General features: G+C 42.3%; 3 protein-coding genes across 4 annotated transcripts; 2 read left to right on the top strand and 1 right to left on the bottom strand.

Annotated features, from left to right (window-relative positions):
• Window positions 1-1,710: 1,710 nt before the first annotated feature.
• Window positions 1,711-7,846, top strand: LOC138949452 (uncharacterized). The gene is made up of 4 exons (XM_070321287.1): window positions 1,711-1,807; window positions 3,339-3,420; window positions 4,606-4,785; window positions 6,032-7,846. The coding sequence occupies exons 1-4, from the start codon at window positions 1,787-1,789 to the stop codon at window positions 6,466-6,468; spliced, it is 720 nt and encodes a 239-aa protein (XP_070177388.1). The 5' UTR covers window positions 1,711-1,786; the 3' UTR covers window positions 6,469-7,846.
• A 5,171-nt stretch (window positions 7,847-13,017) lies between these two features.
• Window positions 13,018-15,086, top strand: LOC138949451 (uncharacterized). Its single transcript, XM_070321285.1, has one exon. It carries the CDS (start codon window positions 13,241-13,243, stop codon window positions 14,435-14,437), a length of 1,197 nt encoding a protein of 398 aa, XP_070177386.1. The 5' UTR covers window positions 13,018-13,240; the 3' UTR covers window positions 14,438-15,086.
• Window positions 15,087-27,227: 12,141 nt separating this feature from the next.
• Window positions 27,228-36,962, bottom strand: LOC138949450 (uncharacterized). Of its 2 annotated transcripts, XM_070321284.1 has the most exons (3): window positions 33,009-36,962; window positions 28,549-30,704; window positions 27,228-28,054 (listed from the first exon to the last, which is right to left on the bottom strand). In XM_070321284.1, exon 1 carries the CDS (start codon window positions 36,935-36,937, stop codon window positions 33,719-33,721), a length of 3,219 nt encoding a protein of 1,072 aa, XP_070177385.1. In that variant the 5' UTR covers window positions 36,938-36,962; the 3' UTR covers window positions 27,228-28,054; window positions 28,549-30,704; window positions 33,009-33,718. The 2 variants fall into 2 exon arrangements, with proteins under 2 accessions (XP_070177385.1, XP_070177384.1); XM_070321283.1 differs by having other exon boundaries at window positions 28,549-36,962.
• Window positions 36,963-57,749: the final 20,787 nt, after the last annotated feature.

Raw genomic sequence — 57,749 nt, 5'->3', positions numbered from 1 at the left:
CATATACACATACACACACGCACACACACACACACACACACACGCACACACACACACACACACACACACACACACACACACACACACACACACACACACACACACGCACACACACATTAACATTAAACATTGACGGTTACGCTGTGCTCGTTAAGTGCACACAGTTTGACTCATTTGTTGAACTGTGTCAGAATTTAACGTTTTGTAGATGTCTCATTCCGTCAATAACCAGTTGTACAATGAATATACCATTCTTAAATAAAACCGACACATAGTTGGAAGAAAATGGAAATTAACAAAATACTCCGGCCGCATGAGCAGATGTACTAAAGTTGCCACAACTAAAACTCGTTGTTATCTGGGAATGTTTTCAGTTTCGCTCTGTTGGGAAAATAGAACGTTAGGATGTTTTAATATTGCTTTTAGCGGCATGTTGTTTCTTCACCTGCCAGAATGACATGCTACCGTATTTTCTCACGATGCGTATCAATATGCACCGACAGGTGCACGCTCATACCCAAATGCAACCTCAGTTACACACACAAAAACGTCAAAATGACATCTGGTTTTAGCTGACAGTTTTATAGAATGACAGCATAATTGTTGGCTGCAATAAATACTTATCATGGTAATTGCTTGTCTCTGTTCTGTTTGTACAGACATCACACATTTAAAATCGCTGCGGGCACCACATTATGACGTATGTTGAAGTTGTTCTGATTGCCTCGAGTGTTTTGTTAGAGCAATTAACTTTGAGCAAGTGCATCAAATATTCGTTCGCATCGGCTCTTATTTAAGCAAATCCAAAAACAAAGCTTAAAGAGACTGCCAACGTTCCAAAATTCAGAATAAAAAAAATAAAAATAACAAACGTTCCAACAACCTACCTTTTTACATTTAGTCAAGTTTTGACTAAATGTTTTAACATAGAGGGGGAATCGAGACGAGGGTCGTGGTGTATGTGTGTGTGTCTGTCTGTGCGTGTGTGTGTGTAGAGCAATTCAGACCAAACTACTGGACCGATCTTTATGAAATTTGACATGAGAGTTGCTGAGAATGATATTCCCGGACATTTTTCATTTTTTTGATAAATACTTTTGATGACGTCATATCCGGCTTTTTGTAAAAGTTGAGGCGGCACTGTCACACCCTCATTTTTCAATCAAATGGATTGAAATGTTTGTAAAGCAATCTTCGACAAAGGCCGGACTTCGGTATTGCATTTCAGCTTGGTGGCTTACAAATTAATTAATGACTTTGGTCATTACAAATCTGAAAATTGTAATTTTGTTTTATATCAAACGATCCAAATTTACGTTCATCTTATTCTACATCATTTCCTGATTCAAAAAACATATAAATATGTTATATTTGGATTAAAGACAAGCTCTGAAAATTAGAAATATAAAAATTATGATCAAAATTAAATTTCCAAAATCGATTTAAAAACAATTTCATCTTATTCCATGTCGGTTCCTGATTCCAAAAACATATAGATATGATATGTTTGGATTAAAAACACGCTCAGAAAGTTAAAACGAAGAGAGGTACAGAAATGCGTGCTATGCAGCACAGCGAAACCACTACCGCGCTGAACAGGCTCGTCAGTTTCACTCCGTTTTGCACAAGCGGCGGACTACGGTCATTGTGAAAAAATGCAGTGCGTTCAGTTTCATTCTGTGAGTTCCACAGCTTGACTAAATGTAGCAATTTCGCCTTACGCGACTTGTTTTTTGTTATTATTATTTAAACAGCCCGCGACAAGAACCCAACACAGTGTCTCTGAATGCGACAGTCCAGAACAGACGTGAGTTATATGTTTTACTCAGTTAAATCAGGAGACCTGTATGTGCTGTTAGCAGTATCTGGCTTACTTAGTTGCAAAGGAAATATCATTGCGTCATCTTCTTCGGTTTATAGTCCAAAAGTAAACTGTTGCCAAAATGCAGTGTTACGGAATGAGTTTTCCTTATCGTTGTAAATTCCCAAAAGTATATTTCGACGAAGGAAGTTCATAGGCCGAACCCTGTTGCTGTGTATGAATTACTAACATTCACGTGCAATCCACAGTAAAATGACCACCGTATAAACTGTACTCAAGTCAAAAATGGTCCAAAAGTAAAAGGCAGTGCAATGGAATGATTTCGACAAACATGAGAAAAGTGCGTACAGCTACAAAGTCAGTTAGATAGCAGTAAGTTCGACAAGAGAGATTAAAACAAGTCGCGTAAGGCGAAAATACAATATTTAGTCAAGCTGTGGAACTAACAGAATGAAGCTGAACTCACTGCATTTTTACAGCAAGAGCGTATACTCGTAGCATCGTCAGTTCACCGCTCGATGCAAAGGCAGTGAAATTGACAAGAAGAGCGGGGTAGTAGTTGCGCTGAGAAGGATAGCAAGCTTTTCTTTATCTCTATTCTTTTTAACTTTCTGAGCGTGTTTTTAATCCAAACATATCACATCTATATGTTTTTGGAATCAGGAACCCACAAGGAATAAGATGAAATTGTTTTTAAATCGATTTCGGAAATTTTATTTTAATAATAATTTTTATATTTTTAATTTTCAGAGCTTGTTTTTAATCCTAATATAACATATTTATATGTTTTCGGAATCAGAAAATGATGAAAAATAAAATGAATGTAAATTTGAATCGTTTTAAAAACAAATTATTTTTTTTACAATTTTCAGATTTTTAATGACCACAGTCATTAATTAATTTTTAAGCCACCAAGCTGAAATGCAATGCCGAAGTCCGGCCTTTGTCGAAAATTGCTTGGTCAAAATTTCAATCAATTTGATTGAAAAATGAGAGTGTGACAGTGCCGCCTCAACTTTTACAAACAGCCGGATATGACGTCATCAAAGGTATTTATCGAAAAAAAGAAAAAAAGGTCCGGGGATATCATTCCCAGGAACTCTCATGTCAAATTTCATAAAGATCGGTCCATTAGTTTGGTCTGAATCGCTCTACACACACACACGCACAAACAGACACACACACATACACCACGACCCTCCTCTCGATTCCCCCTCTACGTTAAAACATTCAGTCAAGTTTTGACTAAAGAGTTCACTCACTCATTCACTTATGAACTCACTCAACAATAACATTGACATGTGAATTTGAACATGCGTATCTTGAATTTACTCTATGAAGTGTATTAACATGTTGGCTTGAATAACATATATTTAATGTAGTTGTGTATATTCACATGATAAACAGATCCTTGGTTTTCTCATTGCATATGCCAAAAGGCACATATCAATATTACTACAAAGAAATAACACTTGTAAAACTGTATTATTTTGTGATCCAAATGTATTTGTTTCAGGCAGGTGATACTTCAACCACAATGGCAAATCTCCTCCTTGTGACAATTGCCTTCGCGGTTCTACTTGGATCCTCATTTTCAGGTATTTTGCAACTAAAGCTCTTTAACAACCGTTGTTTTACTACAATCACACAAATGCCCTGCACGTCCATTTCTAGAGGCAAAATTATACTTTGTTTGTAACAGTTTTAACAGCTTTTAACAAGCTACAATTCTGAATCAGGTGTGTAGATCAACAAGCTTCTTCTTGATTTTCTGTTGAATCTGAACTTAAATGTTCATACATATTCGTTATTCTTGTGTTCATTCTTCAAGCCTGCTAGATAGTACACAGCGTGTTTTATTGTACTGTATATTCAATCAGGCGCCTATACTGCTTGGAAGCAGCATAACTGACGCCTACCATGGTACAGTATATGATGATAAAGTCAAACCTATTATCTATCCAGAATAGGTTGTTTTATTTCACTATCGTGCGTATGTTTTTTCTTATGCAATTCCTAGTGATGCATGACTCGATCACATGAGCGGTCAACAATGAAAGGTTTTTGTGTGTAATTTAGAATGTTTTTATGTTTGGTTGCTTTAATATTTTGTTTTGGTTGTTTAAGAGCAGACGAACCACACTTTTCCATAAATTGTCGTATGTATAATGCCTAATGTCAAACGGGGGTGTCCTTGCACAACATTGACTGTGGGAAATAAACTCCCCTCTGAACTTGAGGTCGTTCCACGCCAATATTAATAAACTGGCTGAACAGACAGCGCGCTAAATGATGAAAAGATGTAAAATATATTGTCAAGGAACATCCGCAACCTAGCTGACGACGATTTCGCGTTACGTTATTAAGGCTGGTGACCTTTGATTGAAAGAGTATGTTCCTGTTTTTTTCTCCAAATGTTGCTCTCTCTGTCTCTCTGTCTCTGTCACTGTCTCTGTCTCTCTCTCTGTCTCTCTCTCTGTCTCTGTCTCTTTCTCTCTCTCTTTCTATCTCTCTCTCCTTCTCTCAAACTGTCTCTCTTTCTATCTATCTCTCTCTCCCTCTATCTTTCTCTCTTTCGATCTCTTTCTCTCTCTCTCTATCTCTCTCTCTCTCTCTCTCTCTCTCTCTCTCTCTCTCTCTCTCTCACACACTTTCGGGCGTGCAAGTGCGCGCTCGCTGCGGGCATACACTCGTTATAACGTTGTTTAAAAGTCTCTGGTACTACAACCTTGAGTATCTTCGAACCTTTGCTATAGTTCTGTTGTATTGATTGTCTGTACCAGAGGCTAGGCCCTCCTATCAGCCATACAGATCGTCCCGTAGAGGTGCGGGGGGCAACCCTGATAGCAGGCAGCTTTCGGAACTGAAAGACATGGTCAGCATGCTGAAGGGGGATGTTGAGGAGCTCAAAGACATGAACACCATGCTAAAGGAAGATGTCCAGGACCTCAAAGAGGCAACAGGTCAGAATTATGTTCTCAAAAATATTGATGGGGGGGATGATGACGATGACGATGACGATGATTGTGATTGTCTTGGTGACGTTGGCATCATACGCAGTGGAAAAGCAGGTCCCTGCCAGACTAGTTTGACACGACCTCATTTTAATATGATATACACACGTGTGGTTTGAACGAAATTGTAATCTCATGCGGGGTTTCTCTTACGTACATGTAGGAAAAAAATCTTTGAAGATATCAAACGCAAACGCCTTAGTTAGATACTTCTCGTGCTGACCTTGAATTAGACTGGATTTATTGTGTAGACAGACACAGGCTTTGGCTGCAACATTACTTAGCACAAGCGTTCACTCCGCACAGAACAGCTTTTTGTATCGAAGCATAAGGATGTTTTTTCTCAGTCTGGGCGGATCTGTGGGAGATAACATGATTCTTTAAACAACCAGAAAGGTATCTGTAAACACGTCTAACTTTTGCTGACAGCGTTGAGTCTGGTGAGTCTCATCGTCCTAGCCGGGGTTATTAAATTGTTAGCTGTAAACCAGGAATTAAGTCCAGTAACACAAAACAAACTGGAAAAGAATCGACATCGTTCGACGTTGCGTAGTACTTAAGGCATAGGGCTACACCCCGAGAGGTGAATGGGGGGCCCGGGTAGCTCAGGTGGTAGAGCACTGAACTTGTGATCCTGGGGTCGGGACGGACACGGGTCAACTTTATGTGCAGACCAAGAGACAGTATCCATCTCCCACCCACGTGTCACCACAGTGGCACGTAAAAGATCTTGGTAATTCTGCCATAATTGCAGACTGCTGTTCCCACCACAACACGCATACACTTGTGTATATCATCTAAAGTCGGGTTAAAACCCGGGAACATGCCCCCACTGGCTTTGCCATGAGGGCGTAACACTTGAATTTCTCAGGTGACGCTGGCGACTTGATGATGTCCAGGTTGTTCTTGTTTGTTCATTATTAGAATGACCATTTTATTGATTTACATAATGTCATTTTTATCAACCTATTTCTTTCTTATCTGCTTTATTCTGTTTGCTTGTCAGATCCTAGTATAGCGATATGCCGCATTTGTTTAAAGGCACATACCGCGAGTGCGAAATATGTAGCAGTGTTTTCTAAATAACACAATGCTTCATGTATCACTGTGGCCTAGAGTTAAAACGAGGCTTGATCACCTGAAGACGGATGCTCACCTCAAGATTTATTTTTTCTCTAATTTCTGTGTGACACAGACTGCCCAGTCGTAACCTTCACTGCGTTAATTGCGTCTGCAACCATCGTTGTATCAGCTGACGAAACCATCGTCTTCCCATTGGCCACCAGCTTGAATACCGCGTATGACACAACCACGGGCATCTTCACCACGCCGGTCGACGGCATCTACATCATCAGTATCAGCATCAGACCCTTTGATATCGACCCGACGTCTGAGTTTGCTGCCGTCCAGCTCATCAAACGCTTTCCCGATGGCTCCCCTGCAGTGATTGGCCGTGTGATTTCATCGACCGATGACTTTGACATGAGCAGCCTCGTCATCAACCCCTACCTCGAAGCCGGATGCGAGATCTTTGCCAGAAGTGAAGTCGATGCTTCCTTTAGCTCAGGGTCCATCTTCTCTGGAGTTCTGATCAAGCAGATCACGATTGTGGATAATACATTGCCTGTATAATGAGTGTTGGTATATTAATTGTACCTTTAAAATGAGTGTTTGGAGATGGTACCTTTAACAATAAGTGCAGCAATATAGTACCTTTAACGTATATAGTGTTGGGATACAGTGCCTTTAAAAACAATAGTGCAGGGAAATAGTGTCTTTAAAATCGAGTGTTGGAATATAGTGCATTTAAATTAGAGAGTGTTCAATATATTACCTTTAAAAATAAGTGCTAGAACATAGTGCTTTTAAAATGAGTGCTTGGTTATAGTACCTTGACAAAGAATTTCAGAAAAATACTGTCTTTAAAATCAAGTGTTGGAATATAGTGCATTTAAAGTTGAGTGTGTTCTATATAAGTGCCAGAACATCGTGCTTTTACAATGAGTAATGGGTTATGGTATCTTGAAAAAGAATTGCAGGAAAAAAAGTGTCTTTAAAATCGAGTGTTGGGATACAGTGCATATAACAGTGACTGTGTTGGATATAATACCTGTACAAATGAGTGCAAGAACATAGTGCCTTGAAAGTGAGTGTTGGGTTATAGCATATTGAAACAAAAGTGCAGGAAAATAGTGTAATTAGAATCGAGTTTTAGGACATGGTACCTTTACCAATAAGTTTAGCCATAACATAATGTTGACAGTATCATGAGTTGGTCACTAGAGCAGATCATTTAATGCCATTTGAACTATTTCAGATCTATACTTTTAGTTACTTTGTCTAAATAAGACTTATTGTCCTCCTCCCCTCTTCCCTACTATACCATTGTTGTTTGTAACCTTTTTTATGATTAGTGTTTGCAATTGAAAGACAGTGTATTTATAAACAAGAACGTAACATGTAATTTAAATTGAAGTGTTCCACGTAAGACATGACTTACTGCTCACAGTTTTAAATGAAGTGTAGCGTTAAGATATAACTTGAACATGGTAAACACAGTGTGTTCCAATAACAACACTCAAGTATCAAGCTTAACTCATTGTCTCCCAGGTACGGATATATCCGTACCCACTCATTTGACTGTATTTGACCAGGTACGGATATATTCGCTCAGACTGTTCGCTTTAGTCGCTTCCTGTAACGTCGATCTAACGCCTGCATTCCAGCGTGTTGATACACAGTTACTACAGAGTTACTACAATTCTAAATGACCTGCTGCAACACAGCTGGTCTCGGCTAAAAAAAAACTTGGTCAACATAGGTGGGGTAGAAAGTGTTAAACACACCTCTATACCTTGTAATTACATTAGTACAGACACGGTGTCCGTGACATTTAGAGTGTGACAGATATGCGATATGCAATTTCATGTTGACATACAAATAAATGTCCGGACAAATTACAATCGCTCTGTGACAATTTCACTGCAAGAAATAAAAATGTAAGCATAAATGTCTTTCCTCTAATTTATGTTTGTTTGTGTGCGTTTTGGTTTAGATTGGAATATGCCAACACAGAGGCACACAAACACACTCACATCTCACACACACATACACACACACACACACACACACACAAACACACTCACACACAAACACACACACACACACATACACACACGCACACACACAAACACACACACACACACACACAACACACACACACACACACACACACACACTCACACACACACACACACACACACACACACACACACACACACACAGTGCTGAAAGTCCACAAAATGGCGATTTTGTCAAAAGTGGTGTGCCTCAAGGGTCTGTATTATGACCTATATTGTTCTGTATTTATATAAATGATTTACCTCTACATGTGTCAGATGAGAAAGTAAGATGTGAGTTCTTTGCGGATGATTCATCAATCCACACCAGTCAGAAGTCTTTGGTAGCCGTCAACCAATCTCTTCAAACAAGTATAGATGAGATGACAGAATGGTGCACCACTAATGCAATGGTTATCCACCCTGTTAAGACGAAAAGTATGGTGATTACAACTAGACAAAAACACCAATTAAAACCCTTACAGCTTCAACTGTCAATTGATTCAACTCAAGTGCAACAAGTTAAAGAGCATACATTATTAGGGGTTATCGTTGATCAAGAATTGAAATGGCAAACTCACTTGAGTAACATTTGCAAATTAGTATCTAAAAATGTTTACTTATTGTCTAAATTAAGACATTATGCCGATGTGGAAGCACTCAAGTTGTTTTATTACGCCCACATAATGCCCCATATCAACTTTGCTTCAACACTTTGGGATAACTTGGGCGGGGATATAGCTCAGTTGGTAGCGCGCTGGATTTGTATTCAGTTGGCCGCTGTCAGCGTAAGTTCGATCCCAGGTTCGGCGGAAATGTATTTCACAGAGTCAACTTTGTGTGCAGACTCTCTTCGGTGTCCGAACCTCCCCCCGTGTACACTACATTGGGTGTGCACGTTAAAGATCCCACGATTGACAAAAGGGTCTTTCCTGGCAAAATTGCTTAGGCACAGTTAATAATTGTCTACCTATACCCGTGTGACTTGGAATAATAGGCCGTGAAAGGTACATATGCGCCGAAATGGCTGCAATCTACTGGCCGTATAAAATTTCATCTCACACGGCATCACTGCAGAGCGCCTAGAACTGTACCCACGGAATATGCGCGATATAAGACTCATTGATTGATTGATAACTGCAGTGATGTTCATCTCAAACGACTCAATTCTCTTCATCGCCGTGCTGCAAAACTAATGCTGTATGAGTCAAATAAGCCAACAGATGATAAATTAAAGCTCCTTGATTTCCTTCCCTTGAAAGATCAGTTGACGCTAAACAAGGCTGTCTTTATGTACAAAGTAATTAACAATAATGTTCCTGGATATTTAAAATTACATTTCAGACATGCCACAAAAAGATATGGGTCCCAGAACCTGATTCCCCCATCCCTCGTCTAGACTTGTATAAGTCAAGTTTAGCCTTCTCAGGAGCGTCTCTATGGAATTCCATACCCCTTGTCACGATCGGGTGACAGAGACCAAGAAAGTGTCACTCAGTGGAGTGCCTGTTCTTGGTCGATTATGATAGAAAGCGCCTGTACGTGATATTGGGCTACAGCAGAGTTTGCTGACAGTGCTCAATCAGCACGGATGTTTTGTAGCGCACGAGTTTCACAGTGGGGGTTTTTGCTGTCACAGGGCTGACGGTTTTTCGCTGACAGCGCGCACGGGATTTTCAGGGATTAAGTTTCTCGTGTCTTTTTTCTGCTTGGGGAGGCAGAATTGTGTATAGCTGGACTGGTTTTGTGACAAGGTCAGTCACGTGTTATTGGCTAGGTTGTCTGACTGAGACACAAGGGCGGCGCACTTGACACCCAGCGGCAGAAGGGGAAGGATCTAATACACAGTTTCTAGAGTATGATGGTTTTTCACCGAATATTGTATTCGGCACTCTAGGGGAGCTTCCACTAGTTTTTCCTTTTCTCTGCCACATATTTTGCTGAGGACAAGTCGTCAACATTCCTTCGTCGGCGATGGCTTTCGCATAAGGATTCGACAAGGGGTTCTGGAGGTTTTTGGTCACTGTTGACGAACAGAGGCTGTTCCAGGGAGGAGGCGGACTTTGCTTCCATTGAGAGTACAATCATAGGCTTTTGAGGTAATAAATCATTATTTAACGCTGTTGATGAGTCTGTGTTTGTGGAATGAAATACTCTCTGTTGTTCTTTCCAGGTTAGCGCATAATTTACTCTCTGTGACGCTAAAATACTAATCTGTATATGGTTTTTGCAGATAGGGAGAGAAGGACGGAAAATGACTGTTTTGTTGTTGTAAAAAGTCCGTTTTGTGCAGGCCCACGTGCTCGATGAGATATTTAAAGATGACATGTTTTAAGGTGGTGGGTGAGGGGTAGCTGACATGTTTAGTGCACCGATGCTTTCTGTTTGCAGCCTTCGTTTCGTTTCGGTTCGTTTTCCTGGAACCGCTGCACGGCTGCCTTTGGCGGGACACTGCTAGCTGCAGACGTTGGAGCTGGGACCTGAGGAAGCTACGCTAACCGGCTAACCAGCAGACCGGCTAACCAGCAAACCGGCTAACCAGCATACCGGCTAACCAGCATACAGAAAGAAAGCTAAGTGCACCGTGTCTTACGCACCCCGTTGACCACCGTTGTCTTTTCTTATCTGTGATTTCATTGGAGTAGTGACAACGTGGGGTGTTGACCCCTGCATGAACTAGAGCTTTTTGAACAGAACATTCTCATTTGACTGTATTTACACGGGATCAGCGTGTTACTATAATTTTCTATATACTACTGGCATTTTGTCAGTGATCACGGGTTTTTTACGTGTTGAGAACGTAAAAGGAACATATTTTGAGTGAAGGCTCGAGGGAGGTGGCGAGTTTATACATAAACAGGCGTCTGAAACTTATACTTTTGTTGACTCTATTTAATTGTATGACTGCGAGAGTGGATCGTGGTGTGGTTAGTTAATTAGTAGTAATTAACCGGTTCATAATCACCTTAAGTGATATATTGAAACGTGACACCCCTACCCCTCCGAAATGCCTCCTCTGTGAAAACGTTTATATTTTAGTGCTTTTTACATTTAGTCAAGTTATGTTTGTATTTTGATTTGTTCTTTATGTAGAAACGAAGAAATAATACACAAGAGTTTTTAAAACAGATGGTTGCGAGTTGAAAGCGAGAGAAACTTTGATCTTGTCATTAAAACCGCTGGTAAAAGTCACCTCACATAGCACAAATAATACACAAGTCTTTAAAACAGCTGGTAAAAGTCACCTCACATAGCACAAATAATACACAAGTCTTTAAAACAGCTGGTAAAAGTCACCTCACATAGCACAAATAATACACAAGTCTTTAAAACAGCTGGTAAAAGTCACCTCATATAGCACAAATAATACACAAGTCTTTAAAACAGCTGGTAAAAGTCACCTCACATAGCACAAATAATACACAAGTCTTTAAAACAGCTGGTAAAAGTCACCTCACATAGCACAAATAATACACAAGTCTTTAAAACAGCTGGTAAAAGTCACCTCACATAGCACAAATAATACACAAGTCTTTAAAACAGCTGGTAAAAGTCACCTCACATAGCACAAATAATACACAAGTCTTTAAAACAGCTGGTAAAAGTCAACTCATATAGCAAAAATAATACACAAGTCTTTAAAACAGCTGGTAAAAGTCACCTCACATAGCACAAATAATACACAAGTCTTTAAAACAGCTGGTAAAAGTCACCTCACATAGCACAAATAATACACAAGTCTTTAAAACAGCTGGTAAAAGTCAACTCATATAGCAAAAATAATACACAAGGGAACTCTCTCCCTCCCTCTCTCCCCCCCCCCCCCCATAAAAGGCTTGCTCATCACTAGACAGTTTGGAACTGCATTTAGTGCACTAGAAGAATTGTCAGAAGAGGGGTACACTCACTCACTAGAGTGATTGTCTTTGTTCAGACACGATCGGGTGGATTTAGGGTGACATTTTGTAGAGCAGGGTACTGCTGCTCGCTTGCACTTGCATTTAGCTGTGTTACATTTTCCCCTGCACGTGCACACGGAGGCCCCCTTTGCCCAGTTGGTGACTTGTCTTGACGCTTGAATGACGCTGATGTCTTCTAAACTCTCAATGTCGATGTCCAGGAGAGTGTCAAATTGCACATTTCTCAGATCGATCAAATCTGCCTGTTTAAATGTGTTCTTTAGCTTTCCTTTGTTTGTGAAAAGCTTGTAGACATCGCTTACAAAGGATCAGGGTTAAGCCGATAATTTTAAACAGGCTATTGTATGTAAGAAAAACTCAATACGAAAACCCCACGTCTAACCTGTGTGGCATCAGGGTAAAAGGTGCCTTTAAGAGTCACACTATGTCCAGACACAATCTGTAAAGAAAAAAAAAGAAAAAAAAAAGTAAGCCATGTACATGTAGTGTTCTTTCTGTGTGTGTTTCACTTGGTATGTCACAGCAATCCATGTGTATAGTTCTTTCTGTGTGCGTTTCAGCTGGTATGACACAGCAAGCCATGTACATGTGGTGTTTTTTTCTGTGTGTGTTTCAGTTGGTATGACACAGCAAGCCATGTACATGTAGTGTTCTTTCTGTGTGTGTTTCAGCTGGTATGACACAGCAAGCCGTGTACATATAGTGTTCTTTCTGTGTGTGTTTCAGCTGGTATGACACAGCAAGCCATGTACATATAGTGTTCTTTATGTGTGTGTTTCAGCTGGTATGACACAGCAAGCCATGTACATGTAGTGTTCTGTCTGTGTGTGTTTCAGCTGGTATGACCCAGCAAGCCATGTACATGTAGTGTTCTGTCTGTGTGTGTTTCAGCTGGTATGACACAGCAAGCCATGTGCATGTAGTGTTCTGTCTGTGTGTGTTTCAGCTGGTATGACACAGCAAGCCATGTACATGTAGTGTTCTTTCTGTGTGTGTTTCAGCTGGTATGACACAGCAAGCCATGTACATGTAGTGTTCTTTCTGTGTGTGTTTCAGCTGGTATGACACAGCAAGCCATGTACATGTAGTGTTCTTTCTGTGTGTGTTTCAGCTGGTATGACACAGCAAGCCATGTACATATAGTGTTCTTTATGTGTGTGTTTCAGCTGGTATGACACAGCAAACCATGTGCATGTAGTTTTCTTTATATGTGTGTTTCAGCTGGCCAGCCTGTTCCTTGTGCTATCGGCACTGACAGTGATCTATCACACCCAGTTGTGGACGCTCTTTCCTCCCGCACAACACGTTGCACCAGCAAAAGCACCGGCACCGGCACCTAGAGCCTCCGTCACAGTGCTGCGACACATGGCGTCACCACACAATGCCGTCATAAAGGGAACTCCGTCACAAGAGACCCACAAGGAAGACAACGTCACAGCGCTGGGTAAACCGTCACAAGGGACCCACAACAAAGACATCGTCAAAACGCTGAGTAAACCGTCACAAGAGACCCACAACAAAGACAACGTCAAAACGCTGAGTAAACCGTCACAAGGGACCCACAAGGAAGACAACGTGACAGCGGGGGCAAAGCAGCCACAGCCCCCTCTGGCCACAGACCGATACATGATCTACTACTGCAAGGGGGTATGCGGCGGCTGGGCCGACCGGCTCAGGGGAATCATAATTGCTTACGTCATCGCTAACCTGACCAATCGGCGGTTCGGGATAAGGATCCTCGACATCCCGTGCCCGCTCAGCGAGTTCCTGTTGCCCGCTGAGGTGCCCTGGGATTTGCCCGACTCACTGGACTTGAAGTCTGACGCCAAGATGTACAGCAGGCTCGACTACGGGGCGTTCTACAACAGCATGCCGTCCGTCAACTTCAGCGAGGTGTTCACAGCACGCGTGGCTCTCTTCAAGGCCAACCTGGACTACTTCACCCTGCTGAAGAAGAACGCGCTGTACGAGAAACAGTTGCAGTGGATGCGGCCCCTCACCAACGACCAGATCTTCGCGCGGATCTTCCACCAGCTGTTCAGACCGGCCCCGCGTGTGGCCCGCGCTCTGCAGTCTGTGCTCGCCTTAGCCAAACCCTCCCCGGACCACAGACTTCTGTGTGCGCACGTACGCTTCGCCAGCAACTCCGAGATGTTGCGGGATTCTGAGAGGCGGCACACCACGGCCCACGGCCACACCGTGCTGCGCTTTCTGCAGAGTCTTGACCCCGCCAGTCCCCTCTACAACGTCACCACCGCCACCGCCGCCCTTCCCCCTTCCAACGCCAACGCCACCGCCAATGCCGCCCTCCCCCCTTCCAACGCCACCGCCACTGCCGCCCTCCCTCCTTCCCACGCCAAGGCAGACAGCTACCGTTTCTTCGTCACGTCCGACTCCAACGTGTACAATGACCAGGCGGGGGAGGTGTTTGGTGCGCGCTTCGTCCGAACCAGTGGTCAGTTCATGCTGTTCGCCGAAGTTTTACAGTTGATCAATACATATTGTGTCCGTTTTGAAAGATATGATTCGAAGAAGGCACAAGCAGAGCCATCTTTTAAGTAGCATTGTAATTTCTTTAATAATAAGGAGTGGTCTACAAGGTCAAAGGCTTTTTTTAAAGTCCTGGAATAACGCTCCTGTTACTTCGGACTCATTAATAGCTGATAACCAAGTTTCACATAAAGAGCTGAGAACAGTGTGGCATGAATGCTTAGAGCGAAATCCAGACTGAAATGGATGAAACAAATTCATTCGTTCCATATATTCCAGTAAATATTTCTGAATATGCTTCTCCAAAGGCTTAGATAAAACAGGTAAGAGGGAAATTGGTCGAAAGTTGTTAGGGTCCGTAAGATCCTTGCTTTTTGGGAGTGGCACTACCTTGGCACATTTTAAAATAGAGGGGAAAACGTTTTGTTGTATGCCAAGGTTGTGGACATAAGTCAGTGAATCAATTATGTATGGTAAAGCAAGTTTGAGCAACCGGACAGGAATCTTATCGGGACCCATTGACTTTTTATTCGCCATCTGTTCTATCAGTTTTCCAACCTCGTGGACAGTAATTAGTGGAATAGAAAACGTTTTGTTTTGAGTCAACTTTCGTCCACAAAATGTTTTTAATTTTTCGAGAGAGACATCAATATCAAAGGACTCATTCTGCGTGAGACAGGCGTTCAGTTTCTCTGCGAACGAAATAAAGTGTTGATTAAAATCTTCTGGAGTTATTTGTGATGGAGAATTGGTCGATCTCTTTCGAGATGTATCAAGAGAGAGACAGAGAGAGAGAGAGAAAGAGAGAGTAGGACTCAGGAAAAAAGAGTGAGAAAGGGGGAAAAGCAAGAGGGAGAGAAACGAGGACGAGAGGGAAACATCGTGGCAACTTGAGATAATGGCTAACGAGTGACCTTAATTTGCTTCCCACATCAAAATGTCAACGCTATCGTGTTATTTGTGCTAAGGCCAAAAAAAAAAAATTGTCTGTTTCTGGTCACCCGACCGACCCTAAATTTCGGCGCCGACCCTAAACTTTTTTTTTCCAAACTCAAAATGTTTTTATATTTTTTTGGTGGTAAAGGACAGGGTGAGAAAATGAACAACAAAAACGTGTGAAAACGAAAGTCCGCTGACGATTTGTAAATGTGTTGAGTGTCTTGTCTCTATGTATAGTGAATCCAGTCTCTTTGCGCGATTTTTAAAGTTAGTTTTATTGGTCTACATTTGGGGTAAAAAAAAAAAAATTAAAAATAAAAAAAAAATAAAATCCCGACCTACCGACCCTATTTTTTTTAGCCATGTTACCAGAAACAGACAATTTTTTTTTTTTGCCTAAAACAAAAGCTTCGAGTATGGTGTTGGGCTGCACGCACACTTGGAACTTCAGACATAGTTGCATGTCAGTTCTGCCTCACGTCCCCTTCTGGGTCACACACCGGAAACCGGAAACATAGTCAGTCGGATTACCATTTAGTGCTAAAGCAGAGACTGTATAGAGCAATATACTACCTGGTTAAAGCTAAGGGCAAACGGTGGAGAGAAATACGTTTCACATACACGCACACGCAGTCTGTGTCTGTTTTAACTCGAACTCGGACTCGAACTCAAAAACTTTTTTACAGAAGGATACTAGCATTTGGTCCATATGGTTCTTTCTTATGTACATGGCTTGCTGTGTCATACCAGCTGAAACACACACAGAAAGAACACTACATGTACATGGCTTGCTGTGTCATACCAAGTGAAACGCACACAGAAAGAACACTACATGTACATGGCTTGCTGTGTCATACCAGCTGAAACACACACAGAAAGAACACCTCATGTACACGGCTTGCTGTGTCATACCAGCTGAAACACACACAGAAATAACACTACATGTACACGGCTTGCTGTGTCATACCAGCTGAAACACACACAGAAAGAACACTACATGTACATGGCTTGCTGTGTCATACCAGCTGAAACACACACAGAAAGAACTATGCATGTACATGGCTTGCTGTGTCATACCGGCTGAAACACACACAGAAATAACACTACATGTACATGGCTTGCTGTGTCATACCAAATAAAACACACACAGAAAGAACACTACATGTACATGGCTTGCTGTGTCATACCAGCTGAAACACACACAGAAATAACACTACATGTACATGGCTTGCTGTGTCATACCAGCTGAAACACACAGAGAAAGAACACTACATGTACACGGCTTGCTGTGTCATACCAGCTGAAACACACACAGACATAACACTACATGTACATGGCTTGCTGTGTCATACCAGCTGAAACACACACAGAAAGAACACTACATGTACACGGCTTGCTGTGTCATACCAGCTGAAACACACACAGAAAGAAAACTACATGTACATGGCTTGCTGTGTCATATCAAGTGAAACACACACAGAAAGAACACTATATGTACATGGCTTGCTGTGTCATACCAGCTGAAACACACACAGAAAGAACACTATATGTACATGGCTTGTTGTGTCATACCAGCTGAAACACACACAGAACACTACATGTACATGGCTTGCTGTGTCATACCAGCTGAAACACACACACAGAACGAACACTACATGTAAATGGCTTGCTGTGTCATACCAGCTGAAACACACACAGAAAGAACTAGGCATGTACATGGCTTGCTGTGTCATACCAGCTGAAACACACACAGAAAGAACACTACATGTACATGGCTTGCTGTGTCATACCAACTGAAACACACACAGAAATAACACCACATGTACATGGCTTGCTGTGTCATACCAGCTGAAACACACACAGAAAGAACACTACATGTACACAGCTTGCTGTGTCATACCAGCTGAAACACACACATAAATAACACTACATGTACATGGCTTGCTGTGTCATACCAGCTGAAACACACACAGAAAGAACACTATATGTACATGGCTTGCTGTGTCATACCAGCTGAAACACACACAGAAATAACTATGCATGTACATGGCTTGCTGTGTCATACCAGCTAAAACACACACAGAAAGAACGTTGCATGTACATGGCTTGCTGTGACATACCAGGTTAACATGAGTTGTTTTTGAAATATTGAAATATCATTCATTTGCATCAGAAGTCGTTTGAATTTTCCAACACGATGAGGGTTTACTTTAAACATTGGGTATGCACGGTCCAGACGAAGGTGTTGCATTTCGGTGTACAGATAATTCGTTTTTGTTTATGAGGTTTTTTTTCTTCTTGAAATTGAAATTGCAATAAAACATTCAAAAACAATTACATTGTATTATGTAATGTATTATTTCCTGAATCCAAAAATATTTACATATATTGTGTTTGAATTGAAAGTGCGCTCAGAAATTAAAATATATGTTTCATCGAGTCATGCATGGCTGTCTTAATGGCAGGGTTTCGGCCAGCACAGAACTGATTCATTCTGATGATATCATCCAGTGGGTTCCTTTTCAATCTCTTAATTTCGACTGACAGAGTGACTCAATGTTTTGATATCGCTGTACGCGACTTGTTTCAAGGTAATCAGACGTTCATCATATACAAAACTTGATGACTTCAACCCATGCTTGATTGCTGTCAGAGCCTTTACAGAAAGAAAGAATGACGTCATGTTTTGAGAGTAAGTTGCAGCAAAGAAAATTGATGTTTGTTTGACGTCACAGCGTGTTTGCCGGGACCTTGGTGCTATGCACACATCAGGGTTGTATTGACGGGTGCAGCGCTTCACACACTGACATGCATTATGCGCCGCGAAAGAATCCTTTTTGAAGCTCTATTCACCACGATGCATAACAAAAAAAGGGGTGGACACTTGTTAAAGGCACAGTAAGCCTCCCGTAAACCATCACAGATACTGTCATGCTTTTACACACAGTACAAACACCCTTCCATTGGAACGCTCACCAAACGGGAACATCCTAGGTGCCCTACGTAAAGAGCGAACAATGTTTAAAGAATTAGTTTTGCGGATTGTCTCAGAGACAATCGGACCGTGGTGCGTTTTGGCGCTTGACCCAACTTTTAAAATCTAAATAATAAATGACAGCGTGTTACACAAACATTCTTAAATCATAAAATAATTCTTTTTTCATCAAGACAAGATCAGTACAATTCGAAGTTTTGAAAGTTTGAAAAAAGAAAACCCCGGAAGCAGGGTCACGCAAGATCGTGGTTCTCGTAGCAGACGACGGTTTATGCCTATCGCCAGTTCCTTTGAACAGTCAAAAGCCATCGCTAGAGTTCTTGTGAACCACAGCCGTTTGTTTCGTGCATAGTCAGAGGTATATAATAACGTGCTATTGCAGATAAGCTCACATCGAGTCGCATTCAAATTACTAACTGACGACAACATTGTGAAAAAAGGGAAACTGGATCACACGGGTTCCCGTGACTCAGGGGTAAGATAAACCACGCAAAAATAAATTCTTTGAAAATTACTCGCTCTTTACGGAGGGCACCTAGGATGTTCTCAACCGGTGAGTGTTAAAATGAAATGGTGTTTCCCTGGGACAGTAGGGGCGACCACCCCCAACCAGGCGCGTTCACAGGTGGCGGATAGTGTGATGGCCTTCAGATATGGAGGTTAGCTGCGAAATAAGCCAGGTTGCCAGGACGAATAAGCAGTCGCGGACCTACTGGCGGTGCTTCCAACAGGATGGGGCGGGGTAACAGGTGGCACTGTTACAAGAAATACCCCAGGTGTCCAATGACGGGAGCATCATGCGATCAAGAGCCGCATTTTAAGTTCCAGCCCTGGGGAAGGTCACCTCAGATAAACAAACCAGCCAGCTATGGCCAAATAGCCGGGTAGACTGGACTCGACAGCACTGTAAAGCCACCAGTCTAGGAGAAGGATCACTCCGATATAAAAACACGCTGAAGCCGGATGAGCTGGGCCATGTATGGCGCATAACGACAGCTCAACGCATCAACGCTCATATGACAGACGACAACGGAAAATGGTGTTTGTACTGTGTGTAAAAGCCTGACAGTATTTGTGATGGTTTACGGGAGGCTTACTGTGCCTTTAAACGCCCCACATAATGTGCTTGGCAAATTAAAAAACAAAAAAAAAAAGCGTCCTTGAATCAACATCCGCAATCTTATTATAGGCCGTCACTTGCATTACCTTGCAAAATAAACATTGATTTGTGTCATGCCTGGCAAATATAACAAAGACGCACGTCCGTTCTTCGTTCGCGTGCATGTTGTAGTTTTGATGCACTTACTTCTCAGGGATGGCCGAATCTAAAACAAAATGTACTCGTAAGCCGGGCGAGTACCTTCAAGAAAGTCGCTAGCCCGGTCAGGGGCGGACGAGGGGGGGGGGGGGTGCACAGGGTGCAGGTGCACCCCCCTCCAGCAAAACAACAAAAAAAATTGGAAAGCTGATTTTATGACCATTTCTAAGTTCAAATGGCACCAGATGGCACCATTTTGCTTCTTTGGGCCAAAAATTTTCCGGGGGGGCATGCCCCCGGACCCCCCTAGCACATTCGGGCGCTTCGCGCCCATCACATTCACTTTCGATTCAAAGTGCACCCCCCCTTACAAAGCAACTGATCCGCCGGTAGAAATGTTACTGGCTCGGTACATACCACCGTTGATCTGCCGTGTTTATATGGCTTTACAACTCGATAATACCACCAACAGTGTTGCGTTTGACCATCATTTTCACTGGCCAGCCGGGCGAGTTGCCAGGCGGTTTCTTATTTTAGCCAAGAAAATTAATCATGTGATTACGCTATTTCCAACCCTGTCGGAAAGGCACATTACAATAATTCAAACAGAAACACATCATTACAACACAGGTAAACCAGGGATTAATACATTTCCAAAGTAGGTCTTGTGGTTGTAACTGATCGGGCAGAAACCCCATTCAACTACCCAACCCTCGTTTATCTTAATCTTGGCATGTCGTCATTTTCAAACATTGGTAGCATAAAATCTGTCCGATTTTGTTTCTTCTCGTTTTTGTCATGCTTGTTTCATCACAGTCTAAAAATATCACACGCAAACTATTAGCGAAATCTATCTTTCTTTCTCTTTAAAACAGGGCCTAGGTCACCTGCCAGGCTAACCCTTGGCCCCTCAGTGCCTTTTGAACGCAGCCGCATATAATTATGTACATCCACATGTGATTGCATGCAAACACAAATGCTCGTGCATACACACACCCAGATGAACACACATTTGCACAGTAGTCATATGTGGTGGAGATGAAACACGAATGAAGAAAACCGATGATTACTCATTTTATATTGCATAGGTGTAAGTAGATGCTGTTTTTACATAATTATGTACATTCACATGCTCGTGCATACACACACCCAGATGAACACACATTTGCACAGTAGTCATATGTGGTGGAGATAAAACACGAATGAAGAAAACCCATGATTGCTAATTTTATATTGCATAGGTGTAGATGCTGTTTTTACATTTAGTTAAGACTTAGTGTAATGTTTTCAGATAGGCCAGGAATCGAGACGAGGTTGGTGGTGGTGGTGGTGATGGTGAAGGCGGACTATGGGATTGCATTTTTGCTCGGAAGCTTTGAATTTAGTTATTTAGTTTGCTCATTAAAATTAAAGTTAAACTCGAATTTTAGCTAACAGATTATATGATGATTGTATTGTGTTCTTTTGTATCGTCTGAATCCAAAAATGTATACATAGCATACACTTACACACGCACGCACGGTTACGTCTTAATGCAAAAGATTTTACTAGAACTTTCTCGTGTTAAACTTCCTGATGGTACACTTTTATCTATTTTTAGATATGGCAGATAATGAACATTTTAAAACAGTGCTTACAAATAACACAACATGCATATTTTTCAGAGTACGATAATTTTTACCTCTTCTGATGCAATGTTTCAAGATTGGGGTAATGTTGCGTTCATCAGAATCAATTCGTTTAATGTTTGGATATGTGATTGCAGGGACTCTGCTTGGCATTGTGTTATTTTTTGGTTGACATCACATGGATGCGTTAGGAATTATCGTCATGGGAATTGATAAATTGATCTTAGTTTAGCCAACAAAATACTCACGTGATTAGGCTATTTCCAGCCATATCGGAAAGACACATAACAATAATTCAAACAGAAACACATCATTACCACACGCGTAAACCAGGGATTAATACCAATTCTAAAGTAAGTCTTGTGGTTGTAACTGATCGGGCAGAAACCCCATTCAACTACCCAACCCTCGTTTATCTTAATCTTGGCATGTCGTCATTTTCAAACATTGGTAGCATAAAATCTGTCCGATTTTTTTCTCATTTTTTGTCATACTTGTTTCATCACAGTCTGAAAATATCACACGCAAACTATTAGCGAAATCTATCTTTTTCGTCAATCGGTGTCCGATCTCTTTGATTCTTTTTTTCTTTCTCTTTCAAACAGGGCCTAGGTCACCTGACAGGTTAACCCTGGACTCCTCAGTGCCTTTTGTACGCATCCGCATATAAGTATGTACATTCACATGTAATTGCATGCAAACACACATGCTCGTGCATACACACACACACACACACACACACACACACACACACACACACACACACACAGATGAACACACACACACACACAGTGCCGAAAGTCCACAAAATGAGGCACTGGCCGTTGGCTAGTACTTCTCATAATTAACGAGCCAGACAGCCAATATTTTCTCGCCAAACCAACAATGTGTTTCAGCAACTTTACTCGCATTTGGCGAGTAGATTAACAATCCTACTCGCCATTTACATGTTTCTACTCGCCATGGCGAGCAAAATACTCGCCACTTTCAGGCCTGACAAAAATACGTACACGCTCGCACCAAAACAAGAACACATGATGAGCGCCCTGGGACCAGACATGATATGAGAGGAAAACGTCAACAAAGGCAAGAAACTCACTTTATCGAGCAGTGTCCCGAAAAGGTTTACAGGGAACAGGTAACTAACGTGATAAGCTCTCCTCGAGCAGGTACCGTAGGTAAGCAGGTCACGTTACGTTTATAGCGCGGCGCAGCGAGCAACAATGGACACTTTGGCTGCAGACAGCTAAAGCCTTGCGCTCACCTAAACTTGGCAAAACAATTATTGCAACAAATTTCGCAACCACATTAAAGCATTAATTCCAGTGTAATTTCATGAACACTTTATGTTGCCAGTTAAGGCCGTTCACTGGACTATCAGGATCACTTTTTGGATTAAAGATATATTTTACAGGGATCACGTGACCGCCGCTCAAATAAGCGTACCCTCAAAATCGACCAGACAAAAACGGAAGGGCCCCATTAAAATTCGAAAAAAATCACAATAGGCAAACCTTTACCGCTTTTACATACAAGAAGAAAGTCAAATCAATGATCTACCCTGAACAGCTTGATTCAAAGAGCGGTCAAAAACGGAACTTTTTGCGTCATGTTTTAGGGGTGTCATAACAAAATGCGCTGTACTTTAGCAATGACTTGGTGGATTGCTTTCAAACTTTTAGAATAATTTGCCGACATACTAGAGAGACTTCGAGCAAAATGTTGGATCGTTACAGATATTTGTTCAGATGTGACGCAATGCTTCGGGACAAGTTGTTAAACTCGTCATGGGATTCTTCACTTATGCCCACAAAATTCATGACTTTGCATGTCTACCGATAAATGATTTATACATATACTGTCGAAGTTTCATTGGCTCGTCAGTCTGGCAAATAAAGTAAATCGCTATTTGTAGCATTGACATTATCACTGCAAAGGATGACTCTCAGTCTAGTGTCGATACAACAGAGAAATCGTGATAACCAATGTGTAAATATAATATGATACAAGTTTACTTGCACAAGTGTGACACATCATAGCCGAAATACAAACTGCATTAATACTAGCTTAATCAAACACGAAGGTCAACTCACACAAAATTATTGAAACAGGGAATAAACTGCAATATCTTGACACAAACAAGAATGGGGCAAAGATTGTTTTCGTGTAATTCGACCCGGCACACGTTCAATGAAACAAACAGAAAACCGGTCAACTGCAACACCTCATGCAAGTCGAACTTGACACTTCATGTGTGTGATCACGGAGGCTACATAACAAAATGAGATTGCTTCTGAAAAGCGAACCTGGTGAACACCGGCACGGTTGGCCTAGTGGTAAGGCGTCCGCCCCGTGATCGGGAGGTCGTGGGTTCGAACCCCGGCTGGGTCATACATAAGACTTTAAAATTGGCAATCTAGTGGCTGCTCCGCCTGGCGTCTGGCATTATGGGGTTAGTGCTAGGACTGGTTGGTCCGGTGTCAGAATAATGTGACTGGGTGAGACATGAAGCCTGTGCTTCGACTTCTGTCTTGTGTGTGGCGCACGTTATATGTCAAAGCAGCACCGCCCTGATATGGCCCTTCGTGGTCGGCTGGGCGTTAAGCAAACAAACAAACAAACAAACCTGGTGAACAGCATTACACACAAACAATAAACAATGTACAGTATTTTACATAGTAGACACAGATCGATCAAAATGGTACCAGGAAGTTTGACAGAAAAATGTAATGTGAAGTAAATGTAATGTAAAGTGAATGTAATGTAAAGTTAACTGTTACAAAGACAACGCGAGTAATCAGCAACATTTGCATCAGAACAAAAGGGTGAGTCATCAGAGCTACAAAGGTAAGTGTCCCAACAAACTAAAACTGAATTATGTACATGACAAGGGATACATGATTATAGCAACGACGACAGTATGGACAAGTGGCACAAGTGTGGCATATAAACATTGTAGTAACAGGATCAACATGAATCAAAAGCAGTGTTCAATGAAAAGTGGATGGGAACATCATGATTTGTTTGAAGAATAAACAAGAATAAACCACAGCATTTATTTATGCTACACAATTATAAAGTTTTATACTTTTTCAAGGAACAAATGAAACCAAAGATAGTTTCAATAATCATTGAAAAGATATGTACACCATAATCGTTACAGGGACATATGTGACCCTCCACCACGGAATGAATCGCATGTCACCTTTGCATGATTTTCATATTTTGACCTAAAAAACGCCGTCAAACAGAGCTCAAAAACAACCCCAAATAAGGCCACCTTAAGGCCTCTTCTGATTGGCTCAGGCACTTGTGACTTCGCATCGATGTAGGAGGAGAGTAGTTCTAATGACTGCGGTATTGTGAGCCAGATACGCCAAACAGTCTCTGCAAAAATCACATTTGATCATTTTGTTTGGATCTTACCTTGTATTGATCACTTTCTTTTTTGAATGCCCGGTTGTATACAGATTTTGTAAGTTTATTGAAGCATGCATTTTTCATACCTTAGAAATTAAGATTGTTTTGAAAGTTAGTGATGTTTCATTTGTTATGAATTTTGTAATGGTGAAAAATACAACTATGTATAAATTGAACCACATTATCTTGATTGGAAAGATGTGCGTTAGTATCTAAACTGAGCAAACAAATTATTGCACCCATTTTCGTACCCCAACTAAAACATTCATTCACGTGTCATTTTATTCAAACTGTATATGCCATTAAAGGCCCTTCACTTGGCTACCTTGCACACTTTTCGGATTAAAGATTTCTGTATTAGGTATCACGTGACCGCCGCCGAAGTCAGGGTACCCCCAAAATCGACCTGACAAAAACCCTAATCCCGTATTTTAAAATCTGTACAAATTCAGAATTTGCTGATAAGAAACAATTCTGCATATCGATAGAAATGCCATTCAATTTCCATTCAAAAACAGTTTCATTTGTGCACCTAACTTGATTAGTCTTGATACAATCTGTTTTCAAATGAGGTAGGGGTTAACAGTTCGAAAGGCCCAAAAGAGCACGTTTTGCAGTCATTTTTAGGGGGTCATCCACTGAAAGTTCAAAATATCCTAAATGTCTCAATGAAAACGTTTCAAACTTCCAGAAAACATGACCAATAGGTGAATAAAGATCACCATAACTTTTTGTGAATATATTAGCAATACAGGTAAAGTTACGTAACATTTCCAAAAATAACTTAAAAAATATTCATATTAATTCAGGGTGTTATGCCAAAAATGTGTGACGTTGCATGCAGGGCCAATAATGGTTATATCAGTATTTGCGAAAGTTTTAGGCAAATCTGAGCACTAGCAGACATTTGCTGGAGGTATGAACGCGATAGACAAATTCGTCAACTCTGTCATTTGTACTGTGTATGATATGTCCAAAGACATATCAGCCCCCCCTCCCCCCCCTCTCACTAAAAGTGTCCTGAAATATGGTATTTGATTTAGGAAACGAGAGAGGGGGGGGGCAACTCAAAATGTTTACAACATATTCGTGTCTGCCGTGTCTGAAAACAACGCGTTAAAAAGAACTAGTGTGAGCTTTACTTTTGTTCTCCTGAAACTAAGCAAACCCTTGCAGGAGAAAGGGAGTTAAACGTCTTGCTATAGGCAGTTTGTTTAGGATCGAAAGGACAGATCGAGTGGGTTACTTCCCTTCAACTGAACAGTCAAAACTGCTGGTCTTGTCATGTTCAGGCGGAGACAGTGTCAACAGGTTGAATAACGTTTGGAGCTAGGACAGTGTTGTCCTGATAAAAAAAAATTGTGTTTAGTTGTTCTTGATAGTGACACGTCTGACCGGTTTGTTGACAAAATCCAGGCAGCCTAGCTGTGAACCCTATGTTGTAAAATATGAGTCTTGTGTAGCATGCTTTATTTGTAATGTTATCACTGTGAGTCGTAGTGTATGTATAACATGAATCTCATGGTGCATGCTTTATTTGTAATTGTATTAACTGGGAGTTGTATTTTCTATTGAGTTTAGCCAATCTGCACCTGTCACGTTTTGATCAGATTACAAGCTGAGCAGTTTTGTCACTAATATACAGGGTGGGCCATACAAAGTGTCCACATTTAATTTGTTAATATTTTTCCTGTAAAGTGATATTTTCTTTTCCGTTTCAGATAGAATTTGAGACAAGCATCTTAGAATTCTTTTAAAGCCTGAATGGATCGCATTCCAGTACAGGAAAGGACCAAAATCGTTGAACTTTACTTTGCTACCAATTCTGTGGAACACTGGTAGTCTCGCAGATAACAATAAAGGACATAGTGGTCGACCAGTGTTCCTGAATTTATTCACGAGGCGCTTCACAGTTCTCGCACATGGACAGTGTGTGCCAGGGAACTCTCTCCGAAAAGCGCGCTGGGCGAGAACCACAGAATTGGTAGCAAAGTAAAGTTCAACGATTTTGGTCCTTTCCTGTACTGGAATGCGATCCATTCAGGCTTTAAAAGAATTCTAAGATGCTTGTCTCAAATTCTATCTGAAACAGAAAAGAAAATATCACTTTACAGGAAAAATATTAACAAATTAAATGTGGACACTTTTTATGGCCCACCCTGTATAGAACATTGGACTTTGGCCATTCATTGTGTCAGAAATATGTGCACCTTTACCACATTTACAAGGTATGGATTTTACAGGGAATAACTCAAACCTGTTTGAATTAGAACATTGTATTATTTTAGAGTAAGTTATGATTATGTTGTGTTAAAAGTGTAGTGGTTTTATACTACTCAAAGGTGAAACTTAGCAGGAATGTTATAAATAATCAGTGTTTTTAACTGTTTTTAATGACCGTGAACAAAATGGAACTGTATTAATTTGAAATCGTTTATGCATTGTTGTGGTGGGTTTGTTTTCTCAAAGATATTACTTTTAATTGTTTTTCCATTCTGCTGCACCATTTACACTAAATCAATGTACCTGTCCCTAGCTGGCTCCTTATACACACACACACACACACACACACACACACACACACACACACACACACACACACACACACACACACACACCAACTGAATATATGGCACAGTTTATTAACAAAATATACACTGCATTAATCAACCACGCTAATTACCAGTAAGCACTTCACACCATGCTTTTCTCTCGGTTTGCATTTTCTATGACTGTATGAAAAATGTGTTCTTTCAAATCATTAATGATGGCTCAGACCGCGTTCTTTTTGCAACAAACTTTTTAAACAAATTCCGATGTTGATGGAACTCAACATCTAGCCACAAGCTTGTATGAGTCAAATTTGCTCATATGCAATATTTTAATCCACTACCTTATCTAAAATGCCGTTGGAAATAACATACGTATGTGACTTTTCCCTCCAAAAGTGTGTTTACAATTCGAAAAATAATACCACATTTCTGCCATTGTTTGAATTTTAGAACATTATGAACGACAAAACGAAAGGACAAAACTCTGAAGAAAAAAATGCGACGCTTTTGTACTAAAACTAAAATACATTTTTATAAAAAAAAATAATTGGATGATTGCTAGAATGTAGAGCTATTTTGTAGTGGCACTCCTCAACATTATAGTATATGTATTAAATAATGCAGAGCTTTTTTGTAGTGGAACTTCTCAACATTGTATCATATTTATCAAATAATGGAGAGCTGTTTTGTAGTGGCACTCCTCAACAATTTATTATAGTTATTAAATAATGCAGTTGACACCTGCATCAGTCGGGATGGCATAACACAAGAAGTACGCAAGATAGCCAGATACAGTAACCTCCCCTGAATATATCATTGATTGCAATTTCTATCTGTATGTCAAAGTTGCCGAGTTATGCATATTCTGAATATTCGTAGATTTTCTGTAATTGGTACCTGATACCGGCACGGTTGGCCTAGTGGTAATAATAATAATAAGAAGAACATTTATATAGCGCTAAATCAAAAACTTTCGTTAAAAAGGCTTGCTCTAAGCGCTTGACATCTAAACTAAAACGTCATTCACACTCTTTACAATGATGTACAAGAACTTCATGTCACACTCTTTCATTCAGTATAGCACCATTCACACAGTTGGTAAGGCGTCCGCCCCGTGATCGGGAGGTCGTGGGTTCGAACCCCGGCCGGGTCATACCTAAGACTTTAACATTGGCAATCTAGTGGCTGCTCCGCCTGGCGTCTGGCATTATGGGGTTAGTGCTAGGACTGGTTGGTCCGGTGTCAGAATAATGTGACTGGGTGAGACATGAAGCCTGTGCTTCGACTTCTGTCTTGTGTGTGGCGCACGTTATATGTAAAAGCAGCACCGCCCTGATATGGCCCTTCGTGGTCGGCTGGGCGTTAAGCAAACAAACAAACAAAATTGGTACCTGACGTTTTTGTCTGGTCGAATTAAAGGTTACCTTAATCTCAGCGGCGGTCTCGTGAGCCCTGTGAAAGAAATATTTGATCGGAATAGTGTGTCAGTTAGCCACGTTAATTACATTTGACAGCATAGACCACTTGAATGAAATGATATAAGTACTCATTATTTAGAAAAGATACGAAACACGGCGCAATTATTATTTTGTTTGAGTTGTTTGAACATATAGTCACTTAAATTCACATCGGTTATTAATATGTCAACGTTTATATTTCAGGGAAATTAATCTGGTACATTATGACTTATATACAATTCAGTTTCAACTAAAAATAACAAAAACTAGAAGCTCTAATCAAAAGTAGTTATTCACCACAAATGTGACAACATTATCAAAGAAACAAATACGAAACAAAGAAGAAATACATACTGACGTTAGCAGAGGTCCACGAATCAAAAGTAGAAAAAAAACCAAGTTCCGTTATTCACTTGCAGTACATGGGATGCATCTATCCACTGACTTACACATTGTTCCTACATGTACTAATAATGAAAAAAAAGAGCTGCTACATTTGCCGCGGGATCCTTGTTATTCAATCATGATTGTTACTAAATCAAGAAGTAATTAATTGCAGCATTGATGCAAAGTGAACATGTATCTATCAAACCAACATTGTCAAAGGGATTCAAAAGCAAACGTTATGATTTCTGTCCCTGTGTGAGCTAAAACAACGTATTTTAATAAAATGTTAACCAAAAATTTTCAACTCTTTTTTGGGAAGAACAATAACACAAACGAGCAGGACAAAATCTAAACCTTGTGTAAAAAACAAATTGCTTTGGCAATCCTGAATATGAAAACCGTTGTCTTTGCAAAACAAAATTCTGGTTAATCATGCCTGTATCAAACACATTTATAAAGCAACGAGTTCACCAAAACCCAGTGCATCACTCGAACAAACAACAAAAAACAACAAAATGTAGCCGTCAAATCAGAGCTGAAAAGCAACCCCAAATAAGGCCACCTTAAGGCAACTTCTGATTGGCTTAGACACTTGTGACTCTGCATCGATGTCGGAGGAGAGCAGTTCTAATAACTGCGGTAATTTGGGCCAGATACGCCAAACGGTCTCTGCGAAAATCACATTTGATCATTTTGTTTGGATCATACCTCGTACAGACACATTGACCAATCAAGTAGTTAACCAATTTAAGACCAATAATGGGGTTAAATAGCATTGAAGTGCGACATTATTGACATATGCGACAGTACATTTGTAAACCTAGTGTACTGGAAACATTTAAATGATTGACAAATTGATATGTTAATGTAAAATATATAGTACAGATACATTTGGCGTAACATTAATAAGAATGCACAACAAACAAAACCTGCCTTAATTTATGACAGAGGTAAAACATGATCCATCAACACCAGCTTTTATACAGAAAGGTATTGAGTCATTTCTTCTTAAAACAAAACAAGAAAGATGCAGTGTAATTAAACATTCCACCAATTACACAAGCAGTCACATCAACGTCGAAGCGATGACAGTCGAATGCACTGGAACACACACACACACACACAGTCACACACACACACACACACACACACACCCACACACACACCCACACACACACAAACACACACACACACACACACACACACACACACACACACACACACACACACACACACACACACACACACACACACACACATTTGGCGACAAACTTGACTTCCGCCGTCGTTCATACTTTCAGTCAATACGATACTGAATGTAACAAAGGACGCAACGAAATGTATACGAGGAACAATAACCGCATGGCCAGGATCAAAAGACAGCATTGTGATGTTCAACGACCACAGCTCTAAGGTATATACACTTCATCATTAAAAGTCGCGTAGCAAACAGCAAGGGGATAACATTACAGCTGCGGGGTTCAAATCCCTCCACAGTGATGTGTACCAACTGATCTCAGCCTGTGTCTGCACTTTTCCTCTGTCGAACAGGTCAGGGTCAGTAAGGTCTGCTGACGTCATAACGGGCTTTCTTTGTGTCACTGGCCATGATGCTAAAACAAATTTGCACAAACAAGAGACCCCCCACTCTTCAGGAGGTTCCTTGCATTTCATTACATTCGGTTTTCTCTCCTGGCGATTATCTGCCGAAAAACAAAATCAAAGTATACTTAGTAGTAGAAGGCGAATGCGTGTGGGGAAAACATTGAAAATAGTGTTTTCAAAGTCCGTACTTCACGAGTTGGTCTCAAAGCAAACTGTACCTTCAACAAAAAACACAGAGCAACTTCATCATTTTATACAAACATAATATGTCAAAGAGCCGTTTTACCTTGGACCTGTCAATGATTACACGAGAACACGTGCCACGTTGTTGAAATACAAGCAAAATACATTATCTATAACATTGTGTGAAGCAAAAAGAACAGGAACACCATTACCACAAAAAATTCAAATCATCAATAGTACGTCATGACTCACATCGTGTGTAAGTTAGTTAGTAAGTTAGTTGTTGTTGCTTTTTGGGTCCAGCGGATCATATAGGCTAAATCAGGACCCCACAAGTTTAACAGTACACACATTTGAATTAAACCAATTTCAAAAAACAAAGTCAGGAACATTACCCGAAGGGAACACAAGAGTTAAGTCGAAACCCTACGTGTCAAGGATCTTTAAAATTAAAATCTTAAAATAAAGGCCAAACTCCCTTGAAAATCCAAAGAGAGCTGTAGAGCTGGTCTCCATAAAAATATGTTTCAAAATAGAGGTGCCAAAATGCCTCACTCGTAAATCATACAGATCAGCGCATTCAGTAGGGAAATGTATCACAGTAAAACTATCATCAAGCAATATTCGATGCCAGCATTTAAATTCCTACTCAGAAATTTATGTATCATAAACATGAATGGATCAACCTTTTATTTTAAAGTTACATTTAATGCGTCACAGATAATGGGTCAATGGCTTATCTGCAAATGTAATGGATTTGTACAAAATGACCCTCAAAGCTAACCAAGACTAGTTGAGGTTGTATCAATGCGCCTCGCCAGCAGGTGGTTAATGGCTTTTTTTAGCGAGTGGTTATCAACAATTAATGACCGGTAAATTTTAATGAGTTGGGGCATTCTGACCAATCACAGGATCTGTTTCATTAAAACGCCAACTTGATTGAATTACAATTGTTGATAACCACTCGCTAAAAAAGCCATTAACCACCTGCTGGCGAGGCGCATTGATACAACCTCAACTTGTCTCGGTAAGCTTTGAGGGTCATTTTACAAGTAGGAAATATGAAGGCCAACGAAATACCGAGACCATAAGGTATGCGAAGTGATGACGTCGAATACGTGACGTAAGTTGATGCATGAATTCTTCCGGACTAGGTCAGTCAATTCCAAAGATAGCTTTTGTGATGAAAATAATTTGTTTGGGAGGGCGTCAATCCACGATGAAGACCGAGAAGTTTCAAATGGAAGCATGTTAATGTTATTGTAATTCAGTCTGGCGACGATCTCTTTCCTGCTTTCATGCGATGATAAACAGACAGAATTGGTTCTGTTCTGTTCACACACTACTTTCAGTCCACCTACCTGCAAGGGTCAAGTCCCAAGAAATATGTCTCTGTATTCCTATCTTATCACTCTGCTCCTAATTTTTGTCCTTTCACATTTATTTTGACGGGTTTCTGGACAGCAAACTCTAAAACAAATTCGTTTCATCACAAAAGCGATCTTTGGAATTGTACAGCCTACATGTCTCATAGTACAGCCTACATGTCTCATAGCACAGCCTACATGTCTCATAGCACAGCCTGCATGTCTCATAGTACAGCCTACATGTCTCATAGTACAGCCTGCATGTCTCATAGTACAGCCTGCATGTCTCATAGCACAGCCTACATGTCTCATAGCACAGCCTACATGTCTCAAGGCACATCCTACATGTCTCATAGCACAGCCTACATGTCTGATTGTACTACCTACATGTCACAAAGCACATCATACATGTCTCATAGCACAGCCTGCATGTCTCATTGTACTACCTACATGTCTCAAGGCACAGCCTACATGTCTCAAGGCACATCCTACATGTCTCATAGCACAGCCTACATGTCTCAAGGCACAGCCTACATGTCTCATTGTACAGCCTGCATGTCTGATTGTACTACCTACATGTCACAAAGCACATCATACATGTCTCATAGCACAGCCTGCATGTCTCATAGTACTACCTACATGTCACGAAGCACAGCCTGCATGTCACAAAACAAAGCATACATGTCTCATAGCACAGCCTGCATGTCTCACAGTACTACCTACATGTCACAAAGCACAGCCTACATGTCACAAAGCACAGCCTGCATGTCACAAAGTACAGCCTACATGTCCCAAAGCAGTTTATCATGGCTTTTAAGAGCACACTGCAGAAGCAGCCTTATTCAGCAGTACCTCCTTCGTCTCCCAACAATGTATAGCAACGGGCAGCAGAAGAATGACGGGAGGTTGGTGTTGATGTTCACGTCCACAGGTCAGGGTAGCGTGGATCCGTGAGATCAGAGAACTTCAAGTAGTCCTTCATCCTGGGCGACAGGGGGAGCTGTGCAATATCTCTGTGACGCGTCTTGCTGAGTGTGAGGCAGTGTGAGATCGTCAGGCGACACGTGGACACCAGACTGCGAGGTGTGCTGCACATCTCCCGCAAGTAGTCAGCTGACTGTTTCATTAAGTTCTTCTCAAATGAATTATCACGATAATTAACCTTCTTGCTTTTAAAGTGTTTTAACACAGCTAGAAAATCTTCTTGCAATTTCGTCTCTTTCATTGAAGCATTGTTTGTGAGTTCGTCTAGATGGGCTTTCATGTGAAACAGCTGTCTGTTGGAACACGCCCCTGACTCATACAGCATTTGTTCAACTACAGGCAGGCCTCGCATCACGGCCAGACCAAGGGGGCATCTTAACATGTGCGTTTCCATAGATATCACATCAACTGATTCCCAAGAACGTGGGTGATGCCATGGCCATGGATTATCAGTAATGGGTGGCTGGTGGGTGGTGAGGCCTAAACTGATGCATTCTGCCACCATCCTCTGTGGACAGCCTTTGCACAGCACAGCGTAACACAATGCTGTATGTCCTTCCCATGTCGCAGCTAAAGGGTCAACCTTCCTGGCTAACAGGTAGAAGAGGGTGTTGGACCAGCCAGATAAACACACAGCATGGAAAACTGTTTCTCTTTTTTTTATTGACCCCTTTCCACTGGTCAGGACACCACATGAGTGTGGACTCGATTACTTCCCCCTGACGTGCGTCAATCAGCATCTGTAGCGGTGTGCGTGTATCGTAATGACGATCGTCAAATAACATGTGTGGTGGTGTTGACCCTTGTCGTGCAACTTGATGGATGTCCCCATGGTACTGAATCAACAACTTCGCAAGGTTCCACTGTTTTGCTCTTATCGCCCTTTGCAACACAGACCGGTCATTAAAGTCTAACAGGTTAGGATCACCATCTCTCACTGTCAGCTCCTTCACTGCCTCCCAGTCCTCTTTCCTGGCCGCTCTGTGTATCGGCGTGTGGTCGTCATCGTCCTTCATGTTGATGTCAGCGTGGTGACGTTGGCAGTGATCCACCACATCCCACTGGTGCTGCTCAATGGCTTCCAGCAGAGCGATGTCACGATGTCTGATTCCAGTCTCGTCTTTTTCCTCTATCAGCGGTTTCACTGCCTGCCACACCTCACGGTTGAATGCGAGTTGGAACATGTCCTCACGTTCCTCAACAGACAGACGGGTTTGCAACTTGTTGATACACTCCCACACTACGCTGCCTTCTCTCATCATCATAGCTCGATGCATGATCTTTTTCCTGGTTGCATCATCAATTGCACATCCCATCACCATAGCAACCAGCGTCCACTGAGAGTGCTCTATGAGTTCAGAGATATGTTCTAAACACAGCTGTTGACTGACGCCTTGCTCTAGCAGCTCTCTACACACAGCCCACTGCCGCAGTCTGACCATGTCACGGAACAGCGAGTCTCGCCGTGTGACATCAGTCTCCAGTCTCACCAGCTGCATCACCACGTGCCACACTTCACTGGACACAGCAGCTTTCAGTGCACGACGCACGTGTTGCAGGTTGGGTTTGTGACGGATGTTGTGCAGAACAACCCACCACTTTCTTCGCTTTGCCATCGTCTTCAGTGTCTTCAGTGCGTTTGTGTCTTTTTCTACAGATTTCTCAAACGAGCTCAATTGATTCATTCGTTGTTCATATAGCCTTGCTCCGAGTTTTGACAATACTCCAGGTGTAATTCTGAGAAGGTCTATCATGTCTGACACATCGGTCACAGTGTTCAGCATGTGACGAAGCAGCTTCCAGTCTGCGTGCATGGCCACACGGAAGAGGACACCCACCCGCTCCCACTCACTGAGTCCATGGTCAGCCAGCTTTAAGTAGACGTCCCACCGCTTCTCTTGTCTTGCTTCCCCCAGTGCCCAGAGACGCTGATCGTCATACAGTGTGTGGTCTGCCCACCGCTTGACAGCGCTCCACTGTCTCTGCTTCACAGCTGCCTGGAACAAGTGTCGCCGATCTTGCTCACACACACCAGACAGACACGCGTGTGTGATGACGTCCCATCTCTTGTGACGTAGCATGACTCTGAGGGCCACACTGTGTACGTCAGGAACAACAGGGACAGTTGTCAGAACTATCAGAATGGTCTCTGTCATCTGTGTCCATGCCTTGCGTTTGTAATACTGCAGCACAAGAACTTTAATGAACCAGAGTTCAAAATGAAGACTTTTCTCAGAACCACTTTGTGTATAATCTGTATTGAGTCCTTTTATGCATGGCAACAAACCTGACACAATGTTTGTCTCACATTCCATAAGAACAGGTTTAACTCTCTGGTGTAAGTTTTCTACTGTTGAAAACGATTTGTCCATGACTCTGTGGTCCAGAAAATCTACTTCCTCTCTACGCCCGCTCAGCCATATTTCTCTTACAATAGCGAGCAGTGAATCACGCAGTACTTCACACAGCGGTGTGTCCCATTCAAGTTGTTTCAGGGAGCGCTGTAATCCTGACCAGGTGACCGACCTCCACATCGCAGGTGTCAGCCCTTTAACCCCGTCACAAGGGTTTTTGACTACGCCCCAGAACACTTCGTCTCTTGATGTGGTGTCTTTTCCAAGGGCCCATGTTGAAAGTGTATCAATACAACAATAATGAAGCAACTCGATTAACGCAGACCAACACTCTCGTGAGGCCAACATCTTGAGTGCTGAGTGAATGCTGTCATACACATAGTAAGGTAAGATACTCTGTTTTAGGCAGTATGTATCCGCGTATTGAAACGCTGTTTGGATGCTTGCACGTCTCTGTGCGTCACTGACTTCTGTTCCCCCCACATTTCTCACAGCCATGCAGACATCTTTTCGAATAGGTCCTGGTGAAAGAGGATCCAGGTTATTGTCTGTACAGTGAAAGGTGGTGGGTCGTTCTATGGAACTATCAGTAGTAGCAACAGAATAATTGTTGAAATATAATTCAGCTGAATTGCAGTGTTCGCAGGTTTTCTGTTCTGTAGTCTTGTAGTCAGTGATGCATCTATTTAACATCTCCCCTACAGCTTGCCACATACCACGATCTGCCAGTGCTTTTAATACAGAGTCCAACTGGCTGTCAGCACAGCGTGCGAGTATTTCCTTTATGATGAGGTAGTTGTCGATGTGCATACCTTGATCAGTACAGTGCAACTGATGCTCATAAACAGCGTACACATCCCAAACATCAGAAGAAGAAGAATCAAGACTATCAGTGTCATCAGTGTCATCAGTGTAATAAATGTCATCAGTGTCATCATTGTCATCATTGTCGTTGTAGTCGCATAGCATGCATGCTTTCAACACGGCAGACTGTTTGCACGAATCACTGACATTTCGCTTTAAAACATCTGCTACAGCCCGCCACAGACGTCGTTCCACCAGTGTTGTCAGCACAGAGTCCAGCTGGTCGTCAGCACAGTGAGGCAGTATGTAAGTTATCAAATCCGTTGAATTTGCATGTGAACTGGCTGTGTGCATCATCCACCTGTGCAGTGAGTTACCAACGCCCTGTGTTAACACGATTCCGACCTCTCGCCATCTTCCTTCAGCCAAGTGATGTAGCGTTTCTCTGTCTATGCTGATGTCATCGACTGTCCACAGTCGTTTTCCATCCAGGAGCAGTATTCTCTCTACGAATATCCACCTGCCCTTAGAAATCATTGTTGCCACGGTTGAATCAAAATTCTGGCCACTACCGTCAATAACTTGAATGAGAAATGGCAGAATGTGTTCTGCAAACGCATTATCATCTGCGCGCTGCATGGCCGTGTCCGTTGACCATGCGAACTCTTCGTCATCCACACCTCGCTGTAACATGTCCCCCACCTCCCCCCACCTCCCTCCAGCCACCAGGTGTAGCAGTGTTGTGTCCACGCTGGTTCCCCCCACTGTCCACGTCTGTTTCCTGTCACCCACGAGTTGCACGAGTTTTGTTACAGACTCCCACTGACCTGCACACACCAGCTCTGTCACGGCCAGGTCGGTCTGTGAGTCTGTGCAGTGTGGCAGTACGTGTTCCACAATCATCTGGTCGTCGTCATACCGCAGGGTTTGTTTCAGGCTTTGTGTGACGCTGCTGTCGTCAAGGCCTTGCTCCATCACTTTACCCAGTGCCCACCATACATCCTGTGTGAACATCTTCCTTAGCACTTTGGCGAGATGTTCTCCTGTGCTTTCACAGGTTGTTGTTGCAGTTGTCTCAGAGGTTGTAGGATTTACATCCAGCATGTATACTGTCCACATGTCCAGCAAGTTACGGGGATCAGACGCCGATTCATGGCTCAGCCTGTTGTTCATATATTTGTACCGACACTGTGATTTGATAGCTTCAAGCTGGTGGCCAGCACACTTGGGAATGATGAAAGCTGCATTATGACCCATGGTGGCGATAACTCTTACAACTGCAAACACGTCTGTCAAGCATTGAAACCCTTTCTCTCTAATTATATTCATTTGAACAGGTTGCAGCTCACCAAAGGATCTCAAATACACTTTACACACAATGTCCTTGTCTTTAGGGCTTTCGTCACAAATTCTGTGAACCTCTTGACTGTTAGTTTGACATGTTTCTAACAGAGTAAGTATGCCAACACAGTTTCTGCTACTAGCCAACTGCAAACATTGACTCTTTATATACATTCCATCAGCTCTCACTTTCAATGCTACGTTTGTCACATAATTTAATAATTTTGCAACGAAACCCCACTGACTCTCTGTTACAAAGTCTGTCAGCACAGAGTTACAGTGACCCTGTGTACAGAATGGCAGAATGAAGTGCTTCACTTGCCAGCCTTCAGCCCGACAGCAGGCTTCCTTTAAAGCCCAGCAGTGTGTTGTGTCACTGACACCTCGCATAAGTACACGCCCTGCTGCCTGCCACATGTCACGTGACACCACCTCTGCCAGCAAGAAGTCTAGTGTACTCTTGGGACATAAATAAATCACGTGAGCTCTCAGAGTCAGTTCGTCAGCTCGTTTACAAGCTTGTTGAATCACCCATCTGACTCGCTCGTCACTGACAGGTCGCTGTAACATCCTCCCTGCAGCAAACCACAGGCCGTGTGTCACTAGCTGTTGTAGTGCAGAGTCCAGATGGTCATCTTCACAGTGAGGTAACACATATTTCACGATGTCTGTTTGCTTGGCTCGTGTGCAGGCCTGCTGCAGAATCCACTCCAGTGTGGAATGAAGAAAACGGTCGTGTGGCATTTCACCAATCCGCCGCCAATGTCCTTCAGCTACTGAGAGCAGGATGTTGTTTTTCACCAAGATGCTGGCTATGTCCCACGTGCGCTCTTCATCACCGACACACCCTATGACTTGTTTCACAATGTCCCACCGGTCTCGGCTGACCAGCTGTGTCATGACACTGTCCGAGTCACGGCGGTTGCACTCAGAGAGGATGCGTGCTACTTCTACCCGGTCATCCCGCTCTACAGCGTCCTTCACTTGACTGCTGACGTCATAACAGGCTTTCTTTGGGTCACTGGCCATGATGCTAAAACAAATGTGCACCAACAAGAGGTCCCCCACTCTTCAGGGGGTTCCTTGCAGTTGCTTACATTCTGTTTTCTCTCCGGGCGACCATCTGTGGAAAAACAAAAAGTCAATTTAGTAGTGTAAACTACATGGCGAATGCGTGTGGAATTTTATTTTGAGAATACTGTTCTCAAAGTCCGTAATCATTATCAAAAAAAGGAAGCACGGTTTCAATTAATGTAACTTAATTAAATGACAGCTTTCATGTGTATATTAGACACTGCACGGTGTTAACATGTTGGGTGAGTGAATGATTTCTGTCTTCAGGAATGGGGGTGTGGCTTTTAAAACTGAATTAACTGTAGGGTGTTGTTTTGCTTAACCTTCGCCGTAGGTTGTGAGTACTTTAGTAACAGTCCGGACTTTAATTGCGAATATCTCGAAAACTAGGTGGAATTCTGTAATGAGCTTTTGGAAATGCCTCAAACACCTAAACATTTATTATCTCCTAAACCCGCATTAAAATTGATTGACAGGTAGTTAAATAAACAAAGGTCAAACATCGACTATCTTCGCAGCACGTCGTGAGACACTATGTAACCATACTTCTAACAGTGTAATGTGACTTTCTGGTTCTCTTTCTGAGAAGAGTTCTGATTCTATTTCAAGATGGCTAACCCTAACCATACACATTGAGTAGTGGATTTGTAGATTGAAACCCTGATTGGGCCTTCGATGTGTACACAGAAGTTTTCAGACAAAATCGCGATTGTAAGGGAGATAATTGTGGGTTCGATGTCAAAATAAAAGCTGAGTTATGGTTCCTGTTTATTTCAGGTAAGAATTAACTTGGTGCGTAATTACACAACACGTAAAAGATAAATGTAAGTACAAAATCGGAAATATATTTAGTTTGATAATCTAATTCAATGAAAAGCCTGATTTCTGTATTTTTTTCTTCTTGTTCTTGTTTTGTTTACCCGTGCATGTTTTTCCTTCTTTGAGAAGTATGGTTACATGGGTACTCACGACGTGCTGCAAAGAATGTTGTTAGCGACCTACGGCGAAGGTTAAAGAATCCGTAGGTATTATAAGGAATATGCGAGTGCTCTAATATTTTCTGGGCAAGATATAGACACTATTCACATTCATTTAATGTAAACAAAGAATAGGGTTACCATTTTAGTGTTTTTTTTGTTGCTTTCAGGCCCTTATTTTAGCAATTTTGTGAGAATTTTGGGCAAAACTGTGGTTACATGAAAAATGCATCGTGTTCAGCAGTCTTTAGGGAATGAGTATTTCTTTTTTGATTGTGGTACAGAGAATGCTTTTACTACTGTAAAACTTTTAGTTATCAGATGTGTCAATAAAAAAAAAATCAAAGGTAGAGTCAGATGCCGCGTATCCCTTTAACAGCACACACATTGAGCGTCATGTTACGTCAGCGGTAATGGTGACGTCAACAGCTTGACGTTTATACAGATCAAGCCACACATTGCAGAACAAACTTGGTAAAATGATTCAACCCTGACAGAAGACAACGTTTTTGATGAGTATCTACCAAAACGAAACTAGGCGAATGCATTTTAGTGTATATATTTGACACAAGAATGAATACCCGCTTCGCCGGGTAGCCGGCTTCGCCGGGAAGAAGTACTTAGAGCCGTACGCCGGCTTCGCCGGGTCCGAACAATGGACCCGCCAAGCTTAGGTCCCTCCCAGATTCGTGGAATGGGAACAGCACGAAAATGATTCAGTGGCCATAATGCCATTCCTGACCATATCGAGTACCATCCTTGTCGACGAATGTAACCGTGTTAATCACCTTTGGAGGCGAACTCCACTCAAACAGGACTGAGCAAGTTATGGCTTCTCAAAGGAAGGCCAGTACATAAATTTACACAAAAGCCGCCAGACCACATCACAAACAGAACTGAACAATGCACAGGTGTTGCTCACATAGAGACACACACACACACACACACACACACAAACACAGAGAAGCCGTATCTATAGAGAGATAGATGACAGTGTATTTTTCGCGTGGCTATAAATTGATTCGACCTTTGCACTTTTACAGTGAGGATAATTTACGGGTCCAATTTACGTTCTGGACACTGCGTTGACCTTCTAAAAATAGTAACAGTAACAGAACGCCGGGAATATCCGAAAACGCTCCACTCACACTATAGTGCACCATACGAAGGAAGGGAGGTAAACGCTGAAAACGTGGAGAATATGAGAAGATAAGGAAGAGTTACTTATAATGGTGAAATGAACACAAAAACCAAAATCGATTCAGCGCTGCGCGCTGAGAGCACGTGTTGAAATATCTCATCGATGATATTGTGTCCGGGGTGTAGTTGAATACGGTGTCCAAATTTGAAAAAGATCCACCGAGAACTTTGGCTTTGGTGTGTCGGTATGGGAGCCCGGGTAGCTGAGGTGGAACCAAAATAGCTGAGGTGGAACCAAAATCGGTTCAGCGCTGCGCGCTGAGAGCACGTGTTGAAATATCTCATCGATGAGGTTGTGTCCGGGGTCTCTCTGAATAAGCCCACCAAATTTGAAGCAGATCCATCGAGAACTTTGGCCGTGCATGGCGAATACACAAATACACAGATACACAGACACACACACAGACACACAGACACACAGATACACAGACACACACACAGACACAAGTCGTATATGGGTGCGTCTCAGAAACTGAACCTTTTGTGTGTGCCATAATCAAATTAGCCCACAATTGAAACATACTGAATTTTAAATCATGATATTGGTATTTTTGAGAAGTAAAATGAATAAAGAAATAGTACAAACAAAACTGAGTATTTTGCATGATTATTATGAAGGTTGTTTTGCGAAAGAAATGATTGGATGCGTGAAAAATGGAGGTCTGATCTGTGACATGAACCATCAACTAGTTTTGCACCTCACTACAAGAATCGTTTAGAATGTCCAAGGACTGCTATTCTTGTTATGTGTGTTTGGTTTAAGTGTACTTGACAGTTGAAATGTTATTTTGTCCACAGAATTGTTTTTTTAAACGAAATTAATCGCTTGAAAGTTTGCCATCACTGTCGTAACATAGGTTTCCAAACGCGTGCAACAGCAACAAGTCCTAAATATGAACTTTAGAATTTGCATATTCATCTTCAACACGATCTTGACATGAAAGGGCATAGAAAATCGCTAAGCTAAATGTTATTTAAGTATTATTTTCTCAAAATTGCATCTGCAAACTAAGTTGAAAGTTGCGCAATATGACATGCTTCTTCAAAATTCAGTTACGATGGTGAACGGTTTTGCAAATAATGTTCAGAGTTTTGGAGAAAGATTAGAACTATTTTGCGCGTAGTGACTTAGAGGTGCGGGTGACTACGCATGCGCAGTTACAGAGAGAAATAGTTCAGCTTCCAGCAGCGAAGAAAGATTTCGAGAATGTTTCCGAAGTCTGTGATTTTGTTACGACAGTGATCAACACCCAAGGTTCTTGAGAAAAGGTGAGTTTTTGCTGCTATTATATTCTATGAAGTGAAAAATTAGGCTAAACATTTGTTAATAATAGTTTTTCTTTCGATTTCACCTAGTCAAAACTTGACTAAATGTTTTAACATAGAGGGGGAATCGAAACGAGGGTCGTGGTGTATGTGTGTGTGTGTGTCTGTCTGTCTGTGCGTGTGTGTGTGTAGAGCGATTCAGACTAAGCTACTTGACCGATCTTTATGAAATTTGACATGAGAGTTCCTGGGTATGATATCCCCGGAGGTTTTTTTCTTTTTTTCGACAAATACTTTTGATGACGTCATATCCGGCTTTTTGTAAAAGTTGAGGCGGCCCTGTCACACCCTCATTTTTCAATTAAATTGATTGAAATTTTTGTAAAGCAATCTTCGACGAAGGCCTGACTTCGGTATTGCATTTCAGCTTGGTGGCTTAAAAATTAATTGATGACTTTGGCCATTAAAAATCTGAAAATTGTAATAATTTTTTTTTTATATATAAAACGATCCACATTTACGTTCATCTTATTTGACATCACTTCCTGATTCCAAAAACATATAAATATGTTATATTTGGATTAAAAACAAGCTCTGAAAATTAAAAATATAAAAATTATGATCAAAATTAAATTTCCAAAATCGATTTAAAGGAACGGTAAGTGTCAATGTTTTCTTTAATTGTAAAAGTTGTATGTTCAATGGAATGGTAAGTCTGAACAAAATAATTACTTTATTTTGTTTTTAGCCAGTGAATGTGGATGCATCAAAATCTTGATAGACATCAAACAAATTCATGTTAGTGAAACTAGTACACATATTGCATCAATCTTTGGTTGAAATCGCAGGTACTTGCATGTTTCAGGTGCAAGAGATTCGACCTGATGAACTGGTGGTAAAGTTCCTTCGAAGGAAACCGGAGGGGAACTACTATTGCTTTCCAGGGATCGATGATATTTCCTTAGTCACTACATCTGATGCAACCATGATTCGTGACCCCACCTTCAATGCCAGGGGGCATTATTTCTTTTGAAATAAATTAATTAACTGCAAGTGGCAACTGTTCTATATGTAACCAATGCCTTTGGTTTATTGTCTTAACAATTGAATGAACCACTTTTGAACATTTGCATTCTTCATGTCAAACCTTATAATACATGTCTGGTTGTTCGTTTCCAAGTTACGTCGGTGATGAACTTTTCATTAATGTTTCTCTTTTTTGGGGCAAAGGTTGCTTGACTTTGTCCAGCTTTTTTTCTTTCTGTTCCTGTTTTAGTGTTTGGCATTTTACCTAAGAAGAATCTGGTTGCAAAATTAGCTTCATTTAGTAAAGTTTGTTGGAAAAAACATAACCGTTTCTTTGTTACAAAAGTGATGTTTCCATGTTACATCGGTGACCATTTTGCATTCTTTTGGGATAACTTTCTAACATTTTGTCTTAGAGCAACAAATCTTTGTATATGCTATTGTGAAGGTTAAATGTCAATAAGACTGAATGAATGCCATGTATCAACATGTTCTGATCAGGATATCATTAATTAATTTTCATTTTTGTATTGAAATTTTGACGAATGCATGGAACTTTGAAAAAAACATTATTTTGTTGTTTGCATGTAGTCATTTCATATTGAACTCTATAATGGTTTGTGATTCAACAATAATAACTGAATAAAAGTCGTTTTCAGCCTTATAAATGCAGTTTTGTTGTCTTTTATTGTTTCCATGTTACACGGGTGATTTTGCACACATGGTCCAAATAATGCTCAATATATGGGCAAACTAAAGGCAATGTTATATTTGTTCTTGTTTAAACTGAAAAGGTACACCCTGAGAAGTGTGTAAATAGTATTATCAAAGTTTTCTGGGAAGATTTTACTTTTGGTGATAATGTCACAAACAGAGGACGAGATTCTGAGACGCACCCATATATATATACTAGAATGAATACCCGCTTCGCCGGGTAGCCGGCTTCGCCGGGAAGAAGTACTTAAAGCCGTACGCCGGCTTCGCCGGATCCGAACAATGGACCCGCCAAGCTTAGGTCCCTCCCAGATTCGTGGAATGGGAACAGCACGAAAATGATTCAGTGGCCATAATGCCATTCCTGACCATATCGAGTACCATCCTTGTCGACGAATGTAACCGTGTTAATCACCTTTGGAGGCGAACTCCACTCAAACAGGACTGAGCAAGTTATGGCTTCTCAAAGGAAGGCCAGTACATAAATTTACACAAAAGCCGCCAGACCACATCACAAACAGAACTGAACAATGCACAGGTGTTGCTCACATAGAGACACACACACACACACACACACACACACACAAAAACACAGAGAAGCCGTATCTATAGAGAGATAGATGACAGTGTATTTTTCGCGTGGCTATAAATTGATTCGACCTTTGCACTTTTACAGTGAGGATAATTTACGGGTCCAATTTACGTTCTGGACACTGCGTTGACCTTCTAAAAATAGTAACAGTAACAGAACGCCGGGAATATCCGAAAACGCTCCACTCACACTATAGTGCACCATACGAAGGAAGGGAGGTAAACGCTGAAAACCTGGAGAATATGAGAAGATAAGGAAGAGTTACTTATAATGGTGAAATGAACACAAAAACCAAAATCGATTCAGCGCTGCGCGCTGAGAGCACGTGTTGAAATATCTCATCGATGATATTGTGTCCGGGGTGTAGCTGAATACGGTGTCCAAATTTGAAAAAGATCCACCGAGAACTTTGGCTTTGGTGTGTCGGTATGGGGGCCCGGGTAGCTGAGGTGGAACCAAAATAGCTGAGGTGGAACCAAAATCGGTTCAGCGCTGCGCGCTGAGAGCACGTGTTGAAATATCTCATCGATGAGGTTGTGTCCGGGGTCTCTCTGAATAAGCCCACCAAATTTGAAGCAGATCCATCGAGAACTTTGGCCGTGCATGGCGAATGCACAAATACACAAATACACAGATACACAGACACACAGACACACAGACACACAGACACAAGTCGTATATATATATAGATAGATGAGGCTAAGCCTGTAGAAATAAAGGACATATATTTCCATTCCGTATGCAGCATACAGCTTGGTAGTGCACGAAGCATTTTCTATGAATTGGATCGTAGACAGAAGACAGTCCCTGTATTTCACGTTTCCTTTACATGAATTGACACGACAAAAACGGGCAAGACACACACTGCCCTTGGACGCTTCTTTGTGCAGAGAGCGAGTACTGAGAGAGCAGGCTATTTGCACAAGTACTGAAAAAAGTCCTGTAGACGGACATCAATCTTGTTCTTACATGTCTGATGGGCGCAGTGGCGTAGTAGATAAGACAAATCCCGGCCGTGGCCGCATGGTGGGTTAAGAGTGAATATTTTTTTCCGATCTCCCAGGTCAAATTATGTGTAGACCTGATAGTGCCGTATCCGCCTTCGTGTGTACACGCAAGCACAAGACCAAGTGCCCACGGAAAAGATCCTGTAATCCGTGTCAGAGTTCGGTGTGTTATAGAAACACGAATATACCCAGCATGCCTCCCCCGAAATCGGCGTAACTATGCTGCCTGAATGGCAGGATAAAAACGGCCATTCACGTAACAATTTACTCGTGCAAAAACATGAGTGAACGTGGGAGTTTCAGCCCATGAACAAAAAAGAAGAAGAGGAAGTTCTTTGAGGTTTGACTGTGTTCTTTGTTGTTTATCAACCCTAACGGTAGGAGAAAACAAATTAAAATAATTTATCTTTGAAAAAATTAGGGTTGATGTGTGTGTGTGTGTGTGTGTGTGTGTGTGTGTATGTGTGTGTGTGTGTGGGTGTGGGTGGGTGTGAGTGTGTTTGTGTGTGTGTGTTTGTGTGTGTGTGTGGGTGTGTGTGAGTGTGTGTGTGTGAGTGTGTGTGTGTGTGTGTGTCTATGAAAAGCATTTATCAAAATCTACACGACGAATTTTCATGAAAACTGTTGCAAACATACTAACTTAGTTGGGCGGGGATATAGCTCAGTTGGTAGCGCGCTGGATTTGTATTCAGTTGGCCGCTGTCAGCGTGAGTTCGATCCCAGATTCGGCGGAAATTTATTTCAGAGTCAACTTTGTGTGCAGACTCTCTTCGGTGTCCGAACCCTCCCCCCGTGTACACTACATTGGGTGTGCACGTTAAAGATCCCACGATTGACAAAAGGGTCTTTCCTGGCAAAATTGCTTAGGCACAGTTAATAATTGTCTACCTATACCCGTGTGACTTGGAATAATAGGCCGTGAAAGGTAAATATGCGCCGAAATGGCTGCAATCTACTGGCCGTATAAAATTTCATCTCACACGGCATCACTGCAGAGCGCCTAGAACTGTACCCACGGAATATGCGCGATATAAGCGTCATTGATTGATTGATTGATTAACTTTTGAGGGTATTTCTTTGTGCGCTTTGCTTTTTACATTCAGTCAAGTTTTGACTAAATGTTTTAACGTAGAGGGGGGAATCGAGACGAGGGTCGTAGTGTGTGTGTGTGTGTGTGGGTGTGTGTGTGTGTAGAGCGATTCAGAGTAAACTACTGGACCGATCTTTATGACATTTTTCATGAGAGTTCCTGGGTATGATATCCCCAGAAGTTTTTTACATTTTTTTGATAAATGTCTTTAATGACGTCATATCCGGCATTTTGTAAAAGTTGAGGCGGCACTGTCACACCCTCATTTTTCAATTTAAATTGATTGAAATTTTGACCAAGCAATCTTCGACAAAGGCCGGACTTTGGTATTGCATTTCAGCTTGGAGGCTTAAAAATTAATTCATGACTTTGGTCATTAACAATCTGAAAATTGTAATTAAAATTATTTTTTTATAAAACGATTCAAAATTACGTTTATCGTATTTTTCATCATTTTCTGATTAAAAAAACATATAAATATGTTATATTTGGATTAAAAACAAGCTCTGAAAATTAAAAATATAAAAATTATAATTAAAATTAAATTTCCGAAATCGATTTAAAAACAATTTCATCTTATTCCTTGTCCGTTCCTGATTCCAAAAACATATAGATATGATATGTTTGGATTTAAAACACGTTTAGAGAGTTAAAAAGAATAGAGATATAGAAAAGCGTGCTATCCTCCTCAGCGCAACCGCTACCGCGCTTTTCTAGATTGTTAATTTCACTGCCTTTGCCACGAGCGGTGGACAAACGATGCTACGAGTGTACAGTATTGCGGAAAAAAAACTGCAATGCGTTCAGTTTCATTCTGTGAGTTCGACTGAGCTTGACTAAATGTTGTATTTTCGCCTTACGCGGCTTGTTGTTTTTGTAACAGCACTATTAATTTTGATGACGTCACTTATTTTGAGTTTCAAAGAATATTAACAGCGCCATTCTGGAGGTGTCATTTTTGAAGCCATATCTTCCAATGTTTTACCTGATAGTCTTTGGTTCAGTGTGGACTGTGTCATTACACATACTTATACATGTCCCGGGCGCCCCCTTCCCCCAACACGAGTTTTAACTTCTTTTTTATGAAATCACATTTTTTAACAAGGTTTCAAGTAACAATTGTGAAAAGACATGAGCGGTTTGTTCGTGTTGTTGAAAAGTACGCCAAGATTGTAACGTAGATGACGTAAGCCTTGCACAACTCCGCAAGGTACAGTTCTACAATTACAATTCCGGTAAAACACAACTTCCCCCATGTAAAACACACCTGCCTCTATGTAAAACACACCAACCCCAATGCAAAACACACCTGCCACAATGTAAAACACATCTGCCACTAACACACCTGGCCCTATGTAAAACACACGTGTCCCAATGTAAATCACACCTGTCCTTACGTAAAACACGACTTGTTTGCTTGACCTTTCGGATTTCATGGGGGCTGCCATTTTGGTTTTGATGCGCTTCCTTATCCGGTTTACGTAATTTCCGGTTTCACATAGCATTTGCGTGTTTTTGTCAGAGGAGTGATATTTGGTTATGAAGGAAGTCAAGTCCGCCATTACCTGCAACCTCAGTTGAGTGTTTACTTTGAACTTAAACTTGAACCGTAACAGTGTGTAGCCAGTTCGCAAGACCTGTTCATCTTCCTATCAGTTCTAACTGTTGTTATCAATGGGTCGAGCAGCTGGAGGAAGTGTTTATTTCCATTCGGAGCCCAACTTCAGTTCAAAACCAGTCAAAAACTGGCCTTGACATTCCCACATTACGATACCCTTGAATGACATTAGATCTACGTCATTTCCGCTTGCCAAAATCCCACATGTTACATGTCTGCTCTTCGAGTTGTTTGGAGCTTAGTTCAACGAGTATTTTCTCGAACGTAACTTTTGACCCAGCTGTCAGGTAGGCATCATGAATTAGACGTACACCGGCAGTTATAAATCATGTTGTGCAAAAGACTGTAAAGAAGTAGAACACTCCTATCTCTATGTATGAGAGACATTGAAGACAATTTAAACCCATCTATAAACGTCTACGTTGTACATCAAAACTTCAGATGTCTTGTGACTAATTAAGTCGTCATTACCTTTGACCAACATTCAGGCTGGCTGAGAAATAGAAGACTTGGGCATTGACATGCGAAAAGAACACAGTGTTGCTACGTTATCAGTGTTGTTCTTGTTGTTTTTGTTGTTGTTGTTGCGATGTTGTTTGTTTCTTTGTTTGTTGTTGTTGTTGTTCTTCTTCTTCTTCTTCTGTTATTTGTTGGTTTACTGCAGAAGCATTGTATGCTTGATTGTTTTTCGGTGTCATATCTAGGTCACTGAAAGGCAACCTTGTCTACTGCAAGGGCACTCTTGACTGACTGGCTGGCTGGCTGCCTTGCTGACTTACTCATCCACGCATTCGATTTGTGACTTGCTACCCTCCTCACTTGCTTACAGACAAAAACAAACCTTACCTTCACGCCTGGTAATGTAGACAAGAAGACAGACACACCAATAAGGGACACCGCGAAATAAAACAACACCGGTAGTCCCTGGCTACCCATGCCTAGAACTGTGTTGCGTGTCATTCCAGTAGATTATATTTCAACTCTTTCACTGGTTTCGTCTCTTGTGCCAAAGACTGATCATGCGACGCACTAACAGCGGCACAGCCGGCCTCGCGCTGAAATTCCTTCTCTGTACGGGCCTGTCGCTATGACTCGTTCTAGCACTGTCATTGTCGCGGGCACTTTGGCTGTAAACAAGGACTTACAGATTCTTTACTACAAGCAGAAAAGCAGAGCTGAGCGTAATTAAAGCCAAATATGACAATCTTGACACTAGTAGATGTGGTTGTTGTAGAGGTGGCAGTAGTTGATATCGTGGTGATAATGGTGGTGGTGGTGGTGATACATGTAGGCTAGTAGGCCCTATATAGTAGTGATAGAGAGAGAGAGAGAGAGAGAAAGAGAGAGAGAGAGAGAGAGAGAGAGAGAGAGGGAGAAAGAGGGGAATAGATGGACAGACAGACAGACAGACAAACAGTCACATAAACATAGAGAGACAGACGGATAGACATAGCCTACTCATAGTCAAGACCTCTAGTTGCATTCCCCCGTCAAAGCGCTATCACAAGCGGGTCCTGTAACTTTATTCTTCTCCGAAGGTCTTCACATACGGCAGTCCCATGATTTTAAGTTAGCTTTGGCGTATTGAAAACCCGAAGCCAATCTATTGAACTCACTGATTCATGAGCTGCCAGGTCTGTCTGACATGACGGGTTTTCGTGCCATTTACTTAGTCACGTACAGCGCGAATAAACTGTCAGCCGAGTCGAGGGTATTACTGCTCAAACTTCACAGTTCAATACAAAGTGTTGAATACACCTTCATTGATATGCTTTTTTTTCTTTTTTTTTTTCTTTTGCCTCAGTTGCATGCAGTCCACTTCAAGCTGAAAAATATACTGAACTCCAAAAGAAACGCAAGTTAAGAGTTATTTAGGGTTTTGTTAAAATTCATGCACTAAAGGTGGGTTTCAGGGGAAAATTCTGCACGAGCATGAGTTAGCATAGTGTCCTGCACGTAGCCTGTGAAAATCACGTGTGCAGCGCCCAGGGTGCGCTCTCTGCAGCGTGCTGAAGATTGAGACTGTTTTTCGCTCGCGCAGCCCACACACAACCTGCCAGACCGGATTTTTTTTCGTTAACAGTACTCAGCTCACACAAGGAACAAAAACCTGTCTCCGTCCACTGTCTGAAATCAGCCATTTGTACAGTAGAAAGCATGCCAAGACTGAGCGCCATTGACCGGGAGAGAGCAATCGGGCAATTGCAAGCTGGAAATCGCCCAGCTGCCATTGCAAATGTCATGGGCGTGGCAACCTCGACCATCTGTCGTCTGTGGACCCGATTCCAAGCCAGCGGCAGCACCTGGGATGGCGCTAGAAGCGGACGACCTCGTGTGACTACTGCTCGCCAGGACCGAGTCATCTACCGTCAGCACCTGCGCCAACCGTTCCTCCCGGCTACAGAAACCTCCAGGAACACCGTTGGAACCCATGGCGCTCCCATCTCGGGCACCACGACACGACGCCGGCTGTCAGCCAACCACCTGGACTGCAGGCGCCCTGCTCGCCGCACATTGCTTACTGCACAGCACAGGCAGCAGCGACTGCAGTGGGGACATGAACACCTCAACTGGAACCAGCGGCAGTGGCGGGACATCCTTTTTTACGGACGAAAGCCGCTACTGCATCAGCCACGCCGACGGCCGTATCAGGGTGTGGCGAAGACGCAACCAGAGGTACGCCGCCAACAACATCCTGCAACACAACGCCTGGGGAGGCCCCAGCGTCATGATCTGGGGTGGGATAGGCCTCAACCATCTTGTGGGCCCCGTGGTCTTCCAAGGCATCGGCCCTGGGCGCGGAAACGGCGTGAATGCACAGCGGTACATCAACCAGGTCCTGGGACCCACAGTCGTGCCGTACTTCCAACTCCACGGCAACCTTACCTTTCAGCAGGACAACGCTCGCCCCCACACCGCAAGGGCCACCACGGCCTTCCTGCAGCAGAACAACATCAGGGTGATGCCCTGGCCCTCCCTGAGCCCGGATATGAATCCCATTGAACACTTATGGAACATTTTGCAAAGGGAGCTGAATGCCTTCCAGCCGAGGCCAACAACCGCACCCCAGTTGGAGCAGGCCATCAGGCAAATCTGGACCACCATCAACATGGCCACTGTCAACCGCCTGGTGCGCTCCATGAGAGCCAGATGTCAGGCCCTTGTCAACGCCAATGGGGGACACACGCGTTACTGAGCCTGGCGGTGAGAACTTTCTTTCGGTAACGTTTTTTTGTTAGTGACAATCAAAGAACATTGCCCCAAGATGCTTTGTACCAATTTTCGTGAAATTCGTTCGATTCGATCTCGTCACAATGAAATGCCAAAGAACGAGATTAAATTTCTTGAAATTTCAACTTGCGTTTCTTTTGGAGTTCAGTATAAATGAAAAGAATGAAACCCTACGTTTTTTGTGTTTTTTTGGGTTTTTTTCCTTTTTCCTTCTTCCTTCTTTCTTTCTTTCTCTCATTGATATGCTTTTGTGTGACACTGCGAGGCATTCAATAGCGAGATTGAGGTCTGACAAAAGCTTATTCGCAGCACGACGGGCGCGTACAGACAGAGGTTTCAATATTGCTTTCAGTATAGAGAGTAAACAGATAAATCGATGGTGGCATGGCAAAAACGTCCAACGTTCTCTCGTGCCATTTGGAAGAGGCACACTTCCCGTCTTCAGCAACGTGTAAATAACCATAGGTTAGATCCTTCCAAGCCTGCCTGTCTGTCTGTCACTCCCACTCTCTCGTTCTCAGTCTCTCTCTCTCTCTCTCTCTCTCTCTCTCTCTCTCTCTCTCTCTCTCTCTCTCTCTCTCTCCCTCTCTCTCTCTCTCTCTCTCTCTCTCTCTCTCTCTCTCTCGGTGTCGGTCTCGGTCTGCCTCTCGGTCTGTCTCTCGGTCTGTCTGTCTGTCTGTCTGTCTGTCTGTCTGTCTGTCTCTCTCTCTCTCTCTCTCTCTATCTCCCTATCTCTCTCTCACACTCTCTCTCTCTCTCTCTCTCTCTCTCTCTCTCTCTCTCTCTCTCTCTCTCTCTCTCTCTCTCTCTCTCTCTCTCTAAAGAAGAACACTAAATTTCCCTCTCCCCAACCTATTTCTGTTCAAGTAGGCAACACCGACATTCTTTTCTCACCATCAGCTAGAAACTTTGGATTCACCCTTTCATCTGACACGACCCTTAACAAACATATATACTAGCGGAAAAAAGTTAAGGACGGTTCACACACGCAATCACAGCAAAAGAACGAATGAACATATCGTACGGAAATTTGGAACACGTTTACTTCAGTCAATGTGCAACGCAACTGCAAAATTTGGGTTTATTTCATCGAGCCGATTCGGTTATTCATGTCCACAAACAGCAGAGGGGTCACAAATAAACATAACAAGTCTTTCATGAGGTCAATAATGGGTGTGTCCGCCACGTTTGCGCTCAAGTTCACCACACCTTGACCGCATAGAGTTCATAAGCTTCGTGAAAAAGGCCTGTGGAATGGCCTGCCACTCCTGTTGGAGCATCTGCAGCAGCTGCTGCAGGTTTCTGGGAGGCTGGTGGTTGGCCCTCACCTGCCTGTCCAGTTCGTCCCATACATGCTCTATGGGGTTCATGTCTGGCGAACAGGCAGGGAAATCCATCCTGACGACCCCGGTTTGCTGGATGTAGTCGTTGACAAGCCTGGCCCTGTGAGGAGTAGCATTGTCATCCTGAAACACGGCGTTTGGGCCAATCTGCTGCAGGGTCGGCAAGACAATAGGGGCGAGAATTTCGTCCCTGTAGCGTTGACCAGTGAGATTCCCGACCACATGGTACAGGGGGGTGCGTTGATGAAGGCTGAAGCCCCCCCAAACCATGACAGAGCCCCCGCCGAAGGCCACCCTCTCATGAACTGTGTCGTCTTCATAACGCTCGCCCTCACGCCTCCAGACCTTGCGCCGGCCGTCAGAATGGTACAGGTTGAACCTGGACTCGTCACTGAATAGGACCTGAGCCCAGTCCCGGCGCGTCCATCTCAAGTGGCGGCAACTCCAGGCCAGACGAGCCCGGCGATGAGCCTGTGTCAGCAGGGGACGCACAGCAGGACGACGACTCCGCAGCCGGGCGTCATGCAGGCGGTTGCCGATGGTCCTCTCACTAACGTTGATGTTAGTGGCCTCCCGTAACTGCCCTCTGATGACCTTGCAGGTGGTGGCCCGGTGCTGCAGCGCCTGCCGTTGGATGAAACGATCTTCCCTAGGAGTAGTCTTTTTGGGGCGACCCGACCTGGGCCTCTCCTCGACATTGTTTGTCGTCTGGAACCGTTGATTCAGCCTTACAATGACTGAATGCGATACCTCAAGTTGCCTGGCCACTTCGCACTTGGATACGCCGTCGTGGAGCCAGGCAATTGCTCTTCCTCGGTTGAATGTTGTCAGCTTCCGTCTGGCAGGCATGGTGAGGAGATGGCAGCTCGCAGAAAATCGGCGGCTTATAAAGCCGAGTTCGTGATCACAATTCACACTCGAAGGATTGTCCTTGCATGTGCACAACAATTTTGCCATGTTACCTGCCTTATTCTACCCGTGCGCACGCCAAACAACAGCCTACTTTTTGGCGATTTTGCTATTTTAGTCACGTGCTGCAGCTCTGCGCCCGGGAGTCCCGTGCAGTTTTCCTGCTAACACAGCATAACCTACCCATTGGTGTGTAGCATGCGACAGCCATTTGATTTTGCTGACGAAAGAACAGGGTGTTTTAAACAAATGAAAGTCAGCGGGGAAATCAGTGGCCCGTCCCTAACTTTTTTCCGCTAGTATATATTTAGTCTGTAGAGCAGCTTATTTTGAGCTTCGTAAGATCAGCATCATTCGCCACACACTCTCCTCTCAAACAACTAACACTCTTGTCTGTGCCTTTGTTCTTTCTAAACTCGACTACTGCAACTCTCTTCTCTCTGGCTGTCCTCTGTACCTACTGCATAAACTACAAAAATTCCAAAACTCGGCAGCACGCCTCATTCTCAAAGCACGAAAACGAGATCACGCAACACCACTTTTTCCCACACTGCACTGGTTACCTATTCAAGCCCGCATTGACTACAAACTGTCCACCCGCTGCTTTAACTTATTTTCTGGCTCGTCTCCTGCTTACTTCTCTGAACTCCTCACCGTCTATTCTCCAGCAAGACAACTCCGTGCCTCTTCTGACTGTCGCATCCTTACCATTCCACACACCAAAACCAAACCATACGGACAACGCACTTTCACTTTCTGAGCACCCACACAATGGACTTCTCTCCCCTTTCACATACACCACTCTGTCACCCCAAGCATTCAAACGAGCACTAAAAACGCACCTCTTCAAGATAATAAAACCCCTGATTTTGTTTTCTCAGTCCATCAGTAGGCTACATGTAGTGTATTTGTTGTTTTAGTGATAATGTGATAATGTATATAAACATCTAGGGCTGTTTTCAGTTTTGTTGATAACATGTTCTGTTTGATTAAGGGTATTCAGCTGGTATTTCCTTGTTTTCACTACCTATTTTATTCTTGTTTTTATTACTTAGTTAGTGGAATAATTTGTTGTAATGTATGTTTGATGGTGTATGCTTTTAATTAAGCGTTGTTGACTATGGATGTAGTTGTAAATGGTTGTATAACTGTGTTTTAATTTTAAATGTGTCAAGCGCAAAGAGCATAATTGTAAAGTTATGATGTTGCGCTATATAAATGCTCATTTATTAATATTATTATTATTATTTAAGTTATTGAGACATCCCCGTGCACTAAGGGATTTATAGAGCAAATCGAGAAAATTCATTATTGAACGAAGCGCATAGCGCTGAGTTCAATAATTATTTTCGAGATTTGCTCTATAAATCCCTTAGTGCACTGGGATTGTTTCAATAACGATATTGTCAGTACCGCCATAGAAAAAAGAAGATTCCAAACGCACATTTTGCAATGCGCATTTGAATAGGCATAACTGTGTGGTCAGGTCGTGTACAGTAAAGATCTACTTTTGTGTGGGGTGTCTCAAGTGTGTCGTGCTTTCGTCACACGCATTTTAATTTCTGTTGGTAAATTCCAGTGTAGCGTTAATCTGAACAGTGATGATCTTTCAGAGAGACCTCATTTGAACTCAAAGAAAGGGCTGTGCTGTTCATTATTTGGGATTCGAAACCTCCAGTCGAGCTTCGACGGATTGACTGTGCGGAGTGACTCCCCTTGAACTGATTGACTCGAAGCCGCGGGACTCGACGGTTCGCACATTTTCAAAACAAATGTGGCATATTTCTCGTGTTGTATCGTCACTCATCGGGGAGTCTGATACTAAATATGAACGGTAAGAATGCTCTGAACCCTACACGTATTATATCCCCATCGTTTTTTCGTTCACATTTGCCCAACATGTTAATTTGCTGAGCGGGGTTTATGTCGTCTGCTAGGGCATCAAACCACTGCATGCAGTCTGCACTGACTGAGTCTGCACGCACGAGGCACGCTGGTAATAAGTCTTATAATGGTAAGAACGTTCTGAACCCTACACGTTTTCGATTACGATTGTTCTTGCCTTGAAATAATAATTCGGAAACCATTCATTTACTGAACTGATGCAGTCGTATTTCAGTGTAGTCAGTGCGGCTACGTATGACAGACTCACAGAGTCGATCGAGTCAGTCTTCCAAACTGGTCTAGCTGGTACGTTATCGGAATAACACTTGTGTTTTCTGCTAGCGGGTGGGAATTTTATATTAACTCATCATTTGGTAATGTGGATGATAAGCTACATGCCACTAACACGATGAGAAGAATCTATGCAAGTCGGCGAGAATTAGATTAAACACAGCGGCTTCTATTTTAGATCAGTGGCAGCCGTACTGTGGCACAGGCACATGCAATCTGTCAGAAAAAAACCCACTTCTGCTTTAATTGAGAAGCAGGGAATTTATGGTCATTTGGTATTGTGGAGAATATAAGCTACATGTCAGTAATTAATTCTGAGGATGAGAGCACAGTCTTGCTTAGGTAAAGCGGGGCGTAAGAATACGCTCTGTGGAAAAGTTAGCGCACTCCAAGAGTGCGCTAACAGTTTTAGCGCATCGCCATTAGCCAATCAACTGGTTCACATCAGTCATGTGACACCAGTACTTACTGACAATTATTATTATTATTATTATTATTTAAGTTATTGAGACATCCCAGTGCACTAAGGGATTTATAGAGCAAATCGAGAAAATTCATTATTGAACGAAGCGCATAGCGCTGAGTTCAATAATTATTTTCGAGATTTGCTCTATAAATCCCTTAGTGCACTGGGATTGTTTCAATAACGATATTGTCAGTACCGCCAGAGAAAAAAGAAGATTCAAAACGCACATTTTGCCAAGCGCATTTGGACAGGCGTAACTGTGTGGTCAGGTTTGTGTCACTGGATCTACTTTTGTGTGGGCTGTCTCAAGTGTGTCGTGCTTTCGTCACACGCAAACTCTTGTTTTAATTTCTGTTGGTAAATTCCAGTGTAGCGTTAAGCTAAAAAGTGATGATCTTTCATAGAGACCTCATTTAAACTCGGAGAAAGGACTGTGCTCTTGGTTTCGAAACCTTGAACCTTCATCGAGCTTCGACAGATTGACTGTGCAGAGTTTTGCCCCTTGCCACGGTCGATGGAAAGCAAATTTCCAAAATAAATGTGGCATGTTTCTCGTGTGGTATCTTCACTCATCTGGGAGTCTGGTACTACATATGAACGGTAAGAATGCTCTGAACCCTACACGTATTATATCCCCATCGTTTTTTCGTTCACATTTGCCCAACATGTTAATTTGCTGAGCGGGGTTTATGTCGTCTGCTAGGGCAATCAAACCACTGCATGCAGTCTGCACTGAGTCTGCACTTACGAGGCAGGCTGGTAACGATAAGTCTTATATATGGTAAGAACGTTCTGAACCCTACACGTTTTCGTTACGATTGTTCTTGCCTTGAAATAATAATTCGGAAACCATTCATTTACTGAACTGATGCAGTCGTATTTCAGTGTAGTCAGTGCTACGTATGACAGAGTCGATCGAGTCAGTCTTCCAAACTGGTCTAGCTGGTACGTTATCGGAATAACACTTGTGTTTTCTGCTAGCGGGTGGGAATTTTATACCAACTCATCATTTGGTAATGTGGATGATAAGCTACATGCCACTAACACGGCATATGAGAAGAATCTATGCAAGTCGGCGAAAATTAGATGAAACACAGCGGCTTCTATTTTTAGATCACTGGCAGCCGCACTGTGGCACAGGCACATGCAATCTGTCAGAAAAAAACCCACTTCTGCTTTAATTGAGAAGCAGGGAATTTATGGTCATTTGGTATTGTGGAGAATATAAGCTACATGTCAATAATTAATTCTGAGGATGAGAGCACAGTCTTGCTTAGGCAAAGGGCGTAAGAATACGCTCTGTGGAAAAGTTAGCACACTCCAAGAGTGCGCTAACAGTTTTAGCGCATCGCCATTAGCCAATCAACTGGTTCACATCAGTCATGTGACACCAGTACTTACTGACAATTATTATTATTATTA

Source organism: Littorina saxatilis, linkage group LG15 (assembly GCF_037325665.1).
Source record: "Littorina saxatilis isolate snail1 linkage group LG15, US_GU_Lsax_2.0, whole genome shotgun sequence".
Taxonomy (NCBI): domain Eukaryota; kingdom Metazoa; phylum Mollusca; class Gastropoda; order Littorinimorpha; family Littorinidae; genus Littorina; species Littorina saxatilis.
The sequence above is the reverse complement of the archived record's forward strand: the minus strand, read 5'-3'. Positions and strand labels throughout refer to the sequence as shown.

Coding starts and splice junctions, on each gene's coding strand:
- LOC138949451 (XM_070321285.1), top strand. CDS start 13,241: ATGGCGTCACCACACAATGCCGTCATAAAGGGAACTCCGTCACAAGAG.
- LOC138949452 (XM_070321287.1), top strand. CDS start 1,787: ATGCGACAGTCCAGAACAGAC. Junction 3,421..4,605: donor ACTTGGATCCTCATTTTCAG/GTATTTTGCAAC, acceptor TGTCTGTACCAG/AGGCTAGGCCCTCCTATCAG. Junction 4,786..6,031: donor GGACCTCAAAGAGGCAACAG/GTCAGAATTATG, acceptor TGTGTGACACAG/ACTGCCCAGTCGTAACCTTC.
- LOC138949450 (XM_070321283.1), bottom strand. CDS start 36,937: ATGCAGCGCGCAGATGATAATGCGTTTGCAGAACACATTCTGCCATTT.